The sequence below is a fragment of the Medicago sativa genome, chromosome 1 (genome assembly GCF_051527215.1).
Source record: "Medicago sativa cultivar Bolivia chromosome 1, Bolivia_mono, whole genome shotgun sequence".
NCBI classification, from domain to species: domain Eukaryota; kingdom Viridiplantae; phylum Streptophyta; class Magnoliopsida; order Fabales; family Fabaceae; genus Medicago; species Medicago sativa.
The window spans coordinates 20,417,594-20,489,682 of record NC_140749.1 but is presented as its reverse complement, the minus strand read 5'-3'; the positions used below and the strand labels follow the sequence as shown (position 1 = coordinate 20,489,682).

Genomic DNA, 72,089 nt, shown 5'->3' with positions numbered 1-72,089 from the left:
TCTCCCTTTTGCAAAGAGATCATTAAATCTTTTGGCTGTATCTCTAATTTCTTTTGGAAGAAGGCTAAGTTCTTAAAACCTTCGTCCTACTTCTTCTTCTAGATAGACTGTTTTTAATAGTCCCATATCATAGAAGTCTTTTAAGAGTTCTTTTGAAATACCTGGTACGGTAATTGCTTTTGCACTTAACTTGGTATTCACCGGATAGAAGCATTCTAGGGCGAATTCCTCTTTGTAATTGCTTAACCACATCCATTTACCGATAAAATCGTCAAATGTTTTTTCTTTATTTTTCAATTTTTCAAGTTTGAGTATTGTGTCTACAGAGACTTTCTTCTTGACCTCCATTGTTGATGGTTGACCCATGCCAATTGAAGTCGTAATTTCTTTGTATGCTGAGTTGTATGCAGCTTTAGCCTTTTCCATAGTTGGATATGCCTTATGACGAACTTTTTTTCCATCAATATGGAGCCTTGCAATTGCCCAGTTACTGTAAATCCCTTTCATAGGACCATCAAAAATAACATAGACATTTTTTCCCATTTGCTCATCGATGGGATCGACGACAACGTTTGATTCTGCAAAGTTGTTTTTTGACTCTTCTGCTTCTTCAACTATATCACCCCAAGATTTTTTTACTGTCTGAGGTTGTTAGTTTTGGTTTAGTCGTTGGACTCCAACCATTAGGTTCTATTGACTCAATGAGAATTTTTTATTCTTCTGGGGCTGTGTACTTTACATAGTAGTTGTATTTTTCAGAATCTTTTCCTAGCAAATCCCAATTTTCATTATTTTTAGGAACTTTATCTGGTTCTCCTGTTGTTGTTTTCATGATTTTCAGAAATTCGTCAATCATTTTTATCATCTCCCCCCTCTCTGAAGAGAGTACTTGAAGCTTCTGACGATAGATTTCTATCTGCTCGTCTTTTTGCTTTAGATTGTTTTGAAGCACCTTCAAAGCTTGCTCCATTCTCTTGTGAGTGTATCTGCAAAACAATTGTTTTCTGATTTTATTAGTTGAATATAAGGATAGAATTGTTGGATGCGCTTCTGCCATCGAACAAGTCTTCCTTGTTTATGATCAACTTTTAAATTGTAGCGCCAAAATCCGCTAACATAAGTTGAATCAGTTCTTAATAAAAATCTTGATGGAATTAAATCCATTCTCCATTTTTCTAAAACTTTTAAACAAGAAAGAGTTTCTTTCTCGTTGATATGATATCTTGTTTCAGCATCCTTAAAAGAACCTGAAACATACTTGCACAAGACAAGTTCATTATCCTTAATTCGTATGTTATTGCTTGAATAATCAAGTCTTGTATCAGTCGAAACTGATTTTATATCTGATCGCCCATTAGGGATATCTGCTTTTAACTGTGGGGTTGTGCCCACAATGGTATAGGATTGTTGTGGGGTTTCATCCTCAACATATCCATTGAGATTTAATCCCAATTTTTGTTTCCCATTAGGTAGAGCTCTCATAACTCCAGCCCAAGTAAACTGATCTGCATCAACATTTACAACCAAAAAAATCATTTTCTGTTGGGTTGTATAATTGTGGTAAAACTTTTAGTTTTTCTTTTAAAGATTTTACAGCCTCAGTATCTTTTTGTGTCCAAGACCATGACACTTTTTCAGATATCTTCTTCTGTAAAATTTTCCTATCATTTGCTAAATCTTGGAGAAATCCTTCATTAGCAATGTAATTTAAACATCCCAAAAATCTTTGGATTTGTTTTCTATCCACTAACTGATCAGGAAAAAGTAAAAAAAATTCTTGAACATGTGGTGATAAATCGAGCTTTCCTCCTTCTCTTATAAGACCAAGGAATTGGATTTCTTGTTTCAAAAGTGTTGACTTTTTTCTGGATAGAACAATACCTTTATCTTTTATCCTGTTTAAAACAGTTATACCATCTTTGGCATGTTGTTCTTTACTTCCTTTAGTAAAAATTAAAATGTCATCGATATATACAAAACAAATATGGTCAAGACCTTTAAGAGTATTGTCCATAAATCTTTGATATATTGATGGTACTTGTTTTAAACCAAATGGTAAAACATTCCATTCAAAATGTCCTTCTGGACAGCTAAAAGCTGTTAAGGGTTTTGTTTCTTCAGATAACCTTAACTGCCAATACCCAGATTTTGCGTCTAGGGATGAAAACCAATTACATCCTTTTATTTTTTCAAAAATGTAATCTTTTCTTGGCAACTTATAAGAATCACTTATAGTTGCATCATTAAGTTTCTTATAGTTGATTACCATTCGAGCTTTGCCTCTTTTTATCTCATTGTGTTTTCTGACATAAAAAGCTGGCGCTGAATGTGGACTGATAGAAGCTCTTATTAGACCTTTTTCTAATAATTCTGCTATTTCTTTTTTGAATTCTTCCTTATCATCAGGTGAATAAGGAATTTTATATAAAACCTTAACTTCCTTTTTAGGGTCTTTAAGTTTTATAACAATTAAATCCTGTTTCTTATTTACTACAGAATCTAATGGATTTTTAGAACAAACTTGATCTAAATGATGTTCTAAATTTTGTTCAACCGTTAGGTAAAACTTTCTTTTATCCCACATACATCTAAGTACGTTAAGATTTTCTGAAATTGCTTTTAAAATTTCATTTTTTGTTACAATATTTGTTGTAACAAGTTCATTTTCTTCTGGATTATTGACATTAAACCATTTTAATGTTATAGTGTCAAGCTTTTGGATAAAAGAATTATATAACTTTAAAAAGTTATTTCCTATTATTAAATCTAATCCAGAATCATGTTCATAAATTGATCTTACATAAAAATATCTATGTTCGATTTTTATGAAGGTATTTTTTAAAACAAACCATATTCTATGCTTTGTTTTATCAGCAATTATTATTTCTTTTGGTTTTTTTAGTCTAATCCACTCATTGGATATAGATTTTCTTCCAAAACATAGAGTTGCACCAGTGTCGATATAACCCATGATTTTCTTTTTATTCAAGATAACTTGAATAAATGTTGAATTAGGATTTCCATTTTTTAAGATTTTCCTACTCATTCTTCAAATTCTTCTTCAGTAGTATATTCAAAGATACTACTTCCATCAGAATCTATATCTGATTCTATTGGTTTGAAACCTACTTGCCAAATTAATTTTAATGTTTCTTTTTTAGAATCTTTCTTCTTGGGACACTCATTCGCATAATGTCCTTCTTCATGACACAACCAACATGTGCATGTTTTCTTGCCTTTAGGGCATGAATTCTTTTTAGGATATTTTTTCTTTCTCCTAAAATATTTTTGTTTGTTAAATTTCTTAGGAAATTTCTTTTTCCTCTTGTATTCTGATCGGTCAATTTTCCTAAAGATCTTCCTTTTCCTTTTTCTTCTGATCCTATTACAACCGTAGTTACCTACTTTATCTTGAAGTTTGTCGCAACAGATGTTTATTTTTGCTTCTCTTTTAGCGATTTTGTTCATGCATTGTTCAGACATCCATCTTCGCAATGCAGTTATCCTAGTTCCTAGAGTATCTTCTAGCCCTACAATTACCTCTAGGTGTTCTTGGATTACCTTATCCATTTTTGTTCCTACCGCAGGTGGTAGTTTATTATAAAATAGACCTAAAAGATTATATTGTAATCTTTTCTGTGGTGATACTGCATAGTAGTATTTTCTGAATGTTAATATTTTCTAGGTCTGATTGTGCTTCAGGTGCATCAAAACCTACGAATTCCTTTTTTAAAACTGAATATACATAATTTATTACTTCTTCAGTTGTTGATGGGAGTGTTGGGACTGGGTTTTCAGACATGAATCTCCAAACATTTCCTGTAGTTTTAGTCTTTAGATAATTAAAAATACCTTTTGGACCTAAACTTTTTAATGTAGAGTCTAATTGGATAGTTACCATATTATTATGGTACCAATTTCTTAGCTCTTTTTCAGCATCGTCGCTACAGTCGATGTCTAAAACATCATCTTCTCTGTGACGATTTATGGTAGGTATATACTTAGGTGGTATATGCCTAAATCTTCTATCACTCATTTTGTCTTGAATGATTTGTTGGTCGATAAATTCTTCTTTACCATCACGGCGTCCTCTTTTACGACCTTGATCTGATGACTCTGGGTCATCAGTTTTAACAAGTCCTACTTGTGGTTCTTCTTCCTCGAAGCTTCCAAGTGAACTTTCTGAATCGAAGTCATAAATGAATTTGCTTTCATCTTCTGGTTCTTCGATATTTTTCCCTTTTTCACTAATGTCTAAGGTAGCCATTAGGGTTTGTAATTCTTGTAGCTGGTTAACTATTTCTTCTTCTGTTTCGTCCATTATGGTTTTGGAGCGAAAAAGTGAAATTCTTGTTCTGATTTTTCAGGTTTTTCTGGAATTTTTATAATATCTCCCCCCTCTTCTTTGAACAGGATTTGTAATTCTTCTAGGGTTAGACATTTATCCTTTTTAGGTAAAAGTTTTATCAGATCGATTAAATCGTCTATTTTTACACATAGTTTTTCATCTAATAATTTTTAATTTTCTTCTAGATTAGATAATTTTTCATCGAGTTTTTCTTGAAACTCTTTTTCTAGTAGAGTTTCTACTATCTTATCTAATCGTTCTTGAAGTACTATTAAATTCTCAAAAATATCTTTTATTTTTTCACTTAGTCCTTTATTAGCCATTAGTTAATTTTTGTAACCTATAACTTAAAAGATTTGCTAAGTTTTCATACTCCCAGTATGTAAAATAATTGTCTTCGATTATTAAAAACCAGAATGATGTTTCTCTACACCATCTAATTTTATTTTTTACCCTCTTTATATCACTATATTTTGGTTCCAAAATAAATGGTTGTGGTATTATTTTTCCAAATGGATTTATAAGACCATCCATTATCTATCTAGCTAATTTCTTAAGTTCTTCAGAAATTTTACCTCACACCCTTACATTTATACCCTCACCCCAACATTTTAATTAAAGTTCCCATTTTAGCCTTGTAAAATTATTCTATTGTTGTCATTCATTTGTTCCGGCCACACCCTTTCCGGTTCATAGAGTAAGTAACAGAGAGAGTAAGAGTTTGATTCTATACCGGAAAACATGTTACGAGATTTCTTTCCGGCAATCGCAATTGATGATTATCTTCCCAGTCGTAATTGACGATTTCCAACGGAGGTTTTGTAAAGATTTTGGTTCTTAGGGTACTGTCCTGATGTTCGGAACTGTTTCATTCCTTTTTCTATGTAGAATATTTATTCACCCACAAATTTAATTTAATTAAATTATATAGAAAGAGGAGAGAAAGAAATAGGGGAGTTGGGGTTTTGTCTATTCCTTGTAACTGGAATTGAAAGAAAAATGAGAAGCATTCATGGCTGCTCTATGATTAATTTGAATTACTCATAAATTTAATTATTGAACGTCTCATTCTCAATGAACAAATAACAAAAATCAAGAGAATTGATGTTTGTGCATCGAAGCTTGGTCCCAAATCTGGAAAATTCAAAAATTGAAAGTCTATGATTTGGATGAGATGACACAAGATTATAGGTGGGGCAAATCTGGATGTTTTTTTGGCCGTGAAAAGTTTGCATGATGTGATTGTTTTCACATCGGTGGTTGTATGAGGGGAAAGCATTACTCAGGAGTGAGAGGATGTTGGGGTGAACTCATTGAATCTGAAAATTTTAGAAGTGAGGGTGTAAAATGTTAAAGGGCAAAATTGGATTTTTAAGTAAATTGTAGGGGTGAAGGTATAACCGTTGGGGTACAGGGTAAAACTTCCAAGTTCTTCCCTTAGAGAATCAGCTAATTCTACATTTTTCTTAAAGAGAAAATAATCAAAATCTTCTTTTGGATAATAACAAACAAGCTGTCTCTTCGCACCACCTAATTTGTGTTTTTACTAGAGTAATATTCTGATAATTTGGATACAAAATAAATGGTAATAAAATCATTTTTCCCTTTGGATTTATTCTAAATTTTATTTTAGACTTTTTAAACCGATTTTTGATCAACTGATTTAAAAGGTTTGACTTTTTTCGAAAAGTCATTTTGATGACTGCACGGTAGAATTTGCCTTCCTTTAACCCACACAAGATGAAAACTGTCTCCACCACTTGAAACAAAATAAGCTTATTCCTTATTGATGCAACCGATGATAGGATATACAAATACAATAAAAAGAGAAAATAAAAGATTAGAGACATTGTATAAAATGGAGAAGAATTTATCGTCGTCATCTTAACAATAGTAGGAAAAGGAGATAATCTTGAAGGGAGGTTGCAGAGAGATCGGATTTGGAGAGCTTAACCAGCTACTGTTACAACTCCTCTCTTCTCTTTCTTCCATGGAAAAATTAGTGCAATGTGAATCATAAACAATAATATTAATTAATAATACTATTATTAACAAGTGAATCAAGTAAATAAATGTAACTATCTCCAATTAGCTCTAGTAAGGTAACAGAAAACCTATGTGATCGATATGGGTGGTTGTTGCAGCCGGTGAATGTCGGAGACCGCTGTCATCATGCAGGGTTAACGGAGACAAAAGCTAGTTAACGTTTTAAGGAACTAACGGGAGATTAATTGACTACAGCTGTGACGTGGATTAAGTGATCCACATGTCACAATATTATTTGAGAACAGTTCTAACAGCACACAGGGAACTGTGTCTAAGTTTTGTCCTTTTTTATGATCTTAAATCTGATCTTCATAGTTAAATTGCCTTTTAGAAAAACATAGGTTTAACTTTACCGATAAGTAACCTAACCCTAAGTTAAGCCATAAATCAATGTTGCCAATATGATCTGTTGTGATCAATAGATAAGTTCCTATGATTTATGCGTTTCATGGTATCCAAACTAAAGGAGTAATGAAAGCATAAACACGCATTAACCTATATCCTCAATCGCAAGAAGTGGCCACGATAGAAAGAAGAAAATTAAATATAAATATAATAAACAACAACGAATATAAAAACCCACCACAATCACAATAATTTATTACCATAATAATTGGTCGCAGAAGCAATCAACCAGTTAAAATCACATCAGAAACAAATATTGTTTTGAAGAAAATAAAAATAATAATAATAATGACTACTACAGACCAAAAACTAGAAGCAAAAAAATTGTAAAGGCACCAAAAGAATTGCTTCTATATGTATATATGTAATAAATATGTAAGGGTTACCATCCCCCAAGGCAAACACCTAATGATTGCTTTGCATCGAAGCAAGTTTTTTAACTTTGGAGTCTCCTCAAAAACCAAAGCTTTGAAATGAAGATCTCAAGGAGCTGTTATTTCCCATATAAAACAAGGCAGCAATAACCAGAACTGCAATTAGAACCCACCACATCCATGGTTGAATTCGTCTCTTACCACGGTTGCGAATAGCCATGGGTAAAGCTTTTACCTTGCTTTGTTTTGTGAATTGAGATGGTTTCACTGCTCGTTTTGTTACCTCAACTGGTTTCTCAAGCTGATCAGATTCTTCCAGAGTTCTTGTCAGAGTTTCAGAGCTAGGAGAAGCTGCAGCATCTTGTTCTGTATTCTCCACAGCATCTTCAGTAGTAACTGTCTTTCTTTTTCCCTTCTTCTTTGCTCTTTTCTCCCTTTCCTGCACAAATAGGCATGCATGGTTATATTATATAGCTGAAGAACTACCGTTAAATGAATTTTAGTTTAAGCTTATTGACTATTACTCTGCAGTATAAAAATAGTTATCATGGTCAATTATCACATTTAATGGGATAGATATTTAGAAATATTGAATCACATTACAACAAACAGAAATCATAATATAATGTGATTACATGTGTAATTAAACTAATCATTTTTAGAGTCTAACTCATAATGTCATTACCTTCTCTTTTTGCTCAGCTTCTTTTTGTGCCTTATAGAGAGCCCTTTGTTGGGCCTTTTCGGCATTACGCTTTTTCCTTTGCAGTGCCTCCTTAGCTTTCTCAATTTCCTCTAGCCTTTTCATTTCCTTCAGCTTTGCTTCTTCTTCCTTCTTCCTCGCCTGTTCAGCCTTTAAGATCTGCTCCTCTTCCTCCTTTGTTCTCACAGGTTCATTAGGTTCCTTCTCTTCATCGGACTCGTCCCCCCAACGAGAAACTCGATCTGCTGACTTCTTCTCTGAAGGAGCAAGTTTTGCAGGCTTTTTAGGTTTACTTGTCTGGCTTATTTCAGGTTTTTGTACCACAGCCTTGGAAGCAGGTTCATCCTTTGTATTAACAGTAACAGGTTCTGTTGGTATCGATTTCTTTTGTTGTTCAGGGGTTGACTGCGAAACTGAAGAATCATTTTTGTAAGCTCTTTCAGTGAAGGCAGGAATCATGGGAGGCTCTTCACCAGGATTAAGCGTTCGGCCATCTAAAGTTTGCAGTCTCCTCACTGTACTCCTGGTATTGCACCGGTAATAGTCCTTTCTGAACTCGTCATTCTTCAACAGCTCATGCATTCTCTCAGCCTGAAAGCTAATTGGTAAGTGCCACATTCAAGTTTATTCGCCTAATAATACAGCGCAGTAAGAGAATGATAAACTCTACTCGTTTCAAGTATAAAAAGGATCACCTGATCAATACATAAGCGCTCCACGTCCTCTTTCTTCCCCTGTGCTCCTAGTTCTTGCAGTCTCATTGAAGCACTTCTGTATTCCCAAAAATATTTGCTCTGTACAGTATGGTGAACAAAACTAGGCTAAGCATTTGCTATTAGCATTGTACATTTTTATAGAGTAAGTTAAAAATGTTTTGATTCTAGAACAGAAAAAGTTATTAAATTCATCAAAGATGTATCACCAAAAAACACATCATCCTCCAGAACAACCTAGTTCAGCAGATAATATTTTATGCAAAGTTTAAAAAAAAAAAAAAAAAAAAAAAAAAAAAAAAAAAGTTGAGGTGATATGTGTATGCCTACTAACACTAGTCTCCAGACACTATTCATGTAAGCCTAGATGATACAGTAATCCTGAAAATGAGATATCCATTGGGTCAACACAGCCTAAGCATTAAATTCTTTAATCCACAAAGGTGCGTCGCATTTGCTGCGTACTTTAATGGCACAAGGAAACCACAAAGCAGCATATTCCTTTTGCCCTAGCTACTCAATAATCGAGTATTACTTCATGAGGACATGGTTTTAATTTCCTTAGGCCATCTAAATTTCTACAAGCAACTAGACCAGTATAAGCTAGTATTGGAACTCATACCCCTAGATTTGGCATTAGTATCAAAATAAATCTTACTACCTTCCTCGTTGTGAATAAGCACTCAAGTTTCAGAATATTAAAGCCAAAACAATCAAAGAATAGATTGTGTACTGTTCTGATAAACAAAACAGATACCTTTCTACAGTATTTCCCTCAAGGAAAAAGGGCGGAAAAAAAAGGAATGAAATAGATAGGAAAGAAAAACCAAACCTTCTCATGCAATTGCCTTTTCAAAGTCTGTAACTTGACAAATGCCTCTTGACGAGTGTTATCGGCAGCGTTATACCGAGCCATAACCTCATCCACTTGATTACCTTCTTCCTCATATTTCTTCTTTGCTGCTTTAGTTATTGCTTCTGCCTTCAGGAGATTACTTCTAAGCACATCCAATTCCTTCCTCAAAAGCTGTAATCGCTGAAAATATTTAAGTCAAAGACAATGCTCAGTTAGTTAATACAAAAGATACGGGTAGTTAATTCCATTAATTCGGGAAATATAATGAAAAGCAACATGACTCTAGTACCTTAGTTTGCTCTTCAATGCTTTCTTTGTCGTCGAGAGATTGTGATTGATCCTGTTTTGCAATAATATTAGACAGCTCGCCACGATTTTGCTTCAATAGTTTGATTTGGCGAATCAATTGCTTTTCTTCTTTTAGAGGCAGAGTTTCATGCTGGATCATGTGTTCCATGTTTCGAATCTGAAAATAAATTACAAATCTAGAGATGTTGATACAACAAAAAGGAATATAAGAATCAAATTGTGATAAATATCTCTGGACTACAAAATGAGTGCATTACCTTGCTATCTATATCCCCGACAGAAATTGCATTGTTTAATCTATTCATGGTGGATTGAACTGAATCCATCTCTTGTCGTTTGGATTTGAGCAACTCCCTAGCAGCTCTCTCTTCTTGTACTGCAGCTCTAAATTCTTGATTATACTCTTTACGAAGGGCCTGAACAAATTAATCATTCAAAATAATTATCTAAAATCATATACTGTTCTTCATTTAACAGAGATATATTCTATTTTACCAATCAAACTAATAACATTCTAATATATTGTGTCAACTGCTTACCTTTTTAGCCAGGCTTTCAGCTCGAATTTCGTCGCGGATTTTAGTCTGCTCCTCTACTTGTTGAAGAGCATGTTGAATCTGCTCTTTTACATTGTCATCATCATCGTATCTCGGAACCCGGACCAACCAATAGAATGGCCTCCTCACCACCTCAGAGCCCATGTCCTGTGCATCCACGACATCGGTGGCAGATGCATCCACAGCATCAGTGGCAGATGCTTCTTGGGATGTTTTCAAATCTTCAGCTGTTGTCTGATTGCTACCTTCAGCTGAAGTTTGAGCTTCAACTGAAGGTTCAGCTTCAATAGAGGTCTCGGCTTCAACCGAAGTTTCAGCTTCAACTGAAGGTTCAGCTTCAATTGAAATTTCGGCTTCAATTGAAGTTTCAATTGATGTTTCGGCTTCAACCGAAGTTTCAGCTTCAACTGAAGTTTCGGCTTCAACCGCAGTCTCAGTTTCAACTGAAGGTTCAACTTCTCTATCGACAACATTGGTTTTCAAATCTGCAACATCAACAGAAGGCTCAGCCTCACTCTGCACTACATTGTTCAAAACTTCAGCTTCACCCTCAGCTAGTTCCGTTGAAGGTTCGGCTTCACTCTCCACCGCCATTTCAGTTGAAGGTTCGGCTTCACGCTCCACCGCCATTTCAGTTGAAGGTTCGGCTTCACTCTTAGCTGTTTCCTTTGAAGGTTCAACTTCATCCCCAACTGCATCGCTTTTAATCTCAGAGACTTCAATAGATTCACCTTCAACTTTGACAGCATTATCTGAAGGTTCAGCCTCACTCTCCTTTTTAATGTCTCTCACCTCAGACGTAACAACAGAAGGTTCACTTTCACCTTCATCAGCAGGTTCTGGTGTCTCAACAGACCTCTCCGATTCGCCGACATCAACAGGAATCACATTCTCCTTGATGCATTCACTCACCTCAACCTCTGCCAAACCATTATCAGAGACAGACTCGACCGGTACCTTCTCCAAACCATTATCAGAGACAGACTCAACCGGTACCTTATCCAAATCATTTTCAACAATTGTATCAGAGACAGACTCATCAGACACCTTCTCTAAATCATTTTGAGTATCTACATTAACATCAACCGGAGTTTCCTTCTCATCTGCATTATCACAAACTCCATTAACATCAACTGGAATTTCATTCTTCTCGACCGATTCACTCACTTCAGCATCAACCACGGTTTCTAATTCAACATCCCGAATTTCATTTTTCTCAGCTGATTCACTCACTGCAGAATCAACTACACTTTCCAATTGAACATCACGATTTTCATTCTTCTCAGCTGATTCACTCACTACAGAATCAACTACAGTTTTCAACTCAACATCACGATTTTCATTCTTCGTAGTTGATTCACTCACTTCAGAATCAACTACAGTTTCCACTTCAACATCGCGATTATCATTCTTCTCAGCTGAAGCTGATTCACTCACTCCAGGAACAGCTACACTTTCCAATTCAACATCAAGATTTTCATTTTCCTTCTTCTCAGCTGGTTCAACTTCACCATCAACTTTACTTTCCAATTCAACATCACGAATTTCGTTCTTTCCATCCGAAAGATTTTCACTTTCGTGATCTTTAGATTCGGTTCTTTCCACCGCATCAGAATCAACCACCTCCACCGCATCCGTAGAATCAGCAACTTCTTCAACAGCGGCAACAGAAACCTCCTCGATCTCTTTAACTCCGTTCTCAACACCTTCCAATTCACGATCACTCTTGTCCACGTCAGCAACAACAACATCGCAAATCTCATTCTCCTCAACGACACCGTTTTGATCCTCCACCTTCACTTCTTCTTCTTCTTCTTCTTCTTCTTCTTCTTTACGAATCTCATTCTCAACAAGATTCTCCACCGCACATTCCTTCAATTCTCCACCGTTTTCAACAATCACAAATTCATCATCATTAACGTTATTCTCATCAGATCCCGAACCATTTTCACAAACCTTCTCTTCCCGCTCAACGACATCAACCGTTGTCGTTTCACCGTTAGAATTCATAACCGTCACTTCAGATTCGTTGCTATGATCCTCTACCGCTACTCCACCTTTACCGTTAGCGGCGTCAACGGTAACGATCGGATCTGAAAGAACGGAATCAGAAACACCGACATTGCCGTTAACAGAAATTTCCTTACCATTACAATGCTCTGTGATCTTGTTGTTATGATTACGATCTTCACTTTCACCTTCACCGCCTTCGACGGCGTCGACGTTGTCGGTGTTATCGGAAATTTGTTTGCTGTGTACGTTTAACACCTCCTCCGCTGTCATTGCGCTTCCTGAAAAAAGCTCAAGAAATTGAAAAGCGCGTTTGGATCACAATCAAGATTATAATCAAAATTGAAATCGTGATTTTGAATAAATCAAAGAAAATTGAGAAATTGCTTACGGAAGTGTAGATCAAAGAAAAAAGAGAGAGATGAAGGGAAATAAGTTAGTTTGGTGGGAACAGAGAAAGAGATGTAGATGCAGATAAATAGCCGACAGAGAAGAAGAGAAGAGAAAATATAAATAAACAAGAAGAGAAATGTAATGTAATGTTAGTGTATTTATTTATAAAAACTCTTAATTATATTTTCATTTTTCACTTTATTAGTATCTTTTAAATTTGAATTTATCTTCTTAATTTTAGGTATTATTGTTATTGTCATTGTTACTTACGATTCTGTTTTTTTTACCGGGTATATGTGAAATCGATGGAGTAATTATGTTTTTTTTTTAATTTAAATTAAAAGTTTGTTATTTGCTTACATCATTTTTAATGATGATTGGATCACTTTTAATATAGTAGTACGTATCTTATGAGATATTCAAAATAATGTGACTTAAATTGAATGGATCCGTCGGTTATGACTTACTTGCTCTGTTTTTTTTTTTTTTTTAATGTCCTTTGATTGCAAATGTTATGTTCTTTTTTTAGAGGACAGATTTTTTTTTTTGACAAAATTTTGTTACATGTAACAATGATTCCGTCCAGAGTTGAAATTTATAAATAAATAAGATAATTAGTTTCTTAAAAAAATGATAATTAGTGAGGTTTTTTATATTTAGTGGAGTAATATTTTTTTAAAGGAGTAGCATTGTAAAGTTAAAATTGATTAATGAAATCATATCATATCATATCAATATTTAAAGGAGAAGATGATGAACTCATTTTGGTGGGGTCATGGGGGCTCAATAATCGGGGTATCCATTGGATGTCTTGGGAGAAGCTGTCAATGCATAAAAACCATGGCGGTATGGGATTCAAAGATTTGACTGCTTTTAATCTGGCTATGTTAGGGAAACAAGGTTGGAAATTTCAGACAGAACTTGATTCTCTTGTCTCTCGTATTTACAAGGCTCGGTATTTTCCTTCATGTAGTTACTTGATAGCAAATTTAGGTCACAATCCTAGCTATGTATGGAGAAGTATTTTGAAGGCGCGCTTCATAGTACGCAGTGGGGCGCGTTGGTGTGTTGGTACTGGTCACAGTATATCTATACTTGATGAACCATGGTTGTTGAATGGCGATCGTACAGACAGACATATTGTCGGGGCAAACTTTGTGAGAAATTTTTTTGTGAGTATTCTAATGAATACCTCATCGAAAGGCTGGAACTAGGAGGTAATTCAGCAAGTTTTTAGTTCTGATATAGCCGACTCTATTCTTCGAACACCGTTACTTGATCAGGTGGTGGATGACATGTTAATATGGAAAGTTGAAAAGAATGGTTTATATTCCGTCAAGAGTGCATACAGATTGTGTATGGAAGAATTGGTGGATGTTTCTCACCTTCAGAGGCTGGGATATTGGTCCGGTATTTGGAGACTAAAAGTGCCACCAAAAATAAAGAATTTACTTTGGCGAATGTGTCGTGGGTGCTTACCTACCAAAGTTCGACTTCAAGATAAAGGAGTGCAATGTCCCACAAGTTGTGTGAGTTGTGATGGCCCACATGAGGATCTTGCTCATATTTGTTTCGAATGTCCTTTTACTGTGCAGGTTTGGCGTACAACCGGTCTTTGGAATACGGTTCATAAGGTGTTTCTTGAAAAGAATTCAGCAACTGATGCCGTCTTCGAATTGCTACATCAACTTTCACAAAAATTTAGTCAACAATTTGCAGTTGTCCTATGGAGCCTTTGGAAGCATAGAAATATCAAGCTTTGGCAAGATGTCACAGAAACTTGTGCTAATGTAGTCGATCGAGCTTGTCACATTATGGAGGATTGGTATGCAGCTAATGTCACTATTCCAGCAGCTAGTCGTAACAACACTTCAACAAATTCAGTTCGTAATGATCAGATGACGACAGCAATACCGGTAAGACAAAGTGGTTCAGGTACAACTTAAAATTCTTCTGCTACAACGAGTGATATGGCTTCGGTCAGGTGGCAGCGGCCACAACGAGGCCGTTTAAAATGTAATGTTGATGCTTCGTTTTCGGATCAGTTAAACAGAACAGGTATTGGCATATGTGTCCGTGATGACGAAGGAACATTCGTGCTGGCTAAAACTGTATCTATCTCTCCCATGTGTTCTGTTGCCGTAGGAGAAGCTCTAGGCTTATTCCATGCCTTATAATGGCTAAGTGACATGCAATTTGACAACGTTGATTTCGTCTTGGATTCAAAGATTACAACAGATGCCTTTAACCATCGTTGGATTGATGTTACAGAATTTGGCCAAGTGATTTCAGCATGTCAGAGTCTCTTTAACACAAACTTCTCAAACTCTAAGGTCGAGTTTAACAAGAGACAAGCAAATGAGGTAGCTCACACCCTTGCTGGGGTTGCCACATTATCAGCTAGTCCCAGTATTTATTATTGTGTGCCTCGTTGTAAAAATTCTCTTATTATTAATGAAATGCTATAAGCATGCTCTTTTCCTTTAAAAAAAAATTAAAAAAAATTTGAAGTCATAGTTTTTTTTTAAGAACTTTGAAGTCATAATTGAAATCAAAATGTTGATCAAAAGAGTTTAGGGAAGGTTTTTTTTTTTTTTTTGACGGAAAAGAGTTTAGGGAAGTTAAATTTTGCTTAAGTGAAAAGCATAGTTGAACTTTAATTAATGTGAAGTTGGAATAAATTTATTTTGCTTTACAATTATTACAAAATTGTGTATAATATTTAGACTATTGAAGCGAGTCCTCGTGAGCTTAGCTCAATTGGTTGGGACATTGCATAAAATATACAAGGTCCGGGGTTCAAACCCTGACCACTACAAAAAAAAACTTTTGAAGCGAGATGGAATGTATGTAAAAAAATAAAAATTTGTTGGAGAGAAAGAGTGTGTAGCTTATTTTTATTTTTATGAAAGAAAGATAGGGCATCAAATTTATTGGAAATAGATAAAAACATTCTATGGAAGAAAAATAGAGCGTGCAAACAATATTAATATGTTGGAGAGGGTGGCATTTAGGGTGGGTCAATGGAATACTTTCCCACCATGGCCCAATTAGTATTTAACCATGAGATCAACTAAAGAGTATAGCTTTATCATAGACTCACCACATTGGATAGTTTTATTTTCCACACTATCTTCTACCTGCATCCTCTCTCTCCTCCATGTCCCCACTCAACCACCACCCTTAGCAATCTCCATTTCAGTTGTGTTTGATTTCTCTACAACTACCAAATGATTTTCACAGTGATACACAGAAAATCAAAAGTTTCTTTCCAATGTTGGATATTAATATCCCTAAACACAATCATCATTTGAAAAAGCTATTTATGTTAATGTTTGAGAAAAAGTCTAGTGAATAATGAACTGATATGAGTCATTTAAGTTTGTCCAAATGTTTCAAATCAAGCGGTTATATTATGAACAACAATAGAGAATTTTCGCAAGCCAACGTCGTTGCTCTCTGAATTAAATTGAAGGGTAAACTAAATTCTACTACTGTTAATTTTAGAAAAAGCGTTGGAGAATAGAAATTTGATTTACAATTAATTGAGGATTCTTTAGATTGGAAGAACATAAATAAAAATTCCTAACTCCCAAATCTGGATCTGAAAATCCCATTTCCTGTCTCTTTGCTTCTTCTTTCACACTATTATTTTTTGGGGATTATAATTTTGGATGGTAGAATTTCACGTTATTTTATTTTATTTTAAGAAAATTAAATCAATAAAGAAACACATACAATGGAAGAAGGATAGTTGGAAAAGTGGGTTTGATGTTGGTGGTGGTGATAGATGAATGGGTATGGAGGAGAGAGAATGGAGGTAGAAGATAGTGTGAAGAAAAATAGAGTATAAGTGAGTCTATGATAAAACAATGTACTTCAGTTGATTCAATCGCTAAATTGTTGGATTAATTATTTAATTAATCAATTATGGATTGACAATAATCAATTATTATAAGTTGATGTCATAATATAAATTATGGTCTATTGTGTTAAGCACTAATTATATGATGAATTTGAGTGATTGGGCTTTTGTTACTAAATGGACCGTGATGGGTTGGACCATTTAGATAAGCCCAATGAGAGGTCCCTGCCCTCAGCCGTTTAGCTATTTAAACGTCATCCCATTAGACGGTTAATTATTCTGAAGATTGGTGAGAAAACCTAGAGCTAGACGGAATGAGGGTAGTTACCCCTCTCATAGTTGTCGGCGTTGTCTACGGTTATCCTTCATCAACCTAATTCAAAGGTACACAATCTCTTGTTCTTTTTTTTTGTTATTGATGATATGCTATAATTTGTATCTAGTAATTCATGGCTAAACCCTAAAATTTTCATCATAAATACCATTGAACCATGGTGGGAAAGTATTCTATGGACCCATCCTAAATGCCACCGTTGGGGAGAGTGTGTATAGCTTTTTTGTTATGGTTGTTATGGAAGAAAGATAGGCAAAAATATACTCTCCGGTCTCACGTATAAGGAAAAGTTTTTTTTTTTTAGATTTATTAAATAATCAATGTATCTTGGAAAGGGTGTATTATTGTTTGTTATGGAAGAAAGATATCATCAAATTTATTAGAACTTATTCTCCGTGCCTGTCTCTTTGTTTTTTTTTATTATATATTTTGCTAGTATATATAAATAACTAACAATGATTTTTATGAAGTTTTAATTTTGATTAAAACTATAGGTTTAAATATTTTACATTGTCATATTATAACAAACTATAATTGTTATTTTTTTCACTAACATCAACAATTTATCATATATAATATGAATTCTTTTTTTTTTTAATAACGCTAATAATATAGCATTTTTATATGAATTTTTTTACGAATATAATTGAAAGTGAAAAAGTCAGCCAAAAACCAAAAATCCATCGTTATATAGTATTCTTATATAGTATAGATATGGATAGATAAAGTGTGTGAAAAAGATAGGAGTTTATTAGTGGGTTTTAATGAGGGCATAATTTCAAGGTAAAAAAAAACTTCAAAAATCTACTTTCTTACTTTTGGTGTACCTAAAAAGACACTTAAAAATGAAGTGTGGTTTTAGAATAATATACTTTTCAATTATTAAAGTGGATTTTTAGAGTTTTTCTTCTATTCTACCGTCATTTTAATCTACCAGTTAATTTCTACTCATTTTGGATAGACTATCTTTTTTCAATAAATTTGATCTTATTGTTGAACCATTATTATATGGAACCGGATTTAATTTTATGGAAGTTTAAATTTGCACATAACAAAAAAGAAACTTTGTTTAAAACAACAAACAAACTCAAATTCCTCTTATGAGATGAATGTGATGTTGAAGGTAAAAAAAAACAAACAAACTCAAATTCCAAGTCAGCATCACTTGCATGCGTGGCAGTGGCCACATCAACACATTATGACCACATCATCTTTATATTTGACATGGCAAAATGAGGGACTAAAAGGTATGAAATATGATATTATAATGGCAAATCGAAAGTTTTTTTTTAAGGACTAAAACTCTAATTCGCTCATATTTGTTATTTACAAAGAAAGCACAAATAATACTTAAAAAACTAGGGTTAAATATGTTTGTGATCCCTATAAAATTGCGACCTTTTAAGTTTAGTCCTCACTTAATTTTAATAGCTTTTTTAATCCCTACAAAAAATTTCTGCACTCAATATTAGTCCTTACTCAATTCAAATTTGTTTAATTTATGCTTAAACTCTTGAGTTTTTTAACAACTTTTTACAGGCGTGTTAAAAACGTTATTAAAAGTTCCTCCGAAAAAAATATCGCAAAAATTTGATTTTTATGTCCATATTTTTGTTACTTATATCTTAAACTTTTGTTGTTTTAAAAAATTCATATTTAATTTATTTCATGTTAAAAAAATTCTAGATTTTAGTAAATAAACTTTTGATAGTGTTCTAATCTTGTATAAAAAGAATCGTTAAAAAATTGAAGAGTTTAAGGATAATTAAACAAAATTTGTTTTAGCAGGGACTAAAATTATAAGTTTTTTTTGTAGGGATTAAAAAAGCTATTAAAATTAAGTAAGGACTAAACTTAAAAGGTCGCAATTTTATAGGGACCAAAAAACTATAACATACGGGATCTAAATCTAATATTTATCTTTACTCGCATTTAATTACGAAATTATATTATGTATTTTTGAAAAAATAATTAGACCTATAATGCACATATCGAATTTACTTTTTAGGTATTTTTTGTTAAACAAATTTATTCTTTAGAAACGTATAATTTCTATATTGTATTGAACTCACAAAATTCAATCTAATACTATTAATGACAATCGAAATTAGCTTGGAAAAAAATATTGAAATGACAAACGGAGTTTGAGCTTTGAGGAAGAGGCCAAGTCTATCATGATATAGCAAATTAATATTCAAAAGTCACTTGAGAGAGAGGTTCATGTTAATGTCTCCAATAAAATTATATCAGTTGATGGAACCTTATGATAAAAAATAAAAAACTATTGAAAAATATCAAAAAATTTATGGTAAAAAATAGATCATACTAACAAGTTCTCTAATTACAATAGTTAATGATTCAAAAAAATGAAATATTTTACATGTGTTATGTAGAAAAAATTGTTTTTAAAGTTTCAATGTGTGGAATTCTTGTTCAACACATATATGAAGTGGATCAAGTTACATCATTATAATATTGCATCAGTGATATATCGTTCTCTGTCATTTTACTTAATATATATTTTCCAACGTAATGTCAATGTATATATTTCAAACCAATTTTAAATTTTTTATAACTAAACAAAACATGTGAAACGAATAAATAAGTAATAAAATAGTTTCATCGCTTTTGTGTTCAGTAATATATCTCCATTTTGGCTTGTTAAAAAAAAAATAGTTTCATATCATTATAGAGGTCATTAACACTACTAAAAATAAATTTTCATACACAAAAGTTTCATTCGTAAACAAAATACATTAAAGAATGATATATTGTCAAAATAACAACAAAAAAAAAAAATTGAAGGGATTGTCATACACATAAGTATGACTAATTTATTCATTTTTTGTTTTAAAAAAAAAAGGCAAACTATAGTATACCATATGAAAGCATAAGATATGTTTCAAGTGAAAGAGGAAACCATTACAAATACACTCCATGTGTGACAGAATTCCATGCCTATGCATACACCAATACATAATACAAAGTTATCATAATTAGGCATTGAATTGCTTGTTTTAAAACTAAAAAAAGTCTTTTTTTTTCTTTTCGCACTGGTTTCCGACCCACCAATGGTGGACGACTAATCCGGCTCATGCGTAGAGGCATGCGCATTGGTCAAGCGTTGTTCCCCCATAGGAATTGAACTCGGTATTCCCCGAATACATCCTTGGAATGAGCTCCTTACCACTAGAGCCCAAGCGACTTTGTTAAAAAAAAAGTCACTTTAAGTCTATGAGAAATACTATCAACACATTTTATCAAATATTTTTTAATGCATCATCTTTTATTGGGTAAAATTTATATGAATCTCATCAAATTTATACGAGATCTACATGATTTGGTGAAACTTGTGTTTATTTTAACCAAGTAGAAATAATATGTTGAAAATTTTTCTTAAAAATGTGTTGCTGGCACTCTTCATCATCCTTGTGTGCAAAACTACTCAACCTTCTACACCAATTCGATCTTGTTGCATACACGTGCAGACTTTAACAATCGACAGTGGAACATTTCTACTATTATATAAAAGCAATTCTAATGTTAACTAATAGGTAACTTTTTTTTTTTCAAACCTTTTTCTGTACAATTTTACCTTTAACAATTCAATTTCGAATTTTAGTTGTTCAAGTCATATGTGTTTAATAAAGCTTTCCATTGTTCTCCTTCCTCCTCCCCTTTTTTTTCCAATAGCTTTGGCGAAATGTAGATTCGGATGCGGTGGTGCGATGAGTACCTTTGTCCTCCGCACCACCTTTTAATCGTCAGATCTCTCGGCGGCGCTGCTTGTTTTCATTTTTTTCGGCGGTTTGGCATATGGGTTTCTACAACGCCTTGGTGTGTGGTTCAACCACTATTCACGTCTGTTCTGCTCAGCAGACACTCTGTTCGTCGTGACTTGTTTTCTGTTGGTGTCGAAAACCCAATTAGAGGTAGTCCTCACAACCGTCGACACCGCCACAGTTTGCCCAAAATTTCTGCTTCTGATTGTTTTCGAATGGAAGTTGTTGTTAGTTTCATGGTTATGATCTTTGAAGGTGTGTGAACAATGTTTTGACTCTCTGATCATTATCCAGATCTGTTGAGATCTGCAGGTGTCAAAGTTAAAGTTTGTCTCCTCAATAGTTGTCGCCTTAAGCAAGTTTTTCTAATTAACCCATGAGAACACCTCCTCCATATAAATAAACAAACAATAACATAAATAGTATCACAAATATCAGAGGGAAGTTAAAGGTTCTGCATAGTGTAAATAGACAAGGCAGTCACCACACTTTTGGCTAGAGTGACATGGCTCGATCTTCTCAATAGGTTCATTATCCAACCCTCTGATCTACCATTTATCTTTTCAAGGATATTCTAGAAATTGGAGTTTTTTACTCTTCCAAACTACATGGTAAATCAGGTGTACTTACCTAGTTGAGAAGTATGGTTAAACTGAAAGAAAGAAAACTCAAATTTATCCTTTTTAAGCCTAGGTACATTTGAGGAGGTCATAAACTTTGACTTGTGAATATTAATCTTAAAACCTGAAGCAGAACAAAAAATTTATTGCATATCTCGAACCACCTTAACTTGAAAGCTTTTAAAATCAATAAATAAAAGGTTGTCATCAACAAATAAGAGGTGAGAGAAACTATGACCTTCACGAGAAATCTTTATTGACTTTCAAATATTGTTATTAACCTGATGCTGGACCATAAGGGATATTTTTTCCCATATATTGTAAAAATAACTTGAAAGCTTTCAAACAATTCCAATGTTAGAGATTAAACTAAAGTGGTGATGGACACCTTAGATGAGTTTGTATTGCTTTTAGTATGAAAGTGAATGTCCTAAATTCCAATGTCATGTGTTCCAAAAGAGTGCATGGGACACTTATAAACAAAGTATTAAAGAAATCTTCTATATCCATTTTGTGTCCAATATAGGGCTCTACGTGGGTTTTCCTCTGTACAAGGTCGAGCTACTAAAGAAACATGTGTTTATATTTTAGAGAATATGCGTAAAAGACTCTCAACTTGGAAAGATAATCTCCTTAATAAAGCAGGACGAGTTTGCCTAGCCAAATGGTTACTATGACAATGCTTATTTATACTACATAGTTGCATTATTTACCTATAAATATTTGTGAAGATTTATAGAGTCACCAAGAGCTTCATTAAGGGTGGCATAAGTGGTAAAAAAAAAAAAAAGTGGAATAGATTCAAGTAGTCTATTGTTACTTCCCTTAAGAAGTTTGGATGCCTCTCTATTAGGGAACCCATACTCTCTTATATTGCTCTTCACAAGAAGTCAGTTTGGAACCTATTTTATGATGCTAATAACTTTGGGTGATGATTCTATCTCACAAGTACATTGGTGACATTTGGAACATCAAATCTTAAGGCAATATTTCTCTAATTTGGAGAAGTATTTAAAAGGGACTGGAAACTTTGAGACAAGGCCTTCAATTCAATATCAGAGTTGGATCATCCTCATTCTGGTGTGATAGTTAGACGGGGATATGAACACTTTGTCACTTGGTTAATTTCGTCAATATTTTAGATACTCCACTACAACATAAGGATGTTAGTTCTGCTGGATCGTGGGATTGAAATAAATTGATGATAGTGGTTCCAAAATAACTTAGCACAACAGTTGATCGGCCCCCTGTCCTCTGACTTTTGATGATAATGATGTAGATATGGGCAGCTTTTCAGACATACATGTATTCTTGCTCTACAATATATGGTTGATTTCTATCCCATTGTAAAGAGTGGAATAATAATAAAAATTTGGATTGAATTTGGAAATCGTCAGTTCTAGGTAAGGTGCAACATTTTCTTTAACATTGCATGCAAAACACGCTTCCAACTAACAAGCGTCGACAAATTCCCTTATCTTCTAGAGATGTCGAATCCATGAGGAAGATGTGTTTCACTGCCTTAGGGATTGTGCTCCATAGAAGAAAGTTTGGCAGCATATACATAATGTTAATGATCTATATTCTTCAGCTTCACAGCCTTGAAGATATGTTTACAAACTATGTCTAAAGGTCATTTGGTAACATGCTTGCAATAACTATTTGGTGAATATGTCGCTTCGAAAATAACCATCGTTTTGGTGACATGCAATGGAATACCCAACCTATCATTCATTTTATAGATATCCTGCATACCGACCTATCTTATGTTAATATTAACTCCTCAGAGCATCACATCAATCGTAACATTGTCAAGTGGACCTACAATTATAGACGTGTAAAGTTGAATACTGAGTGTAATTGTGGTGCTTTCAGTGATTTTGATCATGGCTTGATTTTGATCATCAACAACTCTATTCAACAGGTTATTTGCGAGACAAATTCCTTAGAAGTTCTCCATATTCTTCAACACATGGACCACTTGAATACACATGTATATGCTTTTTTTATTGGTCAAGGTTTTTGGTTTAAATGAGCATATTTCTAACATTTCTTTCCAACACGTATTTAGAGAAGGCAACTGTTGCACGATTTTTTTTGCAAAGCTCGCACACTCTTCATGGTTAAATGTGATATTTTTGCAGGTTCCTTCCTTAGAGTTGAAGACCGTGTCGAAACTTGATATCCCAAGTTGAGCCCTGTTCTATGCGTTCTTGTTTATTTTATTTTTTTACTTGTTATTCTAAAAAAGCACATTGCAAAGTATTTTTTTATTATTTTTAATTTAAAAAATTATTGAAAACATTGCGTACGGAATAAAAATTCTTAAAACACAATTACGGTACGGATACCATGTAGATTTTTTTAATAATTACTAGTTACAAACCCGTGCTTCGCACGGGGGTTAGCTACTTTTTTGACAAAATATAATATCGGAATAATAGATTGCAAAATGACAGATAATTATAAACCATTATACAATATTTAGAGTACTCCTGCATTACGGATTATAAAATTAAATCTTCAAAACGTCTTATCACAAGTAACAAATGAAAATGTTTGATCCACCACCCTGCATTATGCAGAGTCAAACTAACCTCGTGGGTACCCACTATACGGGTACCCGTGGGTATTGAGGTATCCATGGGTACCCATGGAGTTTTGAATTTATATATTTTTTGGTACAAATAATGACTTTTTTTAATTACCAAAACACCTCAACTTTTAAACATCCATACATAATTCATTTAAATGACTTTTTTTAATTACCAAAACACCTCAACTTTTAAACATCCATACATAATTCATTTAAAATTTCATAAATCATACATAATCCATAGAAAATTCATGTTTCTTATATAATCTATATGTTTTATGATGTAATTGAAGTGAAAACAGTGAACTTAATAAGATGAATTAAAAAAATTTAAAATAAAAATAGGTTATTATTGAGGATTTTTAGGTTATTAATTAGCAAAGAATTGTGTTTAATATCAATGAATTAAATGCATAAGAATGTTTGGATTGTAGAGTATGGACTTACCCACTCTAGCATAGCACCCTTTTGATTCAAGGTTTTTCGAAACTCAAGGGTTGTCATTCCAGTTATAAGCTCTAATAAGAGAATGCCGAATCCAAACACATCAATTTTCTCAGATGATTGGCCAGTCGAGAGGTACTCTGGTGCAATATGTGTGTTGTGCACGGGTTAAATGTTGCGTTTTCGATAGACTTTGTTATATACGAATAATGAGCAAACCAAGAGGAATAGTTGTATTCAAAGGTATAGCGGCTTTTTTACAATCTAGCAAACTAAGGAAAAGAGTATAATAGGATTATTGCACACATATGAAGAACCCTCTCAAGAATTGGCTTATAATCACCAGACATGTCCCTGGTTGATCTTTGTGACTCTTGTCAATAAAAAAATCATGGAGTGTCCTCAAAATTCTTTGGCTGAGTTATTTTTATTAAAAAAAATAAAGGAAAAAATAGCATGAAATTGCCATAAACATTAAGGAATCAAGCAATCTTTCCACAAAAGTGTTTTTATTGAATCCTATGAACGTTTTTATTCTTGTGTTTATGATTAAAAGTGGTTAATTCTTACCTTTTGGAACAATGTTGATGCCATTGAGGTCGACTGTTTCATTCAATGAAGAAATGAGCTCATATAAACCCTTTAAACCTGTGAAGCTAGATCTTGCTCATAGCAAGAGGTTGTTTCATTCATAACAGTTGAGCAAGAAAAACAATAACAACAACTTAAGCAAATAGAAGTAAACAACATCAAGTAACATCAAGGACAATACATGTCTTAATTCAGAAACATTGTTCACAGATGAGATAGTTAATGGACAACAGATGTGGAAAACATAGCCCAGGCACAACACACATAGAAAACATAAGCAGTTGCCAACATCGTGACCTAATCTTCGACTTTGTAGACCTGAACGTAGTGGCTGAAAGGTCCATCAAAAATTTGAAGTGGATTTTGTCGCCGCATACAAACTCATTTTCAGCACAAAAAGGTTCCCATCCTTGCTGAAGTGTTCCGTAAATGATGTCGTCATCCCTATGGAATCTGACCTCACATGCTTTTCTCGGATTGTTGAGTTTTCCACACAGAATCAGGTGATAAAATCATATTCTCAAAGTAAGTCCTTGAAATCTTGGCTAACAACCACAATATGGTAGACAATATACATATATTTGGTTAAAAGAAGTATTCAAATGATAGAATAAAAGTTTTGAGAATATTCAATAGTTTGAAGATGTGTACCATAAATCAAAGAAGCATTTCACTCGTTTTTATATTCACTTGGGAAAGATATTGATCCAACAATGTCACTGTCAGATAGTCTTTAAGGCTTCAAATCATATTTGAAGTGTACCTGTAAAATCCAAGAAATAAGCAGAGAAAAAGACTAATGATGTTGGATCTACAAAAGAAAATTATCAGCAAAAAAATGGATAAAGAGATCTTTTCACATCTTAAAGAGGGAAAAATACAGAACAATATATAAGGAAAGGACAAGGACAAAAGACAATACATATTAAGGATGAGGGAAATTAGTTATGTACCTTAATTAGCCAGTTGACCAATACACCCCGCATATGAGGAATAATCTCTGTCTGAATTGACATGTAATTTGATAGAGCTTGACTATGTGCCTGTGATCGGAAGTAATTTTTAAAAAACAAATATCAGTTAGAGAGCAAGGAAAAAATATAATATAAATTTGTATGTGGAAAACTAAAGTTCGTGGTAGCATTACGATTATGCCAAAGAGGATGCGCCAAAATCATCGAAACCATGGCACAAGTAAGATTGCATCACAATTTCTGATAAGATAAAAAGGAAAAAAAAAATTTGAAGGAAGATAAATAAGCATCTAGTATCTAGTAATAACATATGAGATCAGAAGAGACACCAAACTAAAATGTGATTTATTCATGTTCACAATTTTGGGACCCTGATATAGGATTGTTGGATAAAAACGTAGACATTGACTATATTGACTGTAAGATATGATTGTCATGTATTGTGCATATTAATTATGATAATTCCTGCTAGATAGGGATGACTTCCCGGACCCTGCATATACGGGAGCTCTAGGGCACTGGGTTGCCCTTATATATCATATCATTATCATATAGACATGGAATAAAGGGGTTTCTATTACTCTAAATGGCAAATAGATTCTATAATGTAGAATAACGTAAAAATAAGTTACTCTAATTTTTATTCCCAATTATGGCTCAAAAGAATCATTATTTTCAGTGGTGTTCTCTAAAAATCAATAGTTGAGGCATAAGATCATAATTATTTCTATTCTAATGTTTTGAATATTTTTCACTGTAACTTGTTGCATAGGACTTACCACAATGTAATACTATTATAACTCAAAATCATATTTACTTACTTTAAGAGCTAATTTCACTTTGACTGCAGACACAATTGTAAACACTAACCTTCTGACATTTATGTTGGTACACTTAATCATCTACTTTTTACTATATGAATGAATGAAAGAAAATCTAACATAATATCACAGATGTTTGAATCCAATTGAAAGAAAGTTAAGGAAATTAGAGCTGATACAATCCAGTTAACATCATAATCCTGATATCTGTCTCTCCGAATATAGCATGAAAGCAATGAGACTACAGAAATTACTTATGATGGAGTTCTATATTTCCAACTGGACTGAGAAAACAAAATGCACAGTTGTTTTTATCCGTGACTAAAATGGATCGACGGCGTATTTTTCATGATGTAAGCATATTGACTACAAATACAAAAACAGAAGAAATGAATAATAAATCTCAAAATGAGTTGCTGCAACATATCAGCTTCATCAAATAATGACTTCACTCATTCAGTTTTTCTTGAAGGAAAAAGAACCAAATCCACAGAAACAAATCTTAACATTTAATTAACAATACTAATTACTTGGTTAATAAGTCCAAAAATTAATTCTGAAATCAGGTTGTGTTTCACTTCAAAAATCAATTTTTACTCTATAAAGATTTCTGAGCTTACTATAGTATATATACATGATGAACTCAAAATTATTTTTTATTGTAACAATGATTCCCAAAAAAAGATATGATTTTCAAAATAAGAATGTTAATGTTAAGATCCTCTCAAATTTAAAAATCAAAGTGAGATCAAATATGGAAATTAGCACTTTAACATCCTCAGCTTGCAAAAGAAATACACAATCTCTCTGCCACCAAACTTTATTAGAGCATGAGGAGAAATATCCAACATAAAATTAGGCTGGAAAAAAGCGAATGTCAGGTTCTTATCAAACCTTAAACAAATGCATTACATATGCATGTTATCAAAGCAAACATGTAATTTATTATTTTTTTGATACAATCCCTTCACTATTTTTTGTATTTGTTGCTCTAATGTAAAGAACGTTAAAAAGTGACTCTAACCTCTCAAGAACCATGGTTGCGATGTTTTCCTTCTCCAATGGACCACCAAGACATAGTCTTGTTTCAAATGTATAGTCCACGGTTCCTGCACAAGGAAAAACAAATACAAAATTTAAACAAAACATGACAGTCCAAGAGACATAATCAAAGCTTAAAAGAAAATTAATCTTGTAGGTTTTAGTGTAAAAAAGGTTATTCATTATTCTCAGTAATGCATACTTGCCAAGCTTTCAACATACTTTTTTTATTCTAAATTTGTGGTTTTATTTCATGCAAAGAATAAATCATATGGAAGAGAAATGTAAGAGTGTAAAAAAACAAAATAGTTCAATCATGGTTTTCGCAAGTTTCGTCATTACTATTATCTCAGTTCCATTATTTAACTCTTTCGCAATGTGGAACAACACCTGTGGCTGCGATCATAATTCAAAACCATAACGGATCCCTAAACATGATTCAGCTTACCTTAATCTCATCCTCAAATGCCTTCTGCTGTCTTTCATGTTCCATTATGAGTTTATCTAATTCTATGTCTAGCCTTCTTGATAAGCTTTTTTAATTAAATACCTCCTTTAATTTTATCATGTTTTCCACCTTCATAGCCTTCAAGATGCACAAATATTGAACATAAGTAATGGTTAGTGGTTACAGGACACTATTTCATTTCTCATTCTATGTAATATCCTCATAAAATGAATTAGCAACAACATGGATTTAAATTTGAAATACAGAACAAAAGGTGAAGCTGACCAATGAAAAGAGCATTAGACATTTTGGTGGCTATAATAATCTCAAAAGTGGAGGGAGGAAAAAGTGGACTACTTGAATTTCGAACCCACCCTCTGTCCAAACATTATAAGTGGCAGAAGATCAATTAATAATTAGCAATGTATATACAGATCTTCACAGCAGTCAGCAAGGTGTGGCTAATGCTGTTTACATGACCTCAACTCAAACTCACCTTCCATGAAAATATATATAAGCAATTTGAAATTAGGATTGTAAAAGCATTCATTTTTATTTAGGATATGTTTTCAAGACAAAAGGGGTGAATTAATGTTATAGCAGCACCTTGCAGTAAACCTAAGGATCTTCAAATCATGTTACCAAACCAAAATCAGTGAGAAAATGAGACTCAACATTAGAAGATTAAGACCAGTTGGATCAAGAGCAGGAAAAATTGATGACAGGTCCTACAATACAGAGTTGCACGGAGGCACATAAGCAATATCCAATAACAGGACAATTGGTGAAAAATAACTCATGTGTATTTGAGAAGTGAGAATTTGGTACCATTGGTTTAAATTTGGGATAGGTTTGAAGGTTAGAAAAAGGCTTTGTTGGTTCAATTGAAAACAAAAACGGAGAAATAAATCATGTTTTCTTTGTGTGAAATTACCTGAAAATCGTCTCTTGTTCATCCTTGCAATCAATTGGTCGGAGAATTGGTTGTCCAAGTACCATCTCACCAAAAATACAGTCCACAGACCACTCACAAGGGGCTGCCACCTGATCTGATGCGATTCAGCGATAACAAATGCTGCAGGAACAGCAGCTGAACTGTCATCAGCAGCAGACTGTTGCTGCAGACCGTGTGGTGCAGGCTACACATCCGTTCACAAACCATTAGCAAACTCCCACAAGCTCCATAATAACATAACCATGTGTTTTGCCCGCACAGTAGAGAGGTTCTGCAGAAGTGAAAAAATAGCCTTAGAGGATTTTTTTAAGAATTAAAATTATTTGTTATAAGTAAAAGGAAGTAAATTCACGCTACTAATAAAAAATGTTGCCAAGTTAGTGACGAAAAGATATCACTCTATTTTTTCTGTCAAAAGCTACCTGCAGCTTAGCCTTAATGTCCAGCACCATAAGCCCCCTTTCAGCCTGAAACCACAAAGTTAATAATGTAAGGGGCCATTTGCATCAATTGACGCACAAGTAGCACTATCTTGGAAATGTTAACTTACAGCTCTCTCGAGTGGAATAAGATTGTCTGCTAAAGGATCCTTGCTGGTCAACACAGGGAAAAACGGTAAAATAGAGATAGAAACTACAAATAAATTCCAATCTGATAGGTAAAAAAGGATGGGGATATCAGTTAAACCTTGCAGCAGAACCCTTGAGCGTATTAACTTCCACTCCAAGTCGCGAAAAGACAAACCCGTAAACAACTCATAAAAAGGGCAACTCGGTGCACTAAAGCTTCTGCATACGTAGGGCCCGGGAAGGGGTCCCACCAATAAACATCTCATAAACTCATAAAATCACACAACCAAATCGACCAAATATTTCTTTCAAATTCTGAAACTCAAGTAAATAACTAAAAGTCTTGTTTCATGCTAGAAACTCTTCTATCACAAACCAAAAATTACCAAACAAAGCATAAACAAAGGGTTGGTAAATAACAGAATTACATGACACTTAAAAATACCTACTTCTGCCCCCAACTTCAAAATCACATACAGACTTCAAATCTGGACCAACGTCAATGAAACTGGTACCAAAACGTCCGAAATTTCGTTAGCTGACCATAGCATTAAAAATTACTTGATTCCAAGTTACAGAGAGGAAGTTCTTACCGTTTTAGTGAAGTCCTGTCCCAAAACCCGTAACCAAAAATCCAGCAGAAATTACCGAACTTCAAATGCGTTTTCCGAATCCATTTCTAGCCAGAATCATACAAAATTTATATCCGATTTGAAGGGAATTGAATGTACAGTCTAAATATCCACCAAACATTTTTCTGTCAGCTTTCTAAAACAGCTTATTTACCAGTTAAGCACTTTATCTAAAACAGGATTACATGAAAGAATGCATTATAAAAAACCCTTTTTAAAATTCCAGCCACAATCCAAAACAAACAAAAAATACATAAATAAAAACATGCAAAGATGATACCTTCAAGAATCTATCTATCACAACTCATACTTCATCTGCTTTTTAAAACCACTCTTTTACCAATTAGATCGATTAAATTGGTCCCCTTTAAATCAGTTTCTGTTTTTATTCTTACCCTTTTGACTCTAAAATCTGAACTTTATACATGTTGCATTAACACTATCAATTATTTCCATCGATTAGCAAGGAATCTAAAATTGACTTATTAATAAAAATCACCCCTTGTTAATAACTAATTTCAATTTATCCCAATTTACTGATACATAAACATAAAAAAAAAATGGGGAAAAGATGAACAGAAAGAAAAGATTGCAATACCAAATTGAATCACAAAGAAGAATCAAAGCTCATCCAACAAATTTGCATGTATGAATTACATCTCCAATGAGACAGAACCATATGCAAAAATTAACCAAAATAACAATAAATTAAACCAAAATCAACAAACAACAAACTAAAACCACAAAATCAAACCCTTAAAATCACAAAAACAACTTTCTGGAGACATGCATGCAATTAGATTGATTGAATAAAAATTAGAAAGTTGAAAAATTCAATTCTCTAAAATTATTGTTTGAATAAAAATGAAAACCCAAGGTGAAAATTTACCTTTGATGATGAAGAAAATGGAAGAAGCAACTGAGGAGCCTTTGCACACAACAAATCTCATCATTGTTCTTCCCTCTCTCTCCCGTTCCCTCTTCTCTCTGCCGTTCCCTCATCTTTCGTTCCCTCTTCTCTCTTCTATTTTCTCATCCTTTTCTTTCTCCCACAGAACAAAACAAAAACATATATATAGGTAGGGCACAACCAATTAATTAATTTACCATAATACCCCCAATAAGGGTAAAATGGTAAATTCAACGGACATGTATTTTTATATTTAGTTTAGTAGATTTTCTTTGATCTCATATGGAAAACAAATTAGATAGGAATGCTAAATAACAACACATACAATTCACATAAATATCATTCATATAAATATCCTTATACTATAGTACTATACCATATATTCGACAAAAGATAATAGTACTATACTATCTAAGTATCTATAGATTGAAACAAACTTCTTGCCTTCTTGGTGCAATAGCTTATGTATTTAGTCTTTGATCATATTACCATAAGAACTCGTATACAAAATGCCACTTTGCTTGGCATATGTATAGTAATAGTTAAAAACAATTAATGTGGTGGAAGAAAAATCATATACAAACAATCAACTAGTTGTTTTGAAAGCTTATATTAGTAAATAACATACGTGTCATTGTACATAAAGATATTAATATAGTTGTTAGTGATTGATTCTAGATCTATACTACTGGCAGATGATGACATTCAGTCAAATGTCAATGGTACTGCTAGTGCGCAACAACTCAAGATAATGTAATATTCCAAGCTAGCCAAAGGGTGAAGTTGCATATTGAGTGAGTCATAATTATTAAAGTCATTGTTTTGTATACTAAAACACATAATAATCCAACACGCAACCAATGAATAGAGATTAATTTGGCCTGCCTACAAGTTATACATGTTACCATATTATATACTATATACAAAAATGTGATGGTTGTCGTATTCATTCCAAATGGCTATATTTGCACATGCCTTTTACTAATGAACAACTCATTAGGCCCTGTTTTCGGTTGTCATGGCACCAGATCCAACCACATGCGTTTCCTTAAAATGGAGAGTTGATACTATTTTTCTAATATGAAAAGAGTGAATATGAATTTTCATCTTTGAATTTGTAGAGGTCATTCAATTTCATCTTCAAATTATTCCAAATTTGTAGAGGCCCTGTTTTGAATTTTCAAACGTCGGTTAAATTGATTCCTCCATCAAGTCTCATCGTTAACGGTGATAACATATGAAGTTAAATGTTGAGGTGGATTGTCAACTCGGATGTCACATATTCATGGACGAAATTGATCGAAAATTTTGAATATTTTTTAAATGAAATTTATTACAAATTGTTCCATTGTCACATCGATCCTTGAATTATTCATAAAAAATCAAGATGATTTTGTTAAAAAAAATAAATAAATCAAGATGATCCCTGAATTATGCCACTCACTATCAAATCGATCATTGAATTATTTATCTTAACTATCAAATTGATCCCTAATTTGGTAGCACAATAAGGAGATGAAAGAACTCTTCACCATTTAAAATCATGGCTAGTAGCATGAGAAGAAGACCTGTTTGAGGTATGGTATGCATTAATGTGTAACCCATAGAAGTATGTACAAACAAACAAAACATGATATACAAAATAAAATTGTATTAGATAATCCACATTAATGAATTTACATGCAATGTGTATGCAAATTTAAAAGGGTCCTAGTCTTATATATGTTCATGAAAATCCAAATAAATTACAATAACATCATTTTCCAAAGTGGTTTTTTTAACCTCCTTTTCAAATTTTTATAGGGTCATAATGAAAAGAATAGTAACTGAACTATAATGTGACTTTATCTCATAGATCCATCAGTTGTGGCAGAATTGTTTATTTCCTTCATGGTAAATTAAAATTGTCCTTATAGCACCAAATTTTTTTCGCTAAATTGTCCTTTTACTACTTCATTTAAGTTGCATCTGTATCTTTTACAATGACAATTTTCTATTCTCACTCATAAGTGTACATTGCTCAATGATTGAATTGAATTAGAGACAAAAAATGAAAACCGAAAAAATTAGGAGGCATATTAAAGCCACCTCTCCTTGCTTGGAATATTGTTACGGTGCCTAAATCCTCTAAATGTTTCCTTAAAAAAAAAATCCTCTAAATGTTAGAATTGCCTTTATATTTGTGTCACCGTCAATAACATCATCATCTTGAAATATTATTTATATGAGCTATATACTATGGTTTTCATCAATAACTCAGATATTTTAGATTTTCATTGTGTCTTCTTCTCAAGCTATGCTAACCACAGTTGCAAGTGGTTTATAATAGCATATGCTTGTAGAGGTAGAAAACTGAGTATTTAAAGTGGTTTTCAACACTTTTGCATGTAGACATTGGAGACTACATTCAACATTGATGAAACTTCATTTCAAACATGCAAAATGTAATAAATAACATTTAAAGACATTATTTTAGTTTTTAGCATTTATTTGACAGTTTGATAGTTAAGATAAATAAGTCAATGATCGATTTAATAGTGTGTGACATAATTTAGAGACCATCTTATTTTTTAATGAATAATTCAGGGATCAATGTGACAATGTAACAATTTGTAATGACTTTCATTTAAAAAAAATCCAAAAAAAAAAAGAATTCAAAATTTTCAATAAATTTTGTCATGATATATGTGGCACCACGTCAGGGCTTAACGTCACACGTCATCACCGTTAATGACCCGACTTGACAGAGGGATGAAATTGATTGACGTTTGTAGATTCATAAACGTTTTACCTGTTTCGAATAATTTGAGGACGAAATTGAATGACCTTTGCAAATTCAAGGATAAAAATGTCTATTCGTTCTATATGAAAATAATCTTAAATTCATTTTAGTAGTTGCTTAATTAGCGGGACATTTTATCTTTTTAGTTGCCAATATCATATTAATATTATTTTTTTGGTAGATAGACTAAATGACAAAGTCATTATAAAATCACGCGCGTTAGTGACAGTGTCTGAGTTCGAACTCTGATCATAGCGTCTGACCTAACAATTTCAACATTTTTACCAGTTGAACTAGAACTTCTGAACAATAACATATAAATATATTTTATATGTATATTTTATGTGCATGCACATGCAAATCAGTAGTGCGAAAAAGGACTTTAAAATCCGATTTATTCACCTTAAAAAAGTGAATTTTTACCACTAAATTACTTGACAAAACAATTGTCGCAAAGAAAGCAGTATAAAATAGGCGACATAATAGCTTTTAGCAATTAAAATGAAAACTTGAAATGTCGTTCAATATTTGAAGACAAATATCACCATATTCGGTAGTATAGAACACCTTTAATGTGATGAAAATTTTGCAATTAAGATGAAAATTTGAAATGTCTTTGAAGACAACCATTACTATAACCGACTTGAAAATTTTAAGTTCATCGAATATCTAATATATCTAGACTATATATATTCCGTGATTTCTGGTGATTTTAGTTGAAAAAAAGCTTATAATTTCAATATTAGTAAGACCCAAGATCTACCATAGGCTGAGTTTATGTTGATATGACACCTTATTCATAGCAAAGTCCCAACTGATAAAAATCTATATAGGCTTAAATAGGTCTTTCGTCCCTGCAAATATAGGTCATTTGAATTTTCGTCCCTGAAGTTACTAATCCTTCCAATCTACCACTACAAATATTAATCATTTGACTTTTGGTCATGATTAGGGTTTTTTGCTGAGGCGGGCTGTCATTAGCAATGTGGTGCCCATGTGGCAAGTGATGATTGAGAGAGGTGGTTGGCTTAAATAGGTCTTTCGTCCCTGCAAATATAGGTTATTTGAATTTTCATCCTTGAAGTTACTAATCATATGTAATTAGGACCATTTTTCAAATGATTAATATTTGTAGTGGCAGATTGGAAGGATTAGTAGCTTCAGGGACGAAAATTCAAATGGCCTATATTTGCAGGGACGAAAGACCTATTTAAGTCATCTATATAATATAGGTTTTACAGTTGTTTCTGAGTGTGACTTATGCAAGTATATTGCTGAATCTAGTCATCACATTTTCCTTGAGTGTCCTTATTCTATGAAACATTGGAGCTAGCTTAGCCAAATTCTACAAATTTATATTGATACTAGCTCCATTCTAAACACGTTTAATATTTGTAATAGGGGTTGGTCTAATCAATGAATGATGGCTATTTTACTTGTTGTGCTCAACATTAATACAATCATTTGGTATTGAAGAAACAAAGCCAAATTTTACGGTAAGCAGGTGTTAGCCTAGATTTTTGAATGATTAGTTTTCGACAGGAAGTTTGTCGAGTCAAAGAGAAGTTTCTTCGTACTAAATGCAACTAAATTTATCAGGATTCAATGGAAGAGATTTCGACCAGTCTTTGAATTCGACTGAGAGGGATTCAAATTCTCTCTAGAGAGACAAGATCAAAGGTCCAAAACACGTGGAAATAGAAGCCAAGTTTGTCGAATAGATTTAGTTTAGGACCGTTGTTCTGTTAGTTATTTTTCTTATGTATATATAGTAGTTTTTCATAGGAAAAAAGGATCGCAAATCATTAAGCAAAAGTTCTTCAAACTCTAAGTACCCAATGTATAGAAATGAGTTGTTGAACAATTTACTTAAATGCAATGCAATTAGTTTATTAGCAAATTACTAAGAACTTGTTTGATTCAGTTACATTCATCTTGTTCACATTAAAACTTAACAATATGATGAACATTCAAACAATTTCTAAAAATCATTGCACAACATGTCCTAGAATTTCTAGTTTGATCTTGCAAGTAACCTTTTAAAACTAGCTAGCAAGCCTAACCAGGGGTCTTGCAAGTAACCTTTTAAAACTAGCAAGCAAGCCTAACCAGGGATCTGATATGGGATCTGATATTAGTTTGTTGGGGAGCGACATGATCTGATATGGGATCTGATATTAGTTTGTTGGGGAGCGACGGGATCTGATATTAGCTGATATTAGTTTGTTGGGGAGCGGCAGGATCTAATTTTTAAAACTAGCTAGCAAGCCTAACCAGGGGTCTTGCAAGTAACCTTTTAAAACTAGCAAGCAAGCCTAACCAGGGATCTGATATTAGTTTGTTGGGGAGCGGCATGATCTGATATGGGACTTGATATTAGTTTGTTGGGGAGCGGCGGGATCTGATATTAGCTGATATTAGTTTGTTGGGGAGCGGCAGGATCTGATATGGGATCTGATATTAGTTTGTTGGGGAGCGGCGGGATCTGATATTAGTTTGTTGGGGAGCGACAATGGGTTAGGCGGCGGGATCTGATATTAGTTTGTTGGGGAGCGGCAATGGGTTAAACGTTCAAGACCCGTTAAGAAAGAGACACCACACTCTTATCCAAAAGCTTAAGACAATGAATTTATACGTCTCCTCTCTTATATATCGAACACTTCCTCCATTTATAGTCGATGTGGGAATTATCACTCACATTTGATTTCCAACAAGATTGTCTTTTATGATTACTCAATTTGTTTTATCATTTTCTTTCGTTTTAATATAAATTTTTAGAGTTGTTGCAATTGATAATTGGTAGTTTTGGGATGTCAACATAGTTAAATGTCAAAGTTTTCATGTGATACTTTTGCACTCTAATTTTTTCATTAAAAAAATGCAAAGAGGGCAAAATATAAATTTGATTTTCTTTGGTACCTGCAAAATACAAGTTAGTTGCAGACTTGCATCACAAGAGAAACGCCAAGAGAAACAAATTTCAGGGTTAAGAAAGATAATTTGTAAATTATAATTAAACATGCTAATTTAATATCTTTATAAAGAAAATAATAAGTTTCTTGGTCCAAAATAAAAAGATGTTTTTTGAAGAGGCCAAATTAAAAAGATGTTGATTTCTAGAATACACATTCATAGAAGGTTGTGAGTGTATTTTAGCATTCTCCACCGACATGTTGGTATATTGAAAAAACTCAAAGTTGAAGACGAGAATACAAAGAAGGGTTTGACTATCCATTGAAAAAGTCTAATACTCAAATTTCTGATGTATTAAATGCATAAATTTTCATAAAAATTTTACGTACTTTCTAAAGTTCTTAAACAATGTCTCATGATACTTATTAGCGTTTTCCTGCGAAGAATAGGCCTATGACCCTCTCCAACAATAACATGCCTAAAATATACTCCATTCGGTCACTATTATAAACAAAAGTTGATTTTTTAGATTCATTTAATAAATGATGTATGTATATCTGCATAGATACTACGATCATTTAGCAAACACATGATCAAAAAACAAACACAATCATAATGCATAGAAATATTATGCATCCTAATCAACAACTACTCTCACTCATCCTTTCAAAAAAAAAAAACAACTACTCTCACTCATGAATTATTCTGACTGTATATTGATGCGGGTAGAGAAGCCACTTGTTACCCAAAAAACAAGAGGGTGATTCATTATTCAACGGAAACTCTCCAACGTTTACGTAAAACAACAGCTACATTCGAATCAGGTTTCGCCATACTTTATCTTTTGAGGTGGTTGGAAGATATTGACCGTGTATAGAAAGGGGGTGTGAAGATACTCTCTGATTTTACAAAGCACAAGCATGTTTTTGAAAACTTTATGTGCCTAATTGAACCGACGTACGAAAACACCGATTAAGATAAGTGCAAAGCACAAGAAGTTAAGACTAAGAATAGTGAACTATATTCAAAGAATTGATTGATTATGAAATTCAATTGATTAATATTTTTCTCCAATTTATTTATTGGTTTTCATAATATGTGCGAAAAGAACGTATGATGGTCCCCAAAAAAATAGGATGGTAATTATTTTGGAAGGGAGGAAGTATGTCATAGTTTGATCCTACTTAAACAGCTATGGTAAAATTAACTTTATAAACAAAAACTATGGTAAAATATAAATTTACCTTCTATGTTAGCATCTCCTGTACCACATCCTCCATCCCATATGCACTGCATGCCTAACGATATCTTAGAGAAAAAAAATCATTAAAAGGTATTTCTTGGACAAAAATTCTAAATCCTCCTATAACTTTAGGGCCGGTTTATTATATAAAAATATTTTCTAATTATTTTTTAAAATTGTGTTAGTTTTGTTTGTAAACAAGTAGAAGTAGAAGTCAGAAACTTTTGATGTGAATGATTATATGCATTTTTTTTAATAATGAAAATGTCAAAAAAAGTATTTTTAATTTTTTTTTAAATTTATATCATATTTAAGTAGCATTTAATCTTATGTTCATTTAAGTAGCATTTCATCTTATATTCATCATTATCGGGCGTGATTCAAAATCTTGTTGGAATTTTTTTTTATTTCTCAAGAAAGTTAAAGATGCTACTTGTTTCCCAAGAAAACATAAATATTAGTTTTTTTTTTTTGCTTGACAAGGCATATGGGCTGCAAGGTTATTTCTTGAACTGAAAGACAAACAAAACGGTTACTTCACTTGTTTACCTACTCGCATGACAAGTCTTCTAGCTCACGGGGTTGTTGCTTGGAGTTTAACACAAGGTGAGTTACGCCTATATACAAGGCGCTAGTTTTGAGTTCCAATAAGAGGTGAAAGTGAGACAAACTAGGATTTATCGAAAGAGGGAATCCTTAAAAAATCAAAGGATGTGAGTTACTTCCTTTTGGAATAGAAACTAGTGTTGGAAAACACCTTGAGGATAATTAGTGAGTCACTTGGCCACATGAAAAGATTCGGGAAGGTATCATTGAGTCTAGATTCGGGAAAAGGGTATCGTTGAGTCTCTTAGCCACATGAAGTGATTTCGAAAAAGAGTAGAAATTAGGGTTTGTTCTTGACGAATTTGTTGAAGGTTAATTTCTGGTAACCCTTGTATCTTTTTGTAAGAAACTATTTGGCATTGAATTGGAGAGATCTCTCTCCTTCAGACATAATTTGGACCGAACTGCATAAACAAATATCGTTGAGTTCTTCTTATTCTTTTCCTTTATTTTATTTTATTTTATTGTCTATGATCACTTTAGTTTTTACTAATTTTGTTTCACACATCGAAGTATTGATGTGTGTTTTGATCCGAATTTATTTATAACTATTACAAATTACAATCATTCACTTTGATAATCTTTCATCAAGGTGAAATGAACACGTATTTAAGAAAATGAAAGCATAAAACGTTTTCACCAAGCAAACAAACCCATAACTTGTCTTTTGCTACCTATACTTGATATTGCTGATGATACAGTAAGGCTATGATCCTATCTCCTCCCACTCTATTGACATTCATAACCATTTCTTCCAACAATGCTTACCCTATTTCCAAATATTGTCCAATGCAATAATCCCTATCCTATTTCCAAATATTATCTTTCTTACCTTTTCTTTTCAATAGACATGACAATCACCGCCCGGATTGTTTTGAACTTTTTATTTTTGTAAAAAAGTAATCAACACGCAATATATGGTCAATAATATAGTTAAACAGGGGATACTGTGATATATTTTTAATGTTATTTGTAGCACACTGAATTCTATAATCCAACTGGAGTAAAACTAATATTTTTGAGAAAGACAGAATGTGAAAAAAAAAATCTCCAGATTGCTGTGACCAAATTCCATGAGCCCTGGGATTATGTGGTTGCATGGTGTTAGTTAATCATATTAATGATTATATAATTTGGAGTATTGTAGAGTGCGCGAGAAATTAGTCAAAATGAGATAAGAAGTTTGGGTTGAGCTAGTGGTAATTGGCTTGGGACCTGGAAGTGTGCTCTTCTTCGAGGTCTCAGGTTCGATTCTCTCCGATGCCAATTTGAGCAGGCTAATTTAGCTTCTTCAAAAAAAAAAAAAGATAAGAAGTTGTCTAATAATTAACGATATAGATAGATTTCATAAATCCTAGTTACTTTAATTGTACATATATCATTGCTCTTTTTTAAAACAACCCTGGCCACTTTGATAAATCGTGTATAATTGTTAGTTGTTATGAATAGCTTGTATGAGTAGTGTCTTGATGAAGGATGTAAATTTCACAAACCAATAAATGTTCGTATTATTATTGTTATTACTAGCGAAAAGACGAACACCCATATGTCCGTCTTTCTGCTCTTTTTATTGCATTACCGTCTAAAAATTATAAACATTGTTTTTTTTTTTTTATGAAATTTTGATTTTAATTTAATTTAAAAATATAAATGTTTGTTGCTTTCAAGTTATAACAAATCAAACTAGCCATGATTATCTATTTCAATGACATTAACAATATAACAAAAGAATATAATCTAAATTCTTTTTTTTAATGAGACAAACAACAATCTTTATAATAAAAAATGTTGTTTAAGGGTATAATTGGGATAATGAAAAAATAAGTATAGACATACTCATCTAGTTTGTTACACTTTTTAAATGATAAAGGAAAAAACTGGACATATATATAATCATATCGCGTTTGTTACACTTTTATTTTAATATTTGAATTTACTCTTGTCTATTTGTTATGAGAAGGGATCCATTGACTCCAAGAGTAACTCTTTTGAGTTACTCCAAATCATGTCCCTTCATTTTAATAGTAATTGATGGCTATGATTAATTATAATAATTATTAGTGTATTCCTTCATCTCTAATCTTGTGTATCCCAATTCTTCACTAAACTTTTCTCCTTTCTCACGTCGACTGAAAAACACGGCCATGGCCATTGATACAAACCTGAAACCGAAGTTTCAAAGAATTACAATAATTGTGTGGATCAGGAGAATAATTACTACGCATGTCTTCTTATTATGGAAAACAAAAATTAATATCTAACAATTGCTACTGATTTTGACGTTTTCCGTTTTCAATATAGGAAGCTGAAGCCTTTTTGTTTCCCCTCATATCTTGTATTGGCTACATATCTTGTGCATCAATTAAACCCTAATTTGATTTTTGAGATGGAAAAAATAGAACAGATATGGGATACACAAGATTGTACAGTAGAAGAATTGGGATACACAAGATTAGAGATGAAGGAACACACTAATAATTACTCCCTCCGTTTCAAAATGAGTGTCGTTTTAGGTGTTTACCCACATATTAAGAAATGCAATGATTAAAAGAAAGAGAATGATTATTTTACCAAATTATCCTTATTAACTATTTGGTTAGTTTTAAAAGTAATACTTTGGAAGTAGTGTGCAGAGTATTAATTGGAGGGTACAATTGAAAAGAAAAAGTTATTATTGCATTGAAAACTGAAAGTGACATTCATTTTGAAACAATTTTTTTTGGCTAAAGCGACACTCATTTTGAAACGGAGGGAGTATTATAATTAATCATGGCCATTAATTACTATTAAAATGAAGGGTTGAGATTTGGAGTAACTCTAAAGAGTTACTCTTGTAGTCAATGGATCCCTTCTCATTTCTTATATATGTTGTTTGTATTGAAAATTGAGGACATTTGACAAAAGATTAGAGTAGGATGCCAACTTAATTAGGAGCCACTTTTTTGTTGTTGTCATTTTGCTCTTGCCTTATTAAAAATAAATTGGAAAACCAAAAAGTCAACCCAAAAAAGTCAAGATATGTTATTTTCTTTATATATAGTATAAATTATTATTATTATTATTATTATTATTATTATTATTATTATTATTATTATTATTATTACGTACTACTAGCGTTCAGACGGGCACAAAGTGTCTGTTTGTCCTCTCTTCTTACTGCGATGACGCATATAAATTACGAACAATAGTTTTTACATAATTTTGATTAAAATTGTAGGTTTAAACAATATATATGTTTCAATTTCATATTGCAGCAAACTACATTTTTTTATAGAATATAACAAATATAATATAAATTCTTTTTTATTTTTATCATGATGTGAGTGATACTCTCTAAAGTCTTCTTGATTATCACTAAAGATATCATGGAGCTTGGATAATTAAAAATACAAGTTAACTAGAATTAGTTTTTTTTTTTTTTTGTATAAAGTAGCATTAGTTTTTTAATGTGATAAGTATATTCTCTAAATCATTCTTAATGGAACTTGTTCTATAAGCATGAAATGGTTGGTATTATTGGCATAAAATATGTGGTATTTCAAAAATGATATTTTTGACACAACAAAATATTTTGTTTTAGGTTTAATTATATTTATGTGTCCGTTTTCTTTTTAAAAAAAAAATAAATTTATGGTTCGTTTAAATATATTAATTTTTTATTTTAGTCATGTTAATTTTTTAATCCTTACAAATATACCATATTTAAATTTTAATCCTTTTTGTTTATTTTTATTCTCTAAAATGTTGTTTTACTTTGAAACCGACCCATTTAATATGTAGATTTTTTTTTTGAAGAAACTAAAATGAATGCGTCGTATATATGTGGAACACCCAAACAAACACCCATGTATCAAATACAAACTTCCACAAACAAACCAAAAATAGGACGCCGTATCAAATACAAACTTCCACTAAGGGCCCTCGAAACCAATAAAAAGAGGACGTCGTATATCGGCGGAGAGTATTACTTTTCCCACCCTATAGGTTTCTCGCGCGCCCTGCGCTTTTTTTTCCAAAAATGCCCTTGTGCATTCCAGATTTTAAAATCTGGATTCATGTGTACTATTTCAGATTTTATAATCCGGACAATTCTTATGTATAATCAGTCATCAGACTCTCTCACATTTCAGCAGTTTTGAGTTTTGCTTTTAAAAACAACAAAAAAACTCAGTAAAAAATGTTAAAAACCTGTCAAATAAAATCATAAAAATAGCACAATTTTTTTTTAAAAATCACATAAAACTAATGCAAATTTTTTCGGATTTTTCTGAGAATATAAAAAATTGAAAAAAAAAATGAAAAATGGGTCTAAACGATGAAATTTTGGATTTTGAGGGGCGGAGTCCCGTAGAAGGGAAGGAGTCATGGTCCTTGAATTTTTTCTGATTATCTGGGGAAGTTTCGGAGCAATCCGATCAAGTAGCTAGAAAACCCAATTTTTGATTAAGAACAGGTAACAATGACCCAAAAACAGAAGGATGGGAGTTAGGAAGATTAATATTGTCCCTAAAATGACTATCCATGTTACAAACATGTTTAGAAATTGTGCTGATACTGTTCGAATTATATAATCTGAACTGTTTTACCTTAAAAATGGGTGTTTAGGGGGTTTCCGGATTATGTAATCCGGAAACTTCATGTAACGCGTCCTATTTTTTGAAGTTTCCGGATTACAAAATCCGGAAAAATCTGTAACTCCATTTTTCACCCTATAACAAAGGTAAACACCATTCCAGATTATGAAATCCGGAAACCTCAAGGACATTTTTGGAAAAAACGCAGGGCGCGCGAGAATCCTATAGGTGGGAAAAGTAATACTCATAGGCGGAACACCACCAAATTACTAATAGTCCAAAAAATAAACAAGTCATGCCTAAAAAACAGGAAAACAGAAACAGACTGGGCTTCTCTCAAAAAAAAAAAAAACAAACAGACTGGGCTTAAAGACAACATAGCCCATCCTCAATCCCTTACTAAACAACAAAACCAGCAGGCCTGAAGCTAAACCACACAAAACCAGTTGCTGTCAGCACCCTATCAGACTAGAAACACACCAAATCAGCAGCAAAACAGTAACAGAAACCGCTACAGCAGAGTTGGAAAAAAGCGACAGCACCCAAAACAAAATAGAAACAACCTCGATCACTCTTCCCCTTCCTACCAACGATGGATACAATCTATAGGGTTCCAACACCATTCGTAAAAATAACCATCAAATCTACCAAAAACCCATGTACCGCGCCTTAAACAAGCCACACCGTCTAACATCAATGTATTTGAAAACCCCATCAACAACAAACTCATAGAAGAAAACCCACAAAAAACATAACCACCACTGGCCACCACAAGCACCATCACAAAAACCACCAACACCACCACCACCAAAACTGTCATTAACCACCACAAAAACCACCATTAATCCTCACCAAAAACTAGCACCAGCACCATGAGCATTACCACCAAAAACCAACACCAGCCACCACAAGCACTACCACAAAAGACCCAGTATCAACACCATTATGAAAACCACCACGAAGCACCACAAACCAACACAACCAAAAATCAATCAAAACCATAACACATCATATGCAAACACAAATCACAACTTTCGTGACCGACCCATCACCACCTACGTTGCGAGCAAATAAAACCTCCATCCACCGTCAAGAGAGAAAACGAATCTGGTATCAACCACCACACACCAAAAAGACAAACTCAAGCCATCAGTATTGAACAGCCAGAGAAACAGAGTCGTAACACAAATCACGACTCCACAAGAGGTCGACCGTCGGAACCACCGCCAAAACCGCCGTACATGACCATTGGCAGATCTGAAGGTAGGTGGTGCGGAGGGTTCAAGCCACTTGTCGCACCACCATAAACGGCCTCTACATCTTAAGAGAATAATATGTAGAATATTTAATTGTAATCCATTCAATATATGCTACATAAAAATCAAAAATATATATTACACAATATTACATAGAGTGTATATTAACTTCGACATCTTTTAAAAAAAACATATATTAACTTCGACATAAACAAATTTTACAGGAGCTACAACAAAACAACAAGGATCAAAACAAAAACAAAAAGTTACATAGTTGTATAAAGATTAACAAATTTTCTCAAATACTAAAAAAATAAAAATACATAGACCAAAAATATATTCAAACCCTTATTTTTGTATCGTTCCAATTTTATAGGATGTCCTAAAGGGACATTCAGACCCTTATTTATTTAATCATTATTATTGAAAATCTTATAAATATTTTATATTTTAACTTTTATATTTTTTATGGATTATTTTACCATTTTTATCATTCCTAATTTTTTGGTGTTTTAATATTCCTATTTCCCCTAAAAAATATTCTATTTATTCTCCCCAAAAATATATTCCTATTTATCTCAATATTGTTGACTCTCCTAAAAAAACAATAGGAAAGTAAATTAATAAATCTGATTAATATAATATTCTCAACATTTTCCAATAAAGTAGTAACGGCTAGTATTAGCGTATATAAAAATACTTTCAAAATTCAAATCACAAAATCAACGCTCATCCAAAATTCATAGTCGGAACACGAAGAAGAAGAAGAAGAAGCTTCAGCAACAACAACAATGGCGGAGATTGAAACGCAGAAGATAGATCCAGAGACAGAGTTTCTAGCATCGAAGAGAGAAACCGGAACCGAATGGGAAACATTCAAAGAAAACGTGAGACCGTTGAAACGAGGTCGTAATGTTAACATTCTCAATCACGCTCTCAAGTGTCACACTGATAATTACCTCAAGAAATCTCTTATTCAACAACGAAGGTTCTTCTTTAACTATAACAATTTTTAGTTTTTCTTCATTTACTTTGTTTGATTTCATTTTAATTGATGAATTTTCGGTGAAACAGAAAACTTATTGAAGCAATTGATGATTACAAAGGCGAAGATCCTCTTCTCCCTTGGTTAGAGTGAGTATTCATTCACTATTGTTACTAATTCTAATTGTATCGCATGGGTACTAATTTAATGTTGTTATAGCCTTTTTAATTTTAGGGTTATTTTAGGATATTGTTGATTTAGGAGATTGGATTGATATGATTTTGAATTTTTAGGACCTGATTGGATATTCACTGTATCCTTGGTTCTACAGAGGCAAAAATAAATTTTGAATAAATTTTGTAAAATTGATTTTACTGAAAAGCAAGTGAAATGTAAAATGGTCTATGTTTGGATAAATTCACCCAAACTTGAGTTGAACATTAAATTTCAGTTCAAAAATTAGGCTTAGACTAAAAAGCTTAAAATTAATTTTGGAGGCAAAATCAAATTTACTCTAGAGCAAAAAAAAAAATGTCAAAATCAATTTTACACAATCAATTATGGCTGCTTCATATGTGAAACCAAACATAGGCTTAGGTTTCTCAATTTGTGTCAAGTATATAAACACATGTAAAGTGATTTTGAATGAATTTATTTTGTAAATTTTGTTTTGGCTAAAAGTCATTTTGGCTGCTCCAAATGTGGAACCAAACATAGGCTTAGGTTTTACGTTGACAAAAATCGATTTTGAATGCAATGATTATGTAAAATTGATTTTGGCTAAAAGTGAGATGAGAGTAAAATGTTTTATGTTTGGATATACTCGTGTGAGAGTGAGTTGAATGTGTTAACCAAGGCTATTATAAATCAAATCTAGAGGCAAAAACTACCAATATTAGCTTTAAGTCTGAATTAATTCTCTAAAGGTAAAATGAATTATACTCGATTACAAACAAACATGTCAAAATCAGTTCTAGACCTTTAGAATCAATTTTCCTTGCTTTTAAACTGGAACCAAACATAGGTTTATAATAACATAAATTGTGAATTTATTTTCTATATTTTTATTGATGGTGAAGGTGTTTGAAATGGGTTCAAGAAGCGTTTCCTCCAGGTGGAGATAGCTCAGGGCTGGTGGTGATTTATGAGCAATGTGTCCGTGCATTTTGGCATTCGGAACGGTATAAGGAAGATTTGCGATATCTCAAAGTGTGGCTCGAATATGTAGGGTTCTTAAATCCTTTGTTTGTTAACTGTTAATTATTTATTTAATTTGCTGTTTTGATTTTGAGTGGTGAGTTTGATAAGAGATGTTGTTATTGTTTACAGGCAGAAAATTGCTTTGATAAGGAAGTTATATATTCTTTTTTGGATGCAAATGAAATTGGAAAAACTCATTCCGATTTCTACATTTCATATGCTTCGCACTTGGAATCTAAGAACAAGTTTAAAGCTGCTAACCAGACATTTGAACTTGGCATAGCTAGGTACTGTGGTTTCTTATCTTATATCTTGGACCTTGTAATGAAATTCTTATCTTTCTTGTTTCATGTGTTAATTTGTTATATATTGTATTGTATACCAGTTGAATAACTCCAGCGAAAGTGTCAAATGTTTTTCATTTTTGCATTAATTATGGATGCAAAAGGATATAATTGTTCAAGGTTTATGTCCATGTGGTTTCAATTTATACAAATTTGGAAAGGAAAATACGTGTGTGCATTTGTTATGGCCCAAATTTTAAGCCTAAGTTCCATGAGATACCTTAGTTGATGAGTCATATCACTTTCTAGAAGATCTAAATATTCTATTTTGCTATGGCGACCATTTTTGCAGGAATGCTCAACCCATTGAAAAACTGAAAGCTGCATATAGAAAATTTCTTGTACGCTCAATGTCAAGGACAAAAGCTATAGATGTATGTGGTGTTCTAATTAGCACCTCTTCCAAAATTTTATAATATGATTATCTATGACTATGAGCTATCTACATTTGTTGTCTGACCCTCATTTCTTCTGCTACCTAGGAACCAGTCGAAAAAGAGGCACCTGTGCGTAGCTTTGGAACTCTTCTTGCCAAGGGAGATAATGGTTAGTCCCCCCCCCCCCCCCCCCCCTTTCAATTCTCTCCACATTACTTTTTGTCTCAATATTTTGAATACTGAATATTTTTTGTGTTGTAGGTGCGCCCTTGGCCCCATTGAACAGTAATCGTTCTGCTAAGCCCTTGGCCCCTTTGAGCAGTAATCTTTCTGTTAAGAATGATAGGTAACAACCCTACCAGCATTGTAGCTTTGGATTTATTTGGTTGCAATTGCCTTATTTCTTCCTCTTCTTGTTTTTTGGATCCTTATTTCCATATATACTTCATTTTTCAAATCACTTGCACACACTATGCACATAGTCTTGTAGAGAAATATATGAATAATGAGTTTCTAGGAACATATATAAAATGACCTTGGAATTGTGAAATTCCAATTTCATGCAATGTGCCTCTGGGTTTCTCAGTTTTTATTGATATTTTCATTATTAAATCTTGTAGGACTCGAGCAGCTCCACTTTCCATTTATAAAGATTCAAATGCTAGTGGTGAGACCTGCCCACCTCATCCAGACCCGTCACACTCTTGGCTCAAACTTGGTGGTCGTGCCGAAAGAAACAAGGAAAACAATGCAATTCCTGCAAAATGGAAATCCTTTAAGGTGCTGATTTTCGCCTAGTCCTCTTTCTTTTTCCTGCCTTTTCAAGATTGATCGATGATAATTTACTTATTTGCTTACTTTTGTGTTCTGCATTGCTTAATGTCAATGTTTCTTAATGCTTTCAGGTCCCACAGCGAACTGGAATTAGGGCTACAGTGGTTGGTGCAAGTGCCTGCATCCCGGTGTTTGTTGATGAAGAATGTCAAGGGTAAGTTGAACCACTTTGCAAGGAAAAATGTCCCAAATTGTAACCTCCATGGCACTATGCACCTAGTCTGTTTTTCTCTTTCACTTTTATAGCCTGTTGGTTAAGCGGTGATGCACTATTTCTCGCGTCCCTACGTTCCCTAAGCTCTAATTTGTAGAGTTGGGTTGAACGTACATTTGACAAGTATTAAATGTTAAAACAAACAAACACTTAGTTTGCTAACACCTTAAAAATGGGTTTAAAATATCAAGAGACTTTTTCACATCAATCTGATCCTTCTTTGGAAAGCTTTACCATTTTTATTTAAAAAAACTTAACCGCCATTTTTATTTGAATATAATACTTATAAGTAATAAGTCATTGTACATTGCTGTTTGCGCGTGTTGTTGGATTTTTTATGGATTATATTCGTGAACCTATCACATTGTGTTTTACAGTTCATTAAATCCGAAAGCAGAGGGTAAGTCCTCAAATTTGAAGACTAGGCAAGACGACGAAAAGGACTTCAAAAGGTAATCTCTAATCACATGACAATTTCCCTCTCTGATATGACAGAAATCTGCAACCTAAACATATACATCATTTTATTTATTTATTTGTATTTTTTGTTTTCTGAAGAGAAACCGAGTTACTAAGGAAGGATCCATTACGCAACTTCCCGCATAGCAGCCTCCCCAGATAATTAAAACTTCTGAAAGGTCACTGCCCTTTGCAGCAACATGGTATCATTTCATGTAACAATTTATGGGACAGCTTTTCCCTGGAAAGCTACACATGTGTTTTTTGCTTGTATTGGAATTTTGATTTGTTTGATTTGATGAAAATTTATGTTGTATCGATAATCAGTTTGTGCTTGTATGGATAAAACTTGAAAAATTTGTACTGAGAATGTACAATAATAGTTTGTTCAGTTCTTTTCTTTATGAATGCAATTCTTTTTAGTTGGAAATTTATTTCATAGTTTTATGAAAATTATCGAACATCTATAACGGATTATAATAATCTATTCAATTTTTTCTTTATGAATACAATAATAGTACTCTCTTCTCTTCCATCATACTGCATGCAAGTCAATTGGTTTCCTCAAAGTGTGTGATGATTTAGATAAAACTATTAGGAGGTTCATTTGGAAGGGTGCTGCTGACAAAGGGATGCACTTAGTTGGGTGGAATAAATTTACCTAACATCAAAGATTTGGTGGTTTTAAGGGTGCCTGTTGCTAGACTTCAAATGTAGCTCTGTTGGGCAAGCTTGTTTGCGAAATTTTCAAAAGATATGTGAAAGGAAGACTCTAGTTCAATGTGACCGTAAAAGTGGAGGATCGATCATTTGGAAATACATCAAAAGCGTTGCAGAAATCGCAATATGGTTTTATTTTCATGCTCAGTTACGGTAACTCTAATTTTTGGTACGACCCTTGGGTCCTTAAGGACATATGATTCAATGGGGTATTTCATTTAAATTTGTTGTACACCATGATTCTATAGCCTAGGGTGCATTCCAGATTTGGGAACATGGAAGAATTCTAGTTCAGGCATCTACTCTACCAAGGATGCCAATAATTGGCTCTTGAACCCTCTCCCCAGGAATCACCATAGAAATTTGCTGGAAAATTCTTGTTTCTGCTAGCATTCAATTTTTTGTTTGGCAATTTCCTCATGGATCAATCTCAACAAAAGATGTGTTACTTCATAGAGGGGTATGCAATTCCTCTATCCATCTTAGATGTGAGTCTTTCCTAGATTCCACAGAGCATTGTCTATTTTTGTGTCAAATCAGTGGTTGTTTGGAAAAATAACTCCGGTTAGAGTTGATTTATGAGAGTTGATTTATTTGATTGGTGCAGAAAATGTGGTCCTTAAGCATGAAATTATTGTTGTAGTCACGATGTGGATAGTCTAGTTGATTTATTTGATTGGTGCAGAAAATGTGGTCCTTAAGCATGAAATTATTGTTGTAGTCACGATGTGGATAGTCTAGTGTGCACGAAATGAGCTTATTTTTAACAATGTCAAGACATATGTTCATAGTAACATGATAAAGATTTCCTATATGGTGAGTTCTTTCTCCGCGACTTTTAGAATTGGCACTCCTACCTTTGTAGCTTCTATTCCTTGTATGGCAGCATGAACTCGTCCACATGAGGGGTGTTTTTGGTTATGATAGCTAGCTTGTTAGGCTCAACTAATCAAGCAGGTTTTGCTCATATACTCATGGATAATGATGGATTTTTTTTTTTTTGGGGTTCTATGGAGCAGTGGACCCTTTATGCAGAAATTATGGCTATCTATCTTGGTTTAAATCTTTGTTGGGATGCCAATTATAGGAGAATTAACTGTTTTTTTAGACTCATTTCATTCAGTTAGTCTTGTAAAAAATGCTGTTTCTATCCAAGATCGATATGTAAATGAAATCCTTTTGGTTCACCAATTGCTTGCCAAAGATTGAATCGTCAAGCTCAAGTATATAATTAGAGAAGGTAATGCAAACATAGATGAGTTAGCAAAGATGAGAGTTCATTCTTCCGACTCTTTGGTTCTACTGTCAAACTTTGTCTTCTGCCTTATCACAGATGCTCTCTGCAGATGAGTGAGTGAGGAGTAGTCTTTATCACGGATGCTTTTTCACGTATAAGTTCTCTTTTTGTTTACTAATAAAAATGAGATAATCATCTTCAAACAGGTTGAGACCTTAAATTTAAATAATTTTTTTAATCGATGTGTCAGACACTAAATAAGAATGTATTTCTTAACGAGATTTGAATTTTAGTTTGCAACATTGAGATAATGTAATCTATTTTCACAAGATCCAATTTGTGTTGGTGACAATATTTTTTTTTTTGGTACAATGTTGGTGACAATATTTATTTTATAAACAATAAAAACAATGGTTTGATATTGACAAAATTTCTAACAAATATTAAACATATTTTTCAAAAATTATAAAAAGATAATAAAAAAAATATTAGATCCATGCCATCTCATGTTTATCTATGTGTAAAATGGATACATGATTTGATGTGATTTTTTTACTTCGAATTTTATCTTTCATTTAAACTATTATATTTGCAATTTTATCCATTTTACTTTATTATTTAAATTATTAAATATTAACTCTCATAAAATTGAAACAATACCACTGCCATAAGAATTTAAGTTATTAATTAAAAAATAATTAAATTTCATTAAAATAAGAACAACATCAAGAAAAAATAAATTGTGTAATTTTGTAAAACATTAAAAGAAAATAAAAAACATCCTTTCAAAAAAATAAAAAATAAAAAACATTTATAAGTGGGGTTTGGTCCAAATTCAAGATTCATCCAATCCGAACGAAGGTTTTATATCCCACAGGCTAAACAATAACGCAGTTTCATACTCTCTCAATCTCAGATCCAAACCAAAAATGGCGGAACACTTAGCATCAATCTTCGGCACAGAAAAAGACAGAGTAAACTGTCCTTTCTACTTCAAGATCGGCGCGTGTCGTCACGGCGACCGTTGCTCACGTCTCCACAACCGTCCCACAATCTCCCCAACTCTCCTCCTCTCCAACATGTACCAACGTCCCGACATCATCACCCCTGGCGTCGATCCAAACGGCCAACCAATCGATCCGCGTCAGATCCAACAACACTTCGAAGATTTCTACGAAGATATCTTCACCGAGCTTTCGAAATTCGGTTACGTTGAAACGTTGAATGTTTGTGATAATTTGGCTGATCATATGATTGGGAATGTTTATGTGCTTTTTAAAGAGGAAGATCATGCTGCTGCCGCGTTAGCGAGTTTGAGAGGGAGGTTTTATGAAGGGAGGCCGATTTTAGCGGATTTTTCTCCTGTTACGGATTTTCGTGAGGCGACTTGTCGGCAGTATGAGGAGAATAGCTGTAATCGTGGTGGTTATTGTAATTTTATGCATGTTAAGAAGATTGGTAGGGAGTTGAGGAGGAAATTGTTTTCTTCGCAGCGGAGCAGGAGCCGGAGCAGGAGTAATAGTCCAAGGAGAAGGAGGAGAAGCAGAAGCAGAGAACGAGAGAGACCGCGTGATAGAGATTATGATTCGCGTGGAAGACGAAGTAGTGATAGGGATAGGGTTAGGGATGGAGATAGGGATAGGGAGAGGAAAAGAGATAGTAGAGATAGGGATGGTGGGAGGAGAAATGGGAGGGAGGCAAGGGAAGGAAGCGAGGAAAGGCGAGCGAGGATTGAGCAATGGAATAGGGAAAAAGAGGAGAAGCCGTGATGTTTTTGTTTTCGGTTGATTAAAGTTTAGGTGAGTTGAGCTCACCAGGGTCGGAGTTATTTTTATTTTCTGTTTTGACATTGACAGGTTAAGAGTTTGTTTTGTGGTGTATTGTGAAATTTAACTGTAGGGTGAATGTATGATGGTGGAGTTTATGGATGAATTGGAGAAGAGACGGGAATGGTAAGATTTGTGTACTCTTTAGTTTGTTTATGATTCATGAAGTGTTTTATGAATTAAGATATTGGTTGAGAACCTTAATTAAAGTTGGAATTTTGTTATGTTTCTATTTTGTTTAATGTGTTCATTGTTTGATAATTAGGGTATGTTTGAAATGACTTATTTGAGCTTATTAGCTAGTACAAATACTTGTTTGTGAAAACATCTTGTGATATGTTCATAAGTTGTTTTTAGCTTATTTCCATAATCATTTTAGGATAGATTATAAAAACAGTTTGACGTTATTTTATCATTTGTTATGGATAGAAATAGCTTATTCGTAAACATTTAGTAGTTAGCTAGCTTTTCTAGTATTCAAACCATGAATGGGACATAATTAGTTATTTTCTGGTGTGGTGGATTATATTCTGATTGATATTGTGAGGGCTGATTTGTTAATGAAGTCAATTTTGTTGATTCTATAAGTAGTTTTGATGAATTCTAACTGAAAGATAGCTTTAGGGTACTCAATGAGTTGTTTTTATTAGTTTGGATAGCAGAAAGAAGTGAAATACTTATATGTGATATGGCAGCATTCATTTAATAGCGTCTTGCTTGATGAGTTTGAAGTGCTGAGTTGCAGCCCTTGTTATGCTTATTGGGAAGCTAGGTAAAGATAGACGGTATCTTGTTTAGATTGATAGGAAAATTCGATAAGCTTTACTGGTGGGATGTGGGGGTAATGCTTTATTGTTTCTGGCTAGGTAGTATGACAGTAAATTAGGATATCCTCTTTAGACCTGAATTTTAGATTGTACTCTGTTTGAAGTTATGCAGTGGCAGTTAGAGAATTCGGCCATTAAGGAGTGGCTATGTCTGTCGGTTGTGTTGTTTGCTCTTCCTGCAAAGCGGTTGCCTCTATTGATTTTTTGACACATGACATTGACATATCCCAATTTTCTACTGCATGAAACCAAGTGATAATGGATGATTTTTCTGCTTCTCTTTTAATATGCAATCAAATGTCAGCTTTGATATTGTACCTGAAGTGGTTGCTGGTAGATTTTATTTTATCTCCCCCATTTTCACATCATGAATTAGAGGCCAGAAACATACACATTTACCTCTTTTCAGTGATTTTCCTTTGTTGTTTTTTAAATGTTTTTAGGGTGCTCATGTACAAAACTGTCTTTAAAAGTTGGTTTTTTTTCTTGCTCGTGATCTTTCCTTGCTATATTTTTATATTCCCTTGTATGGCGTCAAGGTTTTAAGTGCAGTTTTTCTTGTGTAGGCTAGGTGCTAGGGGATTGGTTGCACTACTGATGTTTCTTTGGATGCAGAAATTGCAATTCAAACTTTAGAGATTAACGAGGTTGGGGTTTCTATCGTAAGTTATTATTGAAGTTTTAATTTGTGGCTGCGTCGCGATTCTTTATGGCAGAGTCCCTGTCTAATAGGGCTGTTGTGGTCTTAGCCACAGCTGCATTAAGGTTGCAAAGACTGAAAGACATCAAAACCTAAACCTTGATGTCGTGGCCCAAATCGTGAATGTGGACTACTTTTTAAAACTCTGGTCGTCATGATTATTATGATTGACATTTAATGTTAACATGTGAGGCTAGAATCCTTTTCTTTTTACACCAATTCTTGGCATATCCACCTGTGAATTTTTATAACACCCTTTCTTCATCATTTTTACAGCAGTGTAGGTATATAGAAGCTTTTTGAAGAGAGATTTTGATGGATTCCATTGCTAAATGTTATATAAAAAAATTTGGGTCGACTAAGATGAGCAACTTCTATTTTTGTTATTATTGTCTTGGGATTTCTGCCTCAAAAACTATTGCCCTGTTTGAGCACTCTAGATGCTTAGGCCAACATAGTCTGTTCTTTCGATCTATGCGTTGCTCCAATTGCTCAACGTAATGGCGGTGTAGCAGTTCTTCATTCTTTAGTTAGGAAGAAACTTGGGTTATCATCAACTTGATAATCTGTGTTGCAGCATTTTATGTTCAGAGCAGTGAGTGATATATATAATAATAATACAATATCAAATTCATATTCATATAGGATACAAACTTGATTAGGACATTGGATTTCACCGTATATGCTAACATGTGTTTTAATACATATGTTATCCCAATGATTGCTGAGTGATACCAACATTTTTGTGATGTTAAAATTATTATTTTTGTACATATGTGATGTTATACTAGTTTTTCATTACTCTCTTGCCAATTTGAAAATATGACATTACGATGTTTTTCATTACTTCCCTAGCATACTCCAGTGAGGAAATAACAAACAATTGCAAAGATCTCGTCAAGGTGTAGGTTCATATAGGTCCATCCATATATTTTGGCCAAGTCTCATAAGTGTTTAATGTGGCGTTGTTGTAACAAGACGGTGTGTGTGTCCTATAAGGCTCTACTGGAGTTGAGTTTGTTTTTTTGAAATGTTTTCTAATATAACTATGCTCTCCTATGCCAACTCCTATTTCCAAAGAAACAACTAATCTTCGCCATTGCCAACCTCATCCAAACCCCTAGTAAACATACACGTGACAAGCACTCTCCTTTAATAGCATAACCCAAATAATCTAGAAAGCCTCTAAACACAATGCATCCCTTCAACCGCGAATGATTTAATGTTTGTCATCCAAATACAATCTGCCCACTGTGCCACTCATGTTGAAACCAATAAACATACGAGCATGCGCTAAACTGATGAGTAAATCACTATGTACGCCCAACTAAGTGAAAGCACCACATGACACCACACTTGAGCAAAAAGTAGACAATCAAAAAGAAAATTATAGCAATTTCGTCACGACCTTCATTGACAAAGTACTTCTAAACCAATTGCCCCCAGACCACAAATCGAGCCTATCTCAGCTGAATGAACATCCCTCCACCACACTGAAACCTTGTTCCTAGTTTAATCCTTATCTGAATACCCTGTTTGAACCAGTTTTTTTGGCAATTCTTTGTGGGATACTGGAATGCCCTGATAGGCAGTTGAACTAGTCGTCGATTCAATCGGGTTTTCAAAACAAATATCTATTGATGATTAGTGAAGAAATCATTAGATTATGCATTTACGACTCCACAACATCTGTTCCACTTCAAATGACTGACCTAGTCAACTAAATTTATGAAATAAAACAAAACTACAAGATTTGTCTAGTTAATAAATAAATAAATAAATCAAATGCATAAACACTTAAATGTTTTTTATTTATTACCAAATGAATACCTAAATGGTAAAAGACTAAAAGCCGATAATTTATTCGTATAGCTCTAAATCAACTGTATTTGTTGAGAACTATGCAATCTTTAAATATTTTTGTGATCTACACAGTTGCAATTGCTGCATATCAATTTTATTTGTTGTCCCCGCGCATAATATATGATAGGTCTAGGTTCGAACCCCGGACACCACAAAAAAAAAATTATTTGTTTGCAAATTTTTTGTTATATTGAAGATTGCGTCGCGACTATTGTTATATTGTGGTCTCAAAGTTGTGATTTATGAAATCTCTATAAATGATCACAACTACAATTGCATTAATCTTACTGTTTGTGTGTACACCTCGCAACACAAGGTGTCAAACAATCTCCATCCTTGTTTATTTATTTGCTTTCAACCTTCCATGCTTTCCACGAGTTACTCTTTTTAGAATTTTTTTATTCAATATATCATGTAGAGTTGTAAAAGAAGAACCTATTTATCAAAAAATATAATATATGAACATGGTCCACGAGTTGAGCTACTGTTGCTAACGTGTATAAAACTTATACACGTTACTAGTTTGTTTTATCACCAAATCATTCACCTATAGCTTAAAAATTGCTTATATAGCACTAAACTACACCTTTCTATTTGGTTTAATCTCCATGGATTCCCCAATTTTTTACTTACTAGCCCTTGTCTCCTTTTTCATCTTCACGCTTATAGCACTTAAAATAGGGAAGAATCTCAAGAAAAAAAACGCAGTTCCAAACCTACCTCCAGGACCATGGAAGCTACCTATTATAGGACACATACACCATCTTGTTTCCTCTACACCACATCGAAAATTAAGAGACTTGGCCAAAATACATGGACCCTTGATGCAACTACAACTTGGAGAGATCATTGCCATTGTTGTTTCCTCACCAGAGTATGCTAGGGAGATAATGAAAACTCATGATATCATATTTGCATCTAAGCCTAAAATTGTTGCAATAGACATACTATTATATGGATCCACAGATATTGCCTTTTCACCTTATGGAAATTATTGGAGGCAACTACGAAAAATATGCACAATTGAGCTTCTTACGCAAAAACGTGTTAGTTCATTCCGGCCTATAAGAGAAGAAGAGTTTACCAATCTCATCAAAAGTATTGATTCACAACAAGGATCACCCATCAACATCACTCGAGCCATAGTTACATCAATAATGACTATTACTACAAGGGCTGCATTTGGAAACAAATGCAAAGGCCAAGAAAAGCTCGTATCGTTGGCAAATGGAGAATCAGTTGGAGGAGGTTTTGACATAGGTGAATTGTTTCCTTCAGCTAAATGGCTTCAACTAGTTTCTGGTTTCAGGTCTAAAATTGAGGTATTGCATAGACAAATTGATCCGATATTAGAAAACATCATCAATGAACATAAAGAAGCTAAGTTAAAAGCAAAAGAAGGTCGAGGTGAAGGTGAAGAAGATCTGGTAGATGTTCTTCTAAAGTTTCAAGGTGGTAATGATATTGACCAAGATATATGCTTAACTGACAACAATATCAAGGCTATAATCCTGGTAAGTATAATAAGCCTTTTGAAAAAAAATAATGTTTTCCATAGGCCGCGACATATCAAGGTTTTTGGTGTATTAGCAAACACGATATAATCACGATTCAGATTCTTTATTTTTGCAATATCAAAGATTGCGACGCAACAACAATTTAAAACTTTGTGATCGATGCCATCAAACTATCTATTTTAGACTTAAGTCGTCTTTTTTGATATACTGATATATTTTTCAGGACATCATTGGTGCTGGAGGTGAAACATCATCCACTACCATAGTTTGGGCAATGGCAGAGTTAATAAGGGATCCAAGAGTGATGAAGAAAGCACAATATGAAGTGAGAGAAATCTTCAACAAGACAGGAATTGTTAGTGAAAACTATATAAATGAACTCGAATATTTGAAGTTAGTAGTGAAAGAGACTCTAAGGTTACACCCTCCAACTCCTCTTTTACTTAGAGAATGTGGACAAGCATGTGAAATTGAAGGGTATCATATACCAGCCAAAAGTAAGGTGATAGTAAATGCATGGACAATTGGAAGAGATCCAAAGTACTGGACTGAACCTGAGAGGTTTTATCCAGAGAGATTCATTGGTAGTTCTGTTGACTACAAAGGAAATAATTTTGAGTACATTCCTTTTGGTGCTGGAAGAAGAATATGTCTAGGCATCACGTTTGGTTTGATAAATGTTGAGTTGGCACTTGCATTGTTGTTATATCACTTTGATTGGAGGCTTCCCAATGGAATGAAAGGTGAGGATTTGGACATGACCGAGCAATTTGGGGCTAATGTTAAAAGAAAAAATGACTTGTACTTGATACCCACTATTCCTCTTCCTTCTAGGGTTTAAGTTATATAGCCTTTGAATTTGGGTGATTGCTTTATAGGCTCATCGCATTGCTCAAAAACTCCTTGCATTTATTGATTTAACTCCCGATCGCACAAAATCTATCAACGGTTATGATCTGATCATTGTTTTTTGGATCGGATCGTAGCTCTCGACCTGCTTATTTTAGAGGGTTGAGCAACTTAAGGGACCTATAGAGCAATCACCTTGAATTTGTTGTTCCGTATTTACTTTTGAAATAAAGCTTTGTCCATATTTGTTGGGTTTAATAGGGCTGAGGACTTGTTAATTGTAACGTGTGTCTTGTGATTGAAACCAACATGCTAACAAAGTGAATTTACTCATCAGTAAACTGCATGAAACGTTTGTGAGCTTAAAATTGGGGAACTAATTCTAAAGGAATGTCAATGTCAATGCACAAGGGAAATGGATATTTACTTATATCATAATTATATTGAATGAAGGTTGTTTTGGTGAGAATGACTCTTCTTTATACCCATCAAAACTAATATGTTGATCGTTAAAGCATTTGCAATGAAAACATTTAGATGTCTAAGTAGGTCCAACCGTTACACATAGGGTGTAACGGTTTGGTTTGGATTGGTTTTAAGACAAAAAATGTCCGAACCAATGAAATCTTCACTGGTTTGGTTTGATTCGGATTTTATTATTTTTTAAAAATGAATTGATTTTTACTAGCTGGTTTGGTCCAGTTTGGATCGGTTCGGTTGATCGGTTTGTTTGAAAATATAAATAAAAAAAAAATCAGTTTTACAAATTTGTATTTCTGCATACAACATACTCAAATATTTCACGGAACTTTAATTTATTTTCCATGTTATTTGTTTTTCAAACAACTTTGTATAACTAACATGAAAAACTAACCAAGATATGGACGATCCTAACGGCGGTGAGGAATGATGGGTTAGGTGTGACTTGTGGCTAGTGTTCTTTTTTAGTAGAAATGAAAGTATGAGTGAAGAGATGAGATGATAATAGGAGAAAGTGAATGAATTAAAGAGTATTTTATGTTGGACTTTGATTTTGATCTTAATCATAAGTGTGTGAGGAGAGATAATACTACTAAAATGGGGAGTGAGGTTAACATCGGTTCGGTTCATCGATTCTTTGGCTCTCAAAATTAAAAACCGAGAACGAAACCAAACAAGATCGATTTAGGTTGGATCGGTTTGATTTTGAACAGAACCAAACAAAGTCGGATACTTTTTTGGTTTGAATTTTCATTTTTGTCCGAAATTTACACCTTTAGTTACACATCATTTATTTATAATATTTCACTACAAGAAATCCTGCAATTAACCAGGGGCGGATTCCTTGTGAAAATGCAAGAATCCCTGGGAAAAAGCCATTTGCCAGGGCTTTTGCGTGGAGCTGAATCAATGGCAAATGTGGTCCTAGCAAATTGCTAGGCCAGGGCTTTAGCTCCTGGCAAATCTGCGTGGGACAAACTCCTGTCCCAGCCCCTGTTCATACTCCTGGCAAAAGCCCTGGCATAGCCCTGGCATATTTTCTGACTCAACAACCTGCAACCTGCTTTTCTGAAGCACTGCAGAGCTGACATATTGTCTAATCAGGTGCAGTCTGACCCAAAGCGTGACAAGAGTATTGCGAGGGGTATACCCCTGGCAAATTGCGTAGATAATTTTTTGAAAAAATGGTTTTTTATTGTTTTTAAAAAAACATTAATTTCATTAAAATAATTAAAATTAATTATTAAAATAAATTTAAAAACGATTTTAAATTGCTTTTTTTTAAAATCATTAAAAATAATTTAAACGTAATTAAATGTTTTTTTAAAGTAATTGCTTTAAAATAAAAATTAAAGTAATATTACCCATAAAATATTAAGTCAAACATTAATGAAATTAAAATTGTACGGAATAATATTATAAGTAGCAATTGTACCGGGAAGCATAACAAACTTTCCCAAATATTACACATCATAGATAATAAAAGCAAAATAAAAATAACAAGCACAAACACATAATAAAGGGTCTAACTTCACTCTTCATCATCGCTGTCACTGTCCATATCCTCGCCTTCTTCTTCGCCTCCATCTTCGCTATAACTCGGAAAAGGATCTACATTGGGATCTGGAACTGAGGATTGCTGACTTGAATTCCCAACCTCACGTGCTTGCCTAAACTCAGCTAGTTGCTCCTCATATCTTTGTTGGCGGCTAAGCAAATCTCGTACAACAGCCTCGTGACTCGCCATTTGTTGGGCGAGCTGCTCTTGAGTCAGTCTTTGAATAAGTTCACGCATCTCAGGGGTCAGCACAGGCTGCTGTGAGGACCCTTCACCATGATTAAGAGTGAATTTAAGGGTTGTTGCAACACCTTTCCGGTAGTTGGCAGCCAAGTTACCGGCACCATATAGCTTTCCTTTTTTTTTTATCGCCAGCAACTTTGGTCCAAGTTTGGAGGGCCAAACTATGATCAACAGATAACCCTTTAGAAATAGCCTCGGCAAGCTGTCGGCCATATTCTTCCTATTCAAATGATAAGAAAATAGTTAATGCAGAACATATAAATAAACAAGGCATTACCAAACAAGGCAAACCAACATATTTTTAACACAAAACTTGTGTATGTTTTTTAGATCATTCATTCATTATTTAAAGTAAATGAAAGTAAAACAGATGACAAAGGTAATAGACAGCTTAGCAGGAGCCCGAAGCATAGCGGAAAAAATCTGTTAACAGACAACTGATACAAGAACAAAACAGCAGCAGAAAAATGAGTTCCACACCAGACAACATCAAAACAGAAAAATGAAGTCAAAGTTTTCCATTTCCTTGATGGTTTTCATGTACATGTTATTATACTGTGGATACATGCAGGACAGAGACATCATTTAAGCATTGAATGCAGCCAGCTAGAGAACTTCATTTTATTAAACACACTAACCAAAAGTAAGTAAGAGACAAAAAGCTTAAAATGCTACAATATTCCGTATGATAATTTGTTCAAGACATAATAAATTTGAGATTATTTCCATCATATTTTGGCTCCAGACCTTATTTCTACTAAGATTGACTCTCTAATTCATTAGAAAAAGCAATTTAAAGTGATTTGTCTCCATTAAAACCTAAATATATGCTTATTAGATTACCTGAACCCTCCTAGCACGCTCGTCACAATATTGCCCAGATCTATTTCTATGTGTGTCGTCATGAATCTCGTTTATAAACGGATCCCTCCCAAGTCTCCTGGCCTATGTTTCAGAAGAAATAAAAAGTAAAATTTTATTAGTATTGATTTAAAACAATCAAATTCCAATATGATAGGGAAAAATAATTAAAAGTTTATTGTTTTTACCAAGCGTTCAGCATGCTCCTCGTTGCTTAAGCAACCACCCGTGTGAATGCACCCACCCTTTTCAGATGCCCGATTCTTTTTTGCTTGCTCCGACTTTGCCTTGAAATCCTCACCTGCCAAATAGTCAGCCAACTCAGCCATGAGTTCCTTTCCGATCCAATGTGGCCGTTTTTTTTTCTCGGCATAGCGAACTCGAGCTTTTCGAAGCATATCAGATAGACGTGCAGCCATGCGGATATGGAAATTACGCCGCATTATAGCATTAAGCCTGTAGTCCCAAGTGCACTTTGCCTGCATTTTTGTGACCATATTACAGAAAGTTAGTATACTATACATGGGCCTGCATTTTTGACACACTATGAAACACTAAAACAATGGGTGTTTCTGTCTTATGAACTATAAGATATTAATCTCTCTCAGTTAGATATGCATTCAATTACTGAGAATCCCTTTATGACAAAACGATCAATTTCAATGTGACAATAGCAAACTGTGTCAAACTTGTTTCAAGACGTAAACTACACGTAAAGTCCAACCAAATGGAATTCAATGCGCAAAATGAGTCACACAGATTATGCTTGAAACATGTTACTTTTATTCTTAAATGAAACATGCAATTCCGATCAATAAACTCATTCTATGCAAACAGAGGCAGAACCATATTTTCTTATCCTTTTTGGTGGTTTCTGCGTCGCATTGTCAAAAGATATATGTAAATAAAATTGGCAAAACCTTGTTACACAGATCCGCTCCTAATACTATGACAAACGTGCATATAAAATAAAAATTATATATTTGAAGTAACCTCAAAGAGCCTAAACCAGCGATCTTTCTCCTCATCCTCCACTTCGCCATAAGACTTCCACGGCCTTAAATAGCAGTTGTGGATGATGTCTCTAATTGCTTCTGCTGCGGGTTTGCATGGCAAAAAGCTGAAAAAATAAAAATTCATAATTAAACATTTCTTAAACTATACATAAAATTGAACTATGTAGCAATTATGATAATACTTACGAGTTCCCGCTAGGTGTTAACATGAAACGACCCCTTGCATCAGTCAGATAAATTAGCGGAACATCATTAGGCTGCTGCACCTGACCACTGTAACGCCCACTTTTTCATAATTGTTGTTTGAATTGATTTATTAGAATATTATGCGAAATATTATTAATATATGTTATATTGGTGAAATATATGTTAATAGGTATTAAATAGGTATTTTTTTAAGTGGGGGAGAAATATTATTATTAGTAGAAATAATTAATTATTAAGGGAAAGAGTAGGACTGTGGTGAGAAGAGCAATTAGGGAAAGAATAAAATCAGTAAATGGGAAAGAAAAACATAACGGATATAACTGAGAAAAGAGGAGAGAAAGCAGAGAAGTCAAAGAGAACCCTAATTGGACGAAGAACGCGGCTGTTGGAATTCCGAAAACTAATCTAAGGTAAGGGTGGGATTCCTTTCAATAATCTTGATATGTAATTCTAAAAATTGGTGAATTGTTGTTCTTGAGGTTAGGGTTAGAGAAGTTATGATAATTGATGAATTATGATGAATTATGTTGTTGAATGCATGGTTATATGTTGTTTTACTTGCTATGTTGTAAATAGAATCTGTAAACATTGTTCTAAATCATTTTGGGGGTTTGGGTGATTGAAAATTGGTTTTTAATATTGATTCTTAAGCGAAAAACGCATTGAGAAACTGATTTTTGAACTGCTGAGAAGCCCAAAATCGGCCACCGAATTGTCAAAATCGGCCACCATTTTCTGACCTAAATTTCCAGTTTTAGTTCTGGAAAAATCGGCCACCGATTTTCTGACAGGTCAATCTAGAAAATACTCACATTTTTCACCCATTTCTGTTTTGAATTAGCCTTCGGTGTAAACATGAAAGTTGTAGATAATTGAGTTAGCTTTCTAATGGCTTTGGAGTGACTAGAAAATTATTTGTAGATTTTGAGTTATGATAAAAATAGTCCAGGTGGGTCTTCAGAAAACTTTAAGAAAACTTAGCATAACTAATCCCAAGTTAGTCCAAAAACTTATGGTTGGTTTCCCAACTTCAAACCTAAGTATTAGTGATTTAATTGAGGTGTTTTATGGGTATTTGGCTTATGTTCTATTGATCAAAACTTAATTGCTATTGAAGGATGTTTTGAACCTTGAGATGAATGTAATTGATTTCCGTTGTTGACGTTGTTGTATCATCTAATGTCGAAGTTGGGGAGTGTGTCATAATTGTTTTAGGCACATATGTTGTTGTTGTGGGTGCTGTTGTAGTTGTATGTTGATATACACTAGTTGAGTCCATTGCATTTAGAGTTGTGTTGTTGCATAGTTAGCGATGGGGGCTTAATGCCTGACAGGTCCTTTATGACCTTAGCGATGGGGGCTTAATGCCCGACAGGTCCAATTATGACCTAGCGAAGGGGGCTTAATGCCCTGGTGGTACCACATGCATAATGAAGTTGTCTAAGTTGTTGTTGAAGTTGTAGTCGCATTGTTGAGTTGTTGTCGTCGTTGTTGCATGGTCGAGTTGTCAGTGTCGTTGTGGATAATGTTGTTGTTGTTGTACCTTGTTGCTGAAAATAATTATGTTGTTGCTTATGTATTTATTTATATACATTATTAATGATGCCTGTTGTGATATGCTTTGTTGTTTTCATTAATTTGATGAATTATATATTATTATTATTGGATAAGTTTCTCACCCCTTCTGCTTGAAAACATTGCCCTTCGTATGGGTAACTTGCAGGTAATGATGACTCGTAGGTTTGGTCGACTCAAGTGTCTAGGGCTCTGATACATATTAGGATGGGGATTCGTCGCAACTGTTTTCGTTTTCTTCATTTCTTTTATGTATCATATATTTGGTAAAAGACTTAATAATGGAGTTTATCGTTGTCGAAAATAATGTTGATTACGTTGAGGCCTTTGTGCCAAGATTTTCCCTTTATGTTGGATTTGGTTGAAATAGTATTTTCTAAAGAATTATTCCGCTGCAGTTTTGGAAATATTTTAAATGTTGATTTAAATAAATAGCTATTTTCTATTTATGAAATTTTTATTAGCAGTGTGATACTCCGTTGTATGGTTTACTCTGATTATATTAATTAATATTACGTTGTTGGGAGAACGGGGTGTTACAACCACCACCTTCCATATGGCCTTCACCTTCCTCTTCGACCTCATTTTCAGGTTGTGGTGGGTTTTGTGGCGGGTTTTGGGGTTGTGGAGGGTTTTGGGGTTGTGGAGGATTTTGTGGTGGGTGTTGGGGTGGGAAATGTGGTGAAGACCCAAAGTAAGGTGGATAGATCAAATGGCTGTTGGGGTTGGGCATTCCATATGGAAAAGGTGCAGAAGACCCAAAGTAAGGTGGATGGCCCGAACCAAAGTAGGAAGGTGGAGGCCCAATAGGTGCGGAAGACGACCCAAAAGGTGGATAGCCCGAATTAGGAAAACCAGGTGGTCATGAGAACGGTGGAGCTATGGTGGGAGCAACTGCACTATTTTGGGACAAACCAGTCGATCCCTGGCTAGTTGGTGCAGATGGTGTGATCGGCATAGGGTTTAGTCTGGCTTGTGTGGCTGAGTCCACAACTACCGTATTGTACTTCCTCCTGCGGCCTGTGTTCTTGTTTTTTCCATCAATCCTTCGAGGCATTCCTGTTAGAAAATAATATCAATACAATATAGCACAGTAAGTATTCATATCAACAACAATCACATAATATTACACGAGTATTTTAGCAAACAACTAGCCCAAATCTACACTAATAAAATTCATTATGACAGAAGACATAAATCAATAAAACATTTCCAGCAACACATTCCAATTGGACCTAACATTTCCAGAAGCACATTCCAAATAATCATTCACTTAAAGGCTGTGTTTTTAAGGAGTAATGACAATATAGGAGTATGGTGTTAATTTTTAATGATAACAGCGAAGCGCGGTTAGTTACAAAGATTTGTAGTAGTAGAGTCGCATATTATTAGAGTATATAACACAAGTGAATAACAATTTGAACTGTTATGTAGCTGACATATTATTATAACTAGTTCTGTAATTGTAATTAACTGATACAATATTAGTTAGACAATTAGTTAGATATGTAACTAGCTGAACTAAACTTGTTAGAGAGATTAACTTCCTATAAATACTACTCTGTATTCATTTGACTATTTCAATCGGTGAAATACATTCAGATTTTTCCTCATTTTCTCTCTGCATGTACCTTCCCAATGATAAGTAAGGTTGTATAATAGAGCTTCTTCTATCCACATGAAACTAAACTGATTAGGATGTTTATTCCATAAACTAAACTCAGAATCCCAAAAAAAAAATCAATCCTTTACCACAAAGAGCCTAAACCATCTATTGTAAATTTACTCGGATTCAGAAAGAGAAAAAAAATCAATTAGTAAAACCCTAAAAAATCAAAAATCCCCAAATCTTAATAAGCTGAAAAATCAATCCTTTGCCACAAATAACTTTAACCCTACAAAATTAGTACATAAAACAATTAGTAAAACAAAGGAATGAGAAAGATTGAACTCACTTGAGATGAATATTGAGTCAGCACACGAGATGAACGAGCAAACCCTTCTGAAGGAGAAAACGAAAGGAACAGTGGCCTGAGAAAACGAGGCTTCTCGGCTTCTGAATGAGAAAATGAAATCGAACAGAGGCTTGAGAAGATCTAAGGAACAGAGACGTGAGAGACCTAAGAAGAAAACCTAAGGAGTGATACAAACACAAATGGGTCTTCTAGCTTCTTTTTCTTCTTATAAAAATAAAAATGGGTTTTACTAATTGTTTAAGAGTTATTTTAATTAGCTTCTTTTTTCAATTGAGAGGGACAATTCCCGGGCAAAAATATTTTGGCATTTTACATTCTATTAAATATTTACTCCTTTCGGTTATTATTAAAAACAAAACTCCACTTATTAATGTATCTAGTTTATAATAAAGACTAGATACATTAATTATTCAATGTAAATTTTGCTTATAATAATGATCGGAGGGAGTATAAGTGTGAGTGTGTCTAAATTCTACTAAATATTAGTAAAGAAATAGATTAAATAAGTCAACACATAATTAATTAGTAAGACGTTGCAATATCATTACAATATAGAACTAAGTCATTCTTACTTCTTCTATAATTATAATCCAAAAACACTTTCAGCAACTTGATCTCTTTCATCATGATCCCCTTCAACATTGTTCTCTTCATAACCAACATGATCCTCATCATTATCATCTTCATTAGGAGTCAACAAAACAGCAGGATCAACATGTTCCCCTTCAACTTGTTCATCAAGCCAACTTGTAACACGCTCAACTTCAATGATATCATTAACATGTGAAATTTCATCAACTTGCTCAATTTCATATGTTGGATCTTCAGTCTCGATCCTGCCCCTTGGTTTTGTTTTAATTGCAACCGACCACCCTCGCTTGCGTGGTTGCGTTGGAGGATAAGGAACATAGTACACTTGCCTAACATTATGTGCCATGATAAACGGATCATACACATTATATTTTTTGCCCACTCGGATGTCAACATTGTTGGTTATTTTGTTCATTTTTGTCCATCTATGTGACGGATCAAACCATTCACAATAAAATAACACCACTTTATCTTGATTGTAAAATAACTCGTAAACATGTTTGATCACACCATAGAAGTCATCTTCACCTCCTTCTGTAACTCCTTTAACATATACACCACTATTATAAGTCTTTTTCCCTTCACTCTATGATTGAGTACGAAATTTATATCCATTCACAAAGTATGTATGATATTCAGTGGCACATTGTAAAGGACCTTGAGCTAAACCTCTTAAACGAATGATTTCATCACTTGGTTCGGCCTCGTATACTTGTTGTTTAAACCAACCAGGAAAATATTCATGTACATAACCAGGCGAATCATCACCAAATTCTTCATAAAAGGTCTTAAATGCCTATAAAAAATATTAAGTAAAAGTTAGACGTGTTTTAACTTAACAATGTACAACTAAAAAGTAATTGTTTTGTTTTACTTACTCAAGGTATGGTTTAACCTCTTCACAATTAATCAAAACATGAACATAAGCTGATCGGTGCTCTTTCGGATCCACCATCCAATGTTCAATCGCCTTGCCAGCGTGGCGACCAGGTAAATTGAAAACTGATAAGGTCAACGGATCTCTGTCTTTTTCAACATCAATTACATCATTTCGTGTAGTGGTTGTTACAAGCACACGATCGATGAAGTAATGACCGAGAAAGAACAAGGTTTCCTTATGAACATAAACAGCACATATTGATCCTTCAACTTTAGCTCTGTTATGAATTGCTCGTTTTGAATCACCCATAAATCTTTCAAAAGGGTACATCCACCTATATTGAACAGGCCCGCCAAGCTTAGCCTCATATGCCAAATGCACCGCAAGATGTTCCATAGAGTCGAAAAATCCAGGGGGAAAAATTTGCTCAAGCCGACAAAGTATGATTGGAATTAACTTGTCCAATTTATCAAGTTCATCGACTCTCAAAGTTGAAGCACAAATGTTTTTAAAAAATTGGCTGATCTCAGTGAGTGGATTTAACACATGGGAGGGAAGTGAACTAAACGCAGTTGGGAGTAAGTGCTGCATGAAAACATGATTATCATGACTTTTCATTCCATTTACCCTTCCAGTTTTAACATCGGCACACCTGCCCAAGTTAGAACAATATCCGTCAGGCATTCTCAAATCCTTCAACCATTGACAAACTGCCTTAGCTTCTTCGGAAGTTAGAGTGTATATTGCCTTGGGTTTCAACAACTTTCCATTCGGTTGAGGTTGTAACTCCAAGTCCCTTCTTTTACAATACACTTCTAAGTCTTTTCTGGCTTTCTCATTATCTTTTTTCTTCCCTTTAACATCCATAACTGTGTTAAATATGTTGTTAAAAAAATTCTTCTCAATGTGCATTACATCAAGATTATGTCTCAGCAATTTATCTTTCCAATAGGGCAGGTCCCAAAATATACTCTTTTTTGTCCAGTGGTGGTCAACCCCGTATCCTGGTATTGGGACAGTTGTGCCAAAATCAGTGACTTTAGGATAATCACTAACTCTTGTGCACACCTCTTCTGATGTAATTTTAGGGGGCGGGTCAGCTACTACTCTCCGATCCTTCAGAAAGCCATTCTTACTTCTTCTAAACGGGTGATTATGAGGCAAGAAACATCGATGATCAAACCACGAACTCTTCCCTCCATTTTCCAAAGTAAACGCCATCCTATTTTCCATACAATGTGGACAAGCCATTCTCCCATGGGTGCACCAACCAGATAACATGCCATACGCTGGAAAATCATTAATTGTCCACATCAAAGATGCTCTCATTAGGAAATTTTGTTTGGTTGAAATATCGAATGTCAATTCTCCAACCCACAACCTCCTCAAATCATCAATTAAAGGTTCTAGAAACACATCTATGCCTGCTTTAGGGTTATCTGGCCCTGGAACAACACACGCCAAAAACATGTAGGGCTTTGTCATGCACATCTCGGGAGGGAGATTGTAGGGGGTTACAATGATCGGCCAACAAGAGTATGGTTTTGCCGATGCTTGAGTATGTGCAGTGAAACCATCTGAGCACAGTCCAAGTCTTACATTACGCGGATCTGCTGCGAAATCAGGATATACTTCATCAAAGTGTTTCCAAGCTTCACCATCAGAAGGATGTCGCAAGACTCCAGGAATTTTGTTTGAATGATGCCACGTCATATGACCAGCAGTTTTCATCGATGCAAACAATCTTTGTAATCTTGGTGTTATTGGTAAGTAAAACATTGTCTTATTCGGAATCCTCCTAGTCTTGGTGAGACGATACCGTGGACTTTCACAAAATTTGCATTCCTCCAGTGCTCCGTCATTTTTCCCAAATTCATTGTCATAAAACAACATGCAACTGTTTATGCAACAATCAATTTTATCAACTTTTAATCCCAACTTCATCACCAACCTCTCAGCATCATAATAACTAGCAGGCAAATTTTCTTTAAAAGGAGTCACATCCAACAACATCTGAGTAACATCATCCACACCTTTATCAGCAACACTATAACTTGCCTTATGAGCTAAAAGTCTCACACACATAGATAACTTTGATTGCGTACACCCTTCAAACAGTGGGACATTACATTCACTCAACAACTGGTAAAATCTCTGAGCTTTCTCATTTGGGGGTTCTTCGGCTTGTTCATCTTCAACATCATCATTGTAAGACAATTCCACACCTAAAGCATCACCATAGCATCCATCATGTTGAATTGTTCATCATTGACCTGGTCATTGTACTCCACATTTATTCCACTACTCGAAGCTTGTGCATTGACTCCTGCCCCAAAATTTTGAAATTGTTCACTGTTATAAACCCAAACCCAATAATCAGGCATGAATCCAACTCTATCCAAGTGTTTCTTCACTTCTGTGGGATCACTCTTTATATATCTGCACGTACATTTAATACACGGATATCTTATCCCTCCCTCTTTTTTACAAATTTCTTGTACCCATGCCCATGAAATAAATCCGTGAACTCCTTCGACAAAATGGGGTTTTAATCCTCTTCTTCCCGGAAACGTTCTATCATACATCCAACTACGATAATGCTGATAATACTCCATCTTTTTCACGTTCAACTATAACATTCACATATTAAATTTCATGATTAGTAACTTCTTTGCACGCGTCATTTTTTGGTGCGCGAAATATCTTTAAGCGCTTAATTTCATAAATTAAACAAAACAATTCTATTCCAAACTAATTTCAAAAAAATCATTTTCTCAATTTATACCTCTTTTTCTTTACATTATAAAAAGTTTTATTATAATGAGTATTAAAAAATATTTAATATAAAATATTAATTAACAGTTTTTATTTAAACTATATTAAAATATACAATTTGCTCTAAACTTAAAATCACAGTTTTAAATTATTAAAAAAAACATACACTTTTTAAAATACCATATATTTATTTTTCTAATTTAATATAAATTTATCAGATCTAAAGAAAGAAAATTATGTTAACAAATAAAAAAACATATATTCAAGAGATCTACACAATAAAACATATATTCAACATGTATTTTTTCAACAAAAAAAAAACATACATATTCATTATTCAACACAAAAACATGCATACACCACATATATTTTATATTTTTTTCATACTCCAAAAATAATTTTTTTAACAGCAAGCATATGTATTATAAGCTTCAAAATACATATCATTTTTTTTCTCAATATTTTCGGCCATCATGCATATAAGCTTCACATAAACAACAACAAAAATCAACACAACACATTATAATTAAACTAACCTGTTAATTTGTACAAAAAAAAAAACTAACCTGTTAAACAAAGAGAAATAGCAGATCCAAAGAGAAGGCTTCACAGTAGGAGGAAATTAGCTTTTGACAAATGAGATACAACACTGTTGTAGCAAACAAAACAAATTTAAGTAAATAAATAAATTTAACATTTATTGTAAAAATAAAAGAAATATAAGTGAAATAATTTTTTACCATAAAATGAAAAAACTAGGAGATGAATGTGTTGGGGAGAAAGATGAAAAGAAAAAGAGAAACATATTTGTGAGTGTCGGTAATGTAACCACAAAAAAAGTGTCGGTGGAAGGTCCCAAGGTTAAAGCCAGGAGCTGCCCCTGGCTAAATGTATGACACATTGTGCAGACCACTTTACAGGAATGGCAGGCTTTGTGCAGAGACATGCCAGGGGTTAAGCTGGGAAACGCCCCTGGCAAATTGTCATGCAAGTACAGACTGCCAGCTTTTCAGGGATTTGGTCAAATCTACTTTTCTTTTTTCAGGCATTTGCAGGGGTGCTGTCCCTTCTGCAGAAGCTTTACAATTTGCCAGGAGCTCTCCCTGGTATTGCTCCTGTCTAAGCCTGACAACACTCAAATTTTCTGCACCAATTCAAAATATATGTTCCCGCCTAAAATAAAGCCAGGGCTTATGTCAGGGCCACGCCCTGTGTAATTTGCCACCACTTTCCCCTTGCTTTACTCCTGGCAAATTTCCCAAGAGTTTATGCCCCTGGCTTATTTTCCTGGCTAATTGCAAGATT

The 72,089-nt window shown here is 33.8% G+C and overlaps 4 protein-coding genes, 1 long non-coding RNA gene and 1 pseudogene across 15 annotated transcripts; 3 read left to right on the top strand and 3 right to left on the bottom strand.

Annotated features, from left to right (window-relative positions):
* Window positions 1-6,966: 6,966 nt before the first annotated feature.
* LOC146953496 (uncharacterized) lies at window positions 6,967-12,767 on the bottom strand. 2 transcript variants are annotated; one of them, XM_085710382.1, is made up of 9 exons: window positions 12,713-12,767; window positions 11,308-12,602; window positions 10,294-11,268; window positions 10,012-10,170; window positions 9,735-9,911; window positions 9,422-9,625; window positions 8,572-8,670; window positions 7,859-8,467; window positions 6,967-7,612 (listed from the first exon to the last, which is right to left on the bottom strand). In XM_085710382.1, the coding sequence occupies exons 2-9, from the start codon at window positions 12,592-12,594 to the stop codon at window positions 7,253-7,255; spliced, it is 3,870 nt and encodes a 1,289-aa protein (XP_085566508.1). In that variant the 5' UTR covers window positions 12,595-12,602; window positions 12,713-12,767; the 3' UTR covers window positions 6,967-7,252. The 2 variants fall into 2 exon arrangements, with proteins under 2 accessions (XP_085566508.1, XP_085566504.1); XM_085710378.1 differs by having other exon boundaries at window positions 10,294-12,602.
* A 17,334-nt stretch (window positions 12,768-30,101) lies between these two features.
* Window positions 30,102-31,562, bottom strand: LOC146953495 (uncharacterized). Its single transcript, XR_015010504.1, has 3 exons — window positions 31,276-31,562; window positions 30,348-30,488; window positions 30,102-30,262 (listed from the first exon to the last, which is right to left on the bottom strand). It is a non-coding gene; the product is annotated as an uncharacterized LOC146953495 (long non-coding RNA).
* A 13,832-nt stretch (window positions 31,563-45,394) lies between these two features.
* BUBR1 (BUB1-related (BUB1: budding uninhibited by benzymidazol 1)) lies at window positions 45,395-49,513 on the top strand. Its single transcript, XM_085710353.1, has 11 exons — window positions 45,395-45,658; window positions 45,745-45,804; window positions 46,735-46,879; window positions 46,985-47,142; window positions 47,492-47,573; window positions 47,682-47,745; window positions 47,838-47,922; window positions 48,197-48,356; window positions 48,482-48,564; window positions 49,002-49,076; window positions 49,183-49,513. Exons 1-11 carry the CDS (start codon window positions 45,462-45,464, stop codon window positions 49,244-49,246), a joined length of 1,173 nt encoding a protein of 390 aa, XP_085566479.1. The 5' UTR covers window positions 45,395-45,461; the 3' UTR covers window positions 49,247-49,513.
* Window positions 49,514-51,932: 2,419 nt separating this feature from the next.
* LOC146953493 (splicing factor U2af small subunit B-like) lies at window positions 51,933-55,206 on the top strand. 9 transcript variants are annotated; one of them, XR_015010494.1, is made up of 4 exons: window positions 51,933-52,839; window positions 52,940-52,992; window positions 54,260-54,340; window positions 54,670-55,206. XR_015010494.1 is itself a non-coding variant. In XM_085710340.1 (2 exons), exon 1 carries the CDS (start codon window positions 51,970-51,972, stop codon window positions 52,807-52,809), a length of 840 nt encoding a protein of 279 aa, XP_085566466.1. In that variant the 5' UTR covers window positions 51,933-51,969; the 3' UTR covers window positions 52,810-52,839; window positions 52,940-53,090. The 9 variants fall into 9 exon arrangements, 1 of the variants encoding a protein (XP_085566466.1); XR_015010498.1 differs by having other exon boundaries at window positions 54,260-54,580; window positions 54,673-55,206; XR_015010496.1 differs by having other exon boundaries at window positions 54,260-54,580.
* Window positions 55,207-55,351: 145 nt separating this feature from the next.
* LOC146953492 (cytochrome P450 71D11-like) lies at window positions 55,352-58,880 on the top strand. The gene is made up of 2 exons (XM_085710313.1): window positions 55,352-57,770; window positions 57,997-58,880. Exons 1-2 carry the CDS (start codon window positions 56,865-56,867, stop codon window positions 58,612-58,614), a joined length of 1,524 nt encoding a protein of 507 aa, XP_085566439.1. The 5' UTR covers window positions 55,352-56,864; the 3' UTR covers window positions 58,615-58,880.
* Window positions 58,881-60,526: 1,646 nt separating this feature from the next.
* Window positions 60,527-70,688, bottom strand: LOC146953491 (uncharacterized; annotated as a pseudogene). The gene is made up of 4 exons (XR_015010480.1): window positions 68,004-70,688; window positions 67,111-67,925; window positions 66,518-66,618; window positions 60,527-61,123 (listed from the first exon to the last, which is right to left on the bottom strand). The product of XR_015010480.1 is annotated as an uncharacterized LOC146953491 (transcript).
* Window positions 70,689-72,089: the final 1,401 nt, after the last annotated feature.

What these genes read in the sequence shown, in the direction of transcription:
- LOC146953496 (XM_085710378.1), bottom strand. Translation starts at nt 12,594, where the DNA reads ATGACAGCGGAGGAGGTGTTAAACGTACACAGCAAACAAATTTCCGAT. An exon ending in CTGAAAGCCTGGCTAAAAAG is followed by an intron (nt 10,171 to 10,293) that starts GTAAGCAGTTGA and finishes TAATTTGTTCAG; the next exon opens with GCCCTTCGTAAAGAGTATAA. An exon ending in AAGCTGAGCAAAAAGAGAAG is followed by an intron (nt 7,613 to 7,858) that starts GTAATGACATTA and finishes CTATTTGTGCAG; the next exon opens with GAAAGGGAGAAAAGAGCAAA.
- BUBR1 (XM_085710353.1), top strand. Translation starts at nt 45,462, where the DNA reads ATGGCGGAGATTGAAACGCAGAAGATAGATCCAGAGACAGAGTTTCTA. An exon ending in CCTCTTCTCCCTTGGTTAGA is followed by an intron (nt 45,805 to 46,734) that starts GTGAGTATTCAT and finishes TTGATGGTGAAG; the next exon opens with GTGTTTGAAATGGGTTCAAG. An exon ending in GTTGATGAAGAATGTCAAGG is followed by an intron (nt 48,565 to 49,001) that starts GTAAGTTGAACC and finishes TGTGTTTTACAG; the next exon opens with TTCATTAAATCCGAAAGCAG.
- LOC146953493 (XM_085710340.1), top strand. Translation starts at nt 51,970, where the DNA reads ATGGCGGAACACTTAGCATCAATCTTCGGCACAGAAAAAGACAGAGTA.
- LOC146953492 (XM_085710313.1), top strand. Translation starts at nt 56,865, where the DNA reads ATGGATTCCCCAATTTTTTACTTACTAGCCCTTGTCTCCTTTTTCATC. An exon ending in ATATCAAGGCTATAATCCTG is followed by an intron (nt 57,771 to 57,996) that starts GTAAGTATAATA and finishes TATATTTTTCAG; the next exon opens with GACATCATTGGTGCTGGAGG.